Source organism: Helianthus annuus, chromosome 13, assembly GCF_002127325.2.
Source record: "Helianthus annuus cultivar XRQ/B chromosome 13, HanXRQr2.0-SUNRISE, whole genome shotgun sequence".
NCBI classification, from domain to species: domain Eukaryota; kingdom Viridiplantae; phylum Streptophyta; class Magnoliopsida; order Asterales; family Asteraceae; genus Helianthus; species Helianthus annuus.
In genome coordinates, this window is record NC_035445.2 from 134,417,564 (window position 1) to 134,489,652 (window position 72,089).

Genomic DNA, 72,089 nt, shown 5'->3' on the forward strand with positions numbered 1-72,089 from the left:
TTTTATCATTTTTATAGGTTAATCCGTGTAATACATGGGTTACTAACCTAGTGTGTAACAAACAACATCAAAGAATAACAAGTTTAAATATAATTTTCCATTGCCATTCAAATAATAATAATAATAATAATAATAATAATAATAATAATAATAATAATAATAATAATAATAATAATAATAATAATAATAATAATAATAATAATAATAATAATAATAATAATAATAGCCATCCTAAAGAATTCAAGTGCCTCAGTCAAGAGTAAATTACGTTTTTGGCTCCTGTGGTTATATCACTTTTACTATATTAGCCCAAAATAAGAATTTTTAACATATTTGCCCCCGTAGTCTCTATAAGTAACTATTTTAGCCCCCAAGTCTAACCAATTTGGCCCCATATTCTCTATAACTAACCATTTTGGCCCCCATGATCTCTAGACTTAGGGGCCAAAATGGTTAGTTATAGAGACCATGGGGGCAGATATGTTAAAAATTCTTATTTTGGGCTAATATAGTAAAAGTGATATAACCACAGGGGCCAAAAACGTAATTTACTCTTTTAACAATGATTAATGTTATAGCAATAAACATAGCGAAAAGAGTCAATTACGTTTTTGGCCCCTGTGGTTATATCACTTTTACTATTAGCCCAAAATAAGAATTTTTAACATATCTGCCCCCATGGTCTTTATAACTAACCATTTTGGCTCCTAAGTCTAACCATTTTAACCCTATGGTCTCTATAACTAACTATTTTGGCCCCCATGATCTCTAGACTTAGGGGCCATAATGGTTAGTTATAGAAACTATGGGGGCAGATATGTTAAAAATTCTTATTTTGGGCTAATATAGTAAAAGTGATATAACCACAGGGGCCAAAAACGTAATTTACTCTAGCAAAAATATATTGTTGTTAAATTCACTTGTTTCTAATGTGTTAAATAACTTCAACTTCATATAAAGTTCATCGCCATCAATATCGGATCTTTAGTTTTTTTTTTTTTTACTTTTTATTATTAATTACATTAGATAGATGTTTCAATAATGGATATTGATCAAAATATGATTAATAGGATTAATATGTTATAAGATTTTATATATGAATAAAAATAAAATTATTTGGGTTAACGATGCTCTCTTCTTTTATTAACCCTTCGATTTTTTCCTCCATTAAGTCCATTAAAGATCGGACTTCTTCCGGATTTCTTTTGAAATTTTCTATACTAAAAGCGTACTTCCTCACGTACTTCACACCTGCTCGTAGCAGTATTTAAGCATCAACATTAACGATGAATATCCGACCTTATGTCCTTCCCCGTCGACTAAATTGTGTTGCTTTGAGTATCTTCTAGTACCATCCATTATGAATGCAATATGATTTGGTAATGTAGGTACTGAAAGGATGCTGTAAATACATTTCTCGCGAACCTGCACAGATTGTTGTATATTTGTGACACCACGTAAAAACGTGTTCGAATTATACATAAACACGTGTCCTGAACTTTAAACACGTGGAAATTTCGTTAAGGACTTAAAATGTCAACATGCCTAAACTTGAGCCTCTGATTGACACTTTGTCGATGATTTATTCTTAATCGAAAGGTTAATTGAATATAAGAAGTCGTTTGCGTATATATATATACTAAAGATAATAAAGCTATGGGAATTACGTGTCAACATGTTAAGTTTACCTCTGAGTGACCTTTTAAACAATTCCCAAAAGCTTTATAGATTGTATAATACACCTTAATGAATAACTATTAGGGGATCCATGTGAAATATTGCCGAATCTTCATGTTTGGACAAACTCAATAAACTCCAAGGAGACACATTGCATGGCAATGTTGTTTAAGCATTCAGAACTGGCTATTTGGACTATTACACTGAAATATGAGTCAAGATTCGGACATTGGAAATGCATGGCAAAGTGTATAAAAGTTATAAAATTTTTATCCTCTGGTCATCGGTTACGGACCGTATAGCCCTAGGCTTACGGTCCGCAAGGAGGTAACTGGGCGATGCGAACCAGGTTCGGTTACGGACCGCAAACGCTTGGACCTACGGTCCGTAAGCAATGGATACGGACCGCAAGAGAAATCCCTTACGGTCCGTAAGCTCGTCGCTGGGCAGAAAAATTGGACAGATGTAAGTTAAGCTGATAAACTGACTTAAACTTATAAATTTCGAAACCTTGGACTCTTGGACGGTTTTTATAAACCACTAGGACACCTGGGGTGATCCTAGGGCCTCCAACAACAGCTGCAATGATCTTTGTCACACCCCCAAAATCCCACCTGCGGAGTACTACCGCTTGGAGGCGTGACTGACCAGGATCCAGCCACCAATCATACTGAACAAGCATATAAGTAATTATAAAAGTTTAACCAATACGATTGGTGTTCCAAAACAAATAAGTTTAAGTTGTAAGCGGAAGCATAAGTTTAAAGTTGTAACATAAGTTCCAAAAGTTTCAAGTTTAACATAGTCTTGTAGCAATCCCTGTCCCACAACGATCCTCCTCCATGCAAGCTCCCACTGAGTACCTATGGTCCTGCAAAGCATGTAGTAACGAGTCAACAACTAGTTGAGTGAGTTCACGGGCGGGCGTTCGTTTTAGTTGTTTCGAAAACAGTTTGCTTTATCTGGCATCCTGCCGTGGGGGTTACCCCATAGTTTTAAAAACGTGACCAGTTCGTTCCCAGTTACTCCGGCACTCCGGCCGTGGGGGCTACCCCATGTAGTTATCAGGCATTTCGGCCGTGGGGGCTACCCCATGTACATCATCTGGCTCTCCAGCCGTGGGGGCTACCCCATGTGTATACTAGACTCGTTACCGTATCGATTGCTGACTGTAGTCATGTTTATGTGCCCTGAAAACATCAATGTCTATCATCATTGACGTGCCCCAGATCCATTAGTTCACGCCCGTCCTCTGCGGCACGGTGTGAGGCTTGTCAGACCTAAATAGCGCTATCTAACTAATGACCCGCTCGCCATTGGCCCGGCGATTAGTCGATACAAAAAGGAGGGACTTCGTGATAGAGTTTTAGTCTAGTACGTTTATCCGTCCATCCGGACGAGGAATCACATTCCTGAACCACTGACGTCCTGCCCAAGGAGGACGAGGAACCCACGTTCCTTAACCCAGTTCCCAACCCAGGGAATCCCATGCTTTGTAGAGGGTGTGAACTCACCTCGGTTTGCTCGGCAGTTAATCACAGAAAGTCAATCAAGTCGCAAGTAGTCAATAACGTCCTATCACGGTTATCACGTATAATCAGATTCGAACCAAGTAGTGCACAAATGTTCAACACGTATGGCAGACACGTTTAATCAGTAGCAGTTCATAGGTAACAGTTAATCACATGTTCAAAGTCCAAACAGTTGGGCTCGTGATAACAGGCCCAAATAACTCATCAACAGTAGCACAGAAGTTCATAAGTCCGGCCCACTAACTAAGGCCCAAAGTGTGGTCTCGAGTCGCAACCGGACTCGCAAGCATGGTCTCGAGTCATGCTGTGTGTTGATCATGGATGGTTGCGAGTCGCAACCGGTGTCGCAACCGTAGTCTCGGTTCATCATGCTAAGGTCTCGAGTCGCAACGGGACTCGTAACCTGTGGTTTCGGCTTGTCCTGCTATGGTTGCGAGTCGCAACCGCGTGGTCTCGAGTCATCACGCTGTGGTTGCGAGTCGCAACTGCGTGATTGCGAGTCGGTAGCAGTCGTTTTCAAGTTCACGTGTTGATGCAGATGTAGTCAGATTAGTGGTACAATATAATCAGGCCCAAATCCGGAAATAACCAATAGCATTCCACTAACAGTTTTCCTAATCAGGTTATTGGTCAAAGATGGATCAAAATCACAAGGGTTTTCAATCTTCAACTATCATTCAAAGTGTTCTTCACATATTCAAACATGTGTTCATCAAGTTCATAACATATTAATCACTTATTCAACCAACACTATGAACAACAATCAAAATACAATTTACTATCATGCATCCTATATGACAAACATGTTCATTAGCCGATTTGTTTAGTATAAACACCCAACTTTTCGGATCCAAATCCAAGTGCAACCAATATCATCATTCACCTTTTAACATACAATGAACCCATTTTTACATTAAGCATTTATGCATAGTTCCACACATAACAAGAACATTCATGAACCGATTTCTTTTCAAAACATCATGCATAACTAAGTTAACTACCATATTATCACATAATCTCATCATACAAACATAACATGAACATACTAACACTAAGCATTCAACCATAATCTTTAAAAACACTAACCGGTTAATGGGTTTCGAGGGTGTGTGTAAAGCTTCCAACCGGGTGTGTGTGTGTGAGCCGATCCAAGTCCAAAGATCCAAGAATGATGAAGTGTTTGTGTTCTTAGGTTTAGAGAGAGAAGTAGGAGGGTGTGTGTGTGTTCTAATGTTCAACAAATGGTAAAAACTAACTAAGGTGGTGTATATATAGTCAAGTTCCAAGTGTGCACCCTTAGTGGGTTTCGAGTGGGGGTTCACGGCCCAAAGGCCCAACCGGCCACTAGGTTCTCGGCCCAAGTCCACTCGAGACCTCATGGTCTCGAGTCGGGTTCTTTGTTCTCGGGTTGGGTTCTCGGTTCACATAAAACACGTACACATATATATACAAATGCACACATAACAAAGCACTTATCACATAAAAAGGTTCACGTTATCATTTTAACTAGTCACATAACGTACAAGCAAGTTACAACGAAAGGTTCTAGATTTCGAGTTGTCACAATCTTGGAGCTTAGCAATTTACTATATAAAGGGACTTAGTCTTGAAGTTCATTTGCTCATTTACAACTTTTGCTAATCAACATCACCTGGAGCATTGCAAGGACTTGGAGAAGACTCTCAAGTGTAGAAAAGATTGCTTGGACTTGTAGTAAGCCCCTAATTACCTAATTAGTCCTTTTAATTAGCTTAATTACCTTAAAGTCAAACTTAGTGTAAATTTAGTTTGACTTTCGTATTAATCACTCATGATTTAGTTACTGATCAAATTGAAAGTGGTTATAGAACCACATTAGTATAGGTGATTAACCCTTAAAAGGGCATCTCCTAAATATCTCGTTTGACCAGTTAATTGTCGGGTCAAAGTAGTTTGACAAAAAGTCAAACTGGACTGAAATTGCAAATTTGATTAAAATTAATAAACCAAAGGTTATAAATTATATTTTAACATTCTAATGACTTGGTAATTAATATATAATCATGTTTTATCAGTCCTAATCCGACAATTAATAGTCTAAGGTCAGTTTATAACCGAAAGTCGCAAAAACTTGACTTTTGCTTTGACTTTCAGTTCTGGCCCATTCAAGCCTAATTCTTCCATGTTTTAAGCTTCTATTAGGACCACTTTACTTAGTAGTATAACCCTATGGAGTTATATTGCATGGTGCCTAATAGTTTGAATTATATGCACTTGATCGTGATTATGCTTAATCATGCCTAAAACGCCCTTTTGGTATAAAACCGAGATTTTTGGCAATGTGAAAGGATTAACACCTTCGCTACTGATATTTAGGAATGTCCCAAAAATATGACATCAGTTTGAGGTCTAGAATAGGAGTTATGCTCAATAGCGTAACTAAGAAACTTTTTAGTAATTAAAAGGCGTAATTAGCATAAGGCCTATTTAAACCCGATCTTTGAATCCAAACATTTACCTACTGATGTTAAACAATATTTTGGAATTTTTGAATATTTATATTTATTTTTAGGCTGAGCATAACATAGGATTATAGCTTGATTTCAATAATTGTCGGTTTTACCCTTTTCAAGCATAAAATGAGTTTTACATAACTTTTCAATACCAAACCTTTTACTACTGATTCTATATGATAAATAGAATATTTTGAACCTTATAAACTGATCAAAAACTCAGATTTCCTATTTTAAACCGAATACCCCTTTAAATCGATTTTTAAGCGTTTATAGCACCTAGTATGGGTCAAAGCTATATTTGGCATATAAAACTTATTACCTACTGATATAACTTATAAAATACATGTTTTTACTAATTTAATCAGACCTAGAATTCAGTTTTATAAATAGACTCTTTTATGGACATTAAAATTACCAAAATGCCCCTATGGGACTTATTTTGGTTTAAATTACTTTTTGGGCATACATGTTAATATATTACTAATATATTAGCATATTTTGAGCATAATAACGATTAAGACCTGTATATAATTTATTTGGTTACCCGTTACGCGTTTACGTGTTCGGATCGGTCTACGTGACTAGTTTACGTAAAATAGCCGAAACGGGTTTAATCTTGTCATTAGATTCTCATTTTTCCAGAATGTGTTTAGTTTACCCATATTATACAAGTATCCAAACTTTTTGGGTCTAAAACACATTCTATTCCGGTCTCCGCTTAATCTAGCGTTTAGAACCGTAAGGTTTCCTTCTAGCTAGCCGGTCTAAGTCCTTGACTTAATTAAAGACCCGTTAGCATCCTAATAGGTTAATTAAACCTTTTATACAGATTAATAGCTTCCGGTAAAAAGTGCCTTTCAAGAACCTTAGGAATTTACTGCTATCACCAGGTAAATACTTTTAACTTATTTTCCCTATACGGGCTTGGGATACGGTATAATAATACCGCTTGGTCGGGTATGGGGTTACTTTGTCGGATTGTGATTTAATAAATCTGCATAACCCGTTTTAACCCGTATTGTTTGATAACATAAACATTTGGGGGTTAACGACCGTGTCCTGGATATCCTCGGCTCATTTAAGTTATTAATGGCCACGACCTATGCACGGGGTGCAGGCATGCACCCGACAGATGTAAATGCTAAATATTAAATTACCCACAAGTTGGGGATAACTCCTTTGTGGGTTCTATAAGTGGTGAGTCAGTTAATTATGTCCGGCTTACAAACCGGCCCCACATGTATGACAAACATGTAAAAAACTGTATACAAGATTTTAATAAGATTGTCCCAAGTTATAAATAATTTGTGCCATGTGCACCTAAATCAATTTTCTTAAATGTTTTCAAAACGAGTCAGTTAAATTGTATTTACTAGTGTAAACTGGCGTATTTTCCTAAAGATTGATTGACAGGTACTTCCCGAAATAGGCTGGAGCTATAGGGTGTTATAGAGGATCTTGCAAATCCAATAGATACCCGGAGTCTGTAGTTTTGTTTCTTTGTACTTTATGATCCGCCTGTGGATCTTATTACATTCCTGTCTGTACATTCATAAACTCGAACGCTCAGACGTTATGGTTTGCAATAGTTTATTTTACCCAGCCTTCCGCTGTGCTATATTATTGTGTGTATTGACTATGATGATATCAACTACGTCACGATACTCTCCACCGGGCCCACCGGTAAATACGTGGAATATTGGGGTGTGACAATATTTGAGTTCGTTCTTTAATATCCATACCAAGTTTCCGCCCGTTAGCCTATCAGACCTCCCGATTTGCCAGTGCCGCAAACGGATCTGAGGTTGCAGATGAGTTTGAGTGTTTTTAGAGGATTGTGGCTCCATGTGAGATCTAGACAGTTGATTAGGTCTTCTGGTGGTGTGCCAGATCGCTGCTGTATTGCAAGTGGTGACGGTGGAAGTGCAGCGGTGGTGGGTAGTGTGGTGTTGATGGTGGAGGTGAGACAGTGGTGTGGTGTTGATGGTGGAGGTGAGACATTGGTGGAGGGTTTTCAATAGCGGTGGTAAGACGGTGGTGTGTGGTGTTGTGGTGGTGGTGGTGGTGTTGATGGTGGTAGGGGGATGCAGGTGATCTAGAGAGAGAAAGAAAGATGAGAGAGGGTTGAATGGTGCAAAATCTTTAGAAAGAGAAAGAGATAAAGGGGAGAGAGATATATAAAAGAGAGAGAGAGAGAAATCTAATAATAATTTATTTTTTAACTATAAGGGTATTTTGGTCATTTAACAATACTTAACCAAAAAATTCTAACAGTATTAGAAATTTGGACTCAAATGGTTTAGAAAAGTGACTATAGGGACTGAGGGCGTTAAACATTTTGATTTTGGACTCAAGTGGTTAAAACCACTAAAATATAGGGACTCAAAAAGTAGTTTACCTTTAATTTATATTTATAAATATTATATATTTAATTACTTTTTTGTTTTGTTTAATTAGTGGTAGTTTGGTCTTTTTACATGACTTAACTAGAAAATTTAACGACGTTAATTGCTACAGACTAAAAATGTTATGAAAATTCAACCATAGAGAACACGTAAGTAATACGTTTATAACTATTAAAATCAGTTGTGTAATTATTAAATGTTGACGATCAATTGTGTAAAATCCACAAACCGTATAAACAACACATATTTAACTCTAAGGGGCTGTTTGTTTCAGCTCTTAATGGTTTAGATATCTTACTTGTTCAACACATAATGGTTCATACTGTTTGTTTCACAAGCAGATGTCTGAAATGGTTTATACATTTGTCTCTGAATGGTTAAGCATTATACTGAGTCTGAATGTTAAAACCCTTTATCTGAATTGGTGAGACATTTGCCTTTAAACGGTTAAACATTATACTGACTCTTAATGGTTCAGACTTCTTATTAGTTCAGTATTTAATGATTCAGATATCTTAATGGTTCAACGTTTACCCATTCAAAAGTTTGAATACAACTCATAAAACTTAATAACTAAAAAAAAATAATAAGAGTAAACTTCCGTTTTGCTCCCTGTGGTTTGGTCACTTTAACGGTTTTGCCCCAAACCTTTCAAAATAGCCATTTTACTCCCCGATCTTTGAAGGCCTTCATGATTTTGCTCCCCGCCCCTTAACGTCATCCATTTAAGCAGTTAAAGCATGTCACGTGCAAAACACTTGAGGGGCAATTATGTCTTTTCCCAACCCTGATTAATGAGTCAGATTTAAAACCCTAACAACCCATTATCTGCTTCCCCGTTTCATCTTCTTCCCTATCACATTCAAAACCCTAACTTCCATTAGCTACTTTTTTGAGCAAGATCAAGTTTCCAACTGAATCGATTTGTTTCGGATCAAGATTTGATAACTTGGAACAGATTTATATTGAACACATTCTGATCTGGTTGTGAACTTCGAAAAACAAAGAAAAAGAGAACTAAGCTGGATAATATCTGCGATTGTTAATTTCATGTTGCAGTGTTGATTGAATGATTTGCAGGTTGTTGCTGATAGTTTAATGACGTGGTGAAATCGTGTCGGATTTCGATTGATTTCGGCTTGTTCCGGTGTATCGTTTCAGATTTTAAATGAGTTTCGGTGTATATCGGACTGAGTTTTGGTTAAAATTTGAACATTATGGTTTGTTTTTCTTTGATGAAATCAATTTGAATATATCAAACATCATCTTCAAGATTCATATATCAATCAAGATACGGTTTGAATCGAAAGATACGGTTTGAATCGAAAGTTGAAACGATTGATTCCTAAGATCTGAGATGATTTGAAAACATAGAATTTTTAACGATTCTGGATCTGATATTGTTGGATTTCGAAATAGATATTTGAGAAGTTTTAACTTGTTTGAAGAGCATTGCAAAATACATGAAAATTTGATTCGTTTGGATGAATTTTAGATCTGAAATCATATTTTGATCTGAATTGTTATAGTTGTATGTTTTTGATCGAATTGAAGTTAGTATTAATGAAGTTGAGATAGTGTTGTTTGGCTGCTGAAAATCTTAGAGTTCGTAGGAAGTTTCTGAATGGTTGTTGTGATAAAAATTGAAGAAAGAAAAAATAGGGAAGAAGATGAAATGGGGAAGGAGATAATGGGTTGTTAGGGTTTTAAATGTGACTCATTAATTAGGGTTGGGAAAAGACATAATTGCCCCTCGGGTGTTTTGCACGTGATATGTTTTAACTGCTTAAATGGATGACGTTAAGGGGCGGGGAGTAAAATCATGAACACCTTCAAAGATCAGGGAGTAAAATGGCTATTTTGAAAGGTTTGGGGTAAAACCGTTAAAGTGACCAAACCACAGGGAACAAAACGAAAGTTTACTCTAATATCTATACTATATAATAAAAGAAACCTGATTTGGGACACATGTCATTCAATGAGGGCATCAATCATCTATTATTGATAAATTTTAAATTTTAAATTAAAAAACTATTGTATTTTTAAATACATATTGAAAATAATATCATACGTCATATCGAAAATCAATTATTAAGTTAAACAAATATTTCGTAATAGTTGATTAAAGTTAAAAATGAATTTTTAAAAAACTTTATATTAAAAAATATAAGGTGTTTATTTAGTGTTTATAGGATATTACGTAATATAGTTGATTAATATCAAAAGTTTAAAAATTTTTAAAAACTTTATATCTATACTATATAATAAAAGAAACCTGATTTGGGACACATAGGGCATCAATAATTTATTGATAAATTTTAAATTTTAAATTAAAAAGATTTAAATATTATATTAGAATTTTATTTTGATTGTAAATCTAAAATCTAAAATGTGTTTTAAATCTAATCTATAATTTATGGATTTAATTTTGATTTGAAATTATTAAACAAAAACCCATAAAATTAGTAACCATTTAATCAATTTCGTAAGTTTTAATTTCCCTTCTAGAATCAAATTAGATTTTTGTGATAATTAAAGTTTTATCAAGAATATAAAAAATCATTATTCAATATTCAATATATTACATCAAATATTTAGAATTAAACTCCACTTCATTCTAATTACTAGGTATGTTTTTTTACTCTTCAAATGCTATGCATATTATCTATGTCACATTGAAAACATCATGTTTTTTTAGATAAGTTTACCATGTCAAATAAGTAATATGCATATTATCTATGTCACATAGAAAACATCATGTATTTTTAGATAAGTTAGATATATGTGTTTTAAAACAAGGTAAACTCTTAACATACATATTTTTTCCTATTGTAACTAAGATGTAGAGGTCTGTGAAAGGTATCTTTACATTCAGAATGTCATAATTTTTTTTTAATTTAGATTTACTTAGTTGTCGTATGGTGTCTCATGTCTTTATTTTTATTTTTTCACTTATATATATATGTTTCATTGGTTCAATTGTACATGTAAAGTACTACACTATATATAGTATATTCTCAACTATAGTTAATTGGTTTTATTGATTCAATTTTTGTCTATTCATTTACATTACTTTTATCTGTCTAGAAGTCTCTTTTCAGACATTTCAAATGGTATGGGACATATTACATTATCAATAGTTTTTATTGGTTTCCTTACTAATTGTGATAAAAGTAATTATTTCGTACAACTCATATTGGTTTATAGCTTTAAATACGAGCATACCTTATATTAACGTTAATGATAGCGAAAGTGAGGAAACTATATTTGGATGGTAGAAAATATAATATTATGTCAATATTCACCCGTCAGAATAATCTATTATCAAATAAAATCAGACATGTTACCTTTGAACAAGAAAATGTCACAATAAATACTAGTAGTGGTATAAAATTTTAAGTTCCTATGACAAATCCTAAAATAAATAATAGATCATATTATTATGAATGGCTATACAAACTTCAATATTTATTTCGTATTTGGTCTGCATATTACTCTATATTATATATATTTAGATCATATTATGAACATATTTTTTTATTTACATTATAATTATAATTCACCCCGTGTATTACACGGGGCAATAACCTAGTAATAATAATAATAATACAATGATAAACCCAAATGTAAACGCTTAAACAACCAAACAAACGCGGGCGTGATAAACATGACCACCACCACCGGACACACATCCACCACCACTTTCCGATTGGTTGATTATTAACGCATTCACCTCTCACTTTCACCCCACATGAGTCTTTCTTTCCCTTTCTTTCTACGTACATTCCAAGAGCATCAGGGTATATAACTTCTAAATTCCCAATTTCTATCTTTGTGGCTACAAACACATCTTCATATTTCCCATAAAAAGACACCAACTTTCTCAATACCCATATCAAATTGTTCAAAACCCACTTGGGGATTTTGTTAATCTTGTTAAATTTGTTATCTTTATCCTCTATGAGTTAATCAGTTTCAAGAATTGGTTAACAATAGCTATGCAGTCATCATCTTCTTCTTCATCATCATATGTGCCTTTAGAAACCAGTAATGTGTTCAATTTGTTACCCAAATTGAGCACCTTTTCATTCGATTCAACTGTTAGTAGAATAACCTTAGATGGGTGTCCTTCAATCGTGTCAAATTTCGCTCATTCTGATAGAAAAATTGGGGATTTTTTGGGGAGAAAGAAGAGGTTAAACATTGTGGGTTCTTTGAGTTCCGGAACTAGAGGTGGGTCTGGGTTTAATAAGTTTTTTAGTGAGTTTAATAACTTTGTTAGGTTTCATTGTGAGAGGATACCACTTGGGTTCGATTCGGTTAACGTTAATCCGGTGAATGAGTGCGGGTCAGGAGAGCAAAATGGTGGTGGTTTGGAGGATGGAGCATTGCCATTAAGTGAGGCTGTGTCGAATGGTAAGAAAAAGGTGTTGATTTTGATGAGTGATACAGGGGGTGGTCATAGAGCTTCTGCTGAAGCGATTAAGTGGGCGTTTAACGAGAAGTTTGGTGATGAATATGAGGTGGGTTTGTTGAATTTTCTTGTTTAAATTGGTGTAGTCAGATTGGAATTTGGATATTTAATTGAATGTGTGTTTGTTTAGGTGTTTGTGACTGATCTGTGGACGGATCATACTCCGTGGCCGTTTAATCAGTTGCCGAGAAGTTACAACTTTTTGGTTAAACACGGTTCTTTGTGGCGGATGACGTATTACGCGTCTGCTCCTCGCGTCGTTCACCAGTCGAATTTTGCTGCAACCTCTACGTTTATAGCGCGGTAAAGATTATAAATTGATTATCTTTTGTTGTTTTTTTTTTTTGCCTAGATAGTTGGTATGCCAATGGTTTGCTTAGGGCTGCAAACGAACTAAACGTTTAGCGAACAATTCGTGAACGGTTCGGCGGGAAGTTCGTTTGTGTTTGTTCGCTTATTAAACAAATGAACACTAACAAGAAATTTCGTTCGTTTAGTAAAATGAACGAACATGAACAGAGGTCGTGTTTGTTCGTTTATGTTCGTGATCGTTAACGTGTTCGTTTATGTTCGATTGTGTTTGATAGTTCATTAATGTTTTTAATTTTATATTATTTAAATATTTCAAAATTTCGACAAATAAAATATTTAATAAATGTCAGTGTCAGTGTATTATATATTCGGTTCATGAACACTTGTTTGTGTTCGTTTGTTTCCATTTGTTTTCATCAACGTTCGTTTTTGTTCGTTGCCTAAAATTTACAAACGAACACAAACACGTTCATTTCCTTAACAAACGAACGCGAACATAAAATCCCGTTCGGTAAGTGTTCATGAACACATATATTTCTTAACAAACGAACACGAACAAGTCGTTCTGTTCGTTTGCAGCCCTAGGTTTGATTATTATCATCATAACTGGTTAGTAAGTTGATTTTGGTGACTACTGACTAATTCCCATATCATCTACGTATACAATGACAGAGAGGTTGCAAAAGGTCTAATGAAGTACCAGCCCGATATAATCATCAGCGTACATCCTTTAATGCAACACGTACCACTTCGTGTCTTGAGGTCGAAGGGTCTTTTAGACAAGATAGTGTTTACTACAGTCGTTACGGATTTAAGCACTTGTCACCCTACATGGTTTGTTTAGCACCCTGAACTTGTTGGTTAACACGATGTTTTAATTGTCGAGATTGTGCTGATTTTCGTTGTGTATGTGATAGGTTTCATAAGCTTGTAACAAGATGTTATTGTCCTACAGAAGAGGTTGCAAAACGGGCCTCAAAAGCGGGCCTCCAATCTCCTCAGATAAAAGTTTATGGTCTCCCTGTTCGACCCTCTTTTGTTAAGCCCGTTAGGCCCAAGGTTGGTATCTATATCGGAAACAGGAGCAGTAAGGGGTGGTAATATGGAGGGGTCAGAGTGAGTTGGGTAATGACTCTAAGAGGAGGAGGGGGGGGGGGGGTCAAAATGGGAAGTTTTTTGGTACGGGTTGGTCTGATTTAAAATATTTTTTGTCCTAAGTATTATTATTTTTTACATGAAATTTGTGTCAAACATGATTACCCAAATTATATTACTTCAGTAATAATTTATTGAGTAAAATGCCATTTTTGTCCCTGAGGTTTGGCCAGTTTTTCGACTTTTGTCCAAAGGTTTGTTTTTCGGCATTTGAATCCAAAAGGTTTGAAATCTTGCCATTTCAATCCGACTCGTTAACTCCATCCATTTTTCTCCGTTAAGTCAGGGGTATTACCGTCTTTTTAGACATTTTTTTATTAAACAAAAACGCTATAAGAAATAAAAATCCACCTCTGTTGACTTTATTTCTTATAGTGCTTTTAGAATATTAAAAAATGCCTAAAAAGACGGTAATGCCCCTGACTTAACAGAGAAAAATGGATGGAGTTAATGAGTTGGATGAAAACGGCAAGATTTTAAACCTTTTGGATCCGTATGCGAAAAAACAAACCTTTGGACGAAAGTCGCAAAATTGACCAAACCTCAGGGACGAAAATGACATTTTACTCTAATTTATTGTTTGAATTTAATGATTTATGATGTTTTATGCAAAAAATACACTTTGGGTGACTTTTGACAAGTTTGACCCATTTGACTCATTTCCATAACTATATTCATTTACCCGTTAGAGATAAAGCATAACTCTCAAGTTGACCCGTTTGTAAGTGAACGGGTAGAAATTGTTATCTCTATAATAGTGTTTAACTGAACTGCTGAACCGAACCACTGTGCAGTTGGGTTTGTTTTTGGTTCAGGAAATTTGTCGATTGCGTTATGTGCTTCTGTTTCGTTTCAATACCCTTTAAAACAAATAGTTAACTGAACTAACTAAACAAAATGTAAATTGCAATATTGAATCGGTCATCAACAGTTCAATACACATACAAAGTCTCTTTGTCTTACTTACAAAGCTACCAAATGAAACACTAACTGCATTTGAGGTTAACTAAACTACACACACCCCTACAAAACAGGCAGGCTTTGACTTTTTAGGTCAAACTAATGATTGTATGTATTTATTTACATAGGTTGAATTGAGGAAGGAGCTTGGTATGGATGAGGATCTCCCTGCTGTGTTACTGATGGGTGGTGGGGAGGGGATGGGGCCCATTGAGGCTACAGCCAAGGCTCTTGGGAATGCGTTATACGATGAGAATCTTGGCCAGCCAATCGGTCAAGTACTTGTAATTTGTGGACGCAACAAAAAACTTGCCAGTAAATTGCTTTCGGCCGAGTGGAAGATTCCTGTTCAGGTGAATATTCCCATCATCATCATTCTTTATTATCGTCATTATTTAGCATGGGTTACTTGTTTTCTGACTCGTTAAAGCTGATTTTTGTGTCATAAATTAATTCCAGGTGAAGGGGTTTGTCACTAAGATGGAAGAATGCATGGGCGCTTGTGATTGTATTATTACAAAGGTAATCGGGTTCCTTCTATTCTTCCAATTCGTCCCACTTGTTACATGATTTAAACTTAGTAATTCTAGAATTATAATTTGATGTCGACTTTTTAGTATTTTTTTTAATCTCTAAAATGGTCAATTGATACAGTTATCAATTCTTCGTACACAAAAAAATGATTCTTGTCAATTTTGAAGTTGAAATATGACTAATTTGACTCAAAAGTTAAATCTCACATTGTCTAATGAATACTTATTGAATCAATTATTTATGTCTGGTAGGCTGGTCCGGGAACCATTGCAGAAGCTATGATCCGAGGACTCCCCATCATTCTAAACGATTACATTGCTGGACAGGTAGTTATGTTATCCGAAGTTGATTTTCTTTCTGAATTTTGCTAGTGTTTCGATCTTTATTTATTTGGCATTAACAATAATAGAACAAGAAACAACCTTTATCCACATCAACCCATTTACCCACTAATAAATCGATCTGGGTTATGTTTCACCTCTTTATAGGTCAAACGGGTTAGGTTAAAAAAGGGGTAAACGGGTCAAACAGATTAAAACATCCAAAATCATTTTATGAACAACAAAATAGGTTATTATCGTAATGAATATTTTTTAAAATTATTTACACGTCAACTATTTTTTTAACAATTTTTTTAATTGTGCAGGAAGTTGGGAATGTGCCATATGTGGTGGAAAACGGGTGTGGAAAATTTTCAAAGTCACCAAAAGAGATTGCAAATATTGTCGGTCAATGGTTTGGTCCAAAAGCACATGAGCTCAAAGCTATGTCACAAAACGCGTTGAGGCTAGCAAGGCCCGATTCGGTTTTCAAAATCGTTCAAGATCTTCACGAGCTTGTTAAACAAAGAAGTTTGACAATGCAGTATTCAGCTTCAACTTAGGCGAGATCAATTCTAAAGCGACTTGTGTAACCAAAACAATTTTGACTTTTGTTAGTAGCAAGTTATGCTTTGAAGGGACTTTTCCCACAAGCAGTCAACATATACAAACAAATACATGTTTTAAATCATATTATTCACATTATATGATTTAGGATTTGAATGACTGTTGCTGTTGAAAATTTGTAAACAATGTTCATGATTATAGCATCTATTATTTGAAGGATACGTACCTTGTGGTTGTTGAAATAAGTGCCTATTGGAATTTCAGAAAGCAAGTATGAAAGTGGAATTAGTACGAGTGGTACCAAGTACCAACTTAATGCTTGTTTCACATTACATTAGTACCGCTATTTGCTCGCTATTGTGTCTGTCACGAACCAAACTGTTATTGACCGAAGGTCTGCTGCAAAGCGTAGAGAATTCCACTTCATTACATTTGGAAAAAAAAAATTGGTGCATTTGTTCATAACAATATATAGAAAAAGTCATTATATGTGTAACGAAAATATATAATGAGTTTTTATAAAAAGAAAAAAAAAGAAAAATTAGAGTTAGTTACACAGATAGTGCTTGTGGTTTATTGAAAGTAACACCTTCGAGCACTAACTTTTTTTTTGTAATAGATTCAGGTTCCCTCTAATTATATAAAGGTATTTTAGTCATTTTACACTGATTTAACAGAAAAATTAACGGCAGTTAGCCTTAAAACTCAAATGTGTTATATAATCGAATCCATAGAACCAGAACCTAGTACTCAAAGGTCTTATCAAAACTAAACCACAAGGACTGTCTGTGTAATTAACTCTAATTATTATTTAATCTTAATAAACTTAGGGTTCATCAAAAGAACAACTTCATTAAAAGAAACAAAAGTAAAAAACAAGATTTTTAAGGAAAAGAATCTAAAATAAAATTCACTTGTCGAAGCAGATTATCTCTCTCACTCTCTTATATACTCTCTTATATGATTCACACGGTTATTTCCCCTTTTTCATAATATATCATATAAACCACAAAAATGTGAAAATATATAGAATATCATAACTACTTCAATCACAAAGCTAAAGGAAAAATGTCAATCAAATTAACCATAGAAAACCGGATTAGTGTTATTTCATGTCAAGAAAACCAAACAAATCATATTAACCTCCATTGTAAACCACCATGGAGCTACTCCTTATCCTCCATATTGAATGTCGGCGTCATCATTTTGTTCTTATAATTCTTGACTTGAACAACAATGTTAGGCAACTTTGTTTCGTTCTATAAATCCATAAGATTGTTGCCCCCCCCCCCCCTCATCCTTTCGTGGGAGTTCTAGTAACTAGCATCCTGCCATCCTCAACCTCAAATTTTACATCTGCTTTTTTCTCCACCTCTCTTGGTTATTTTAAAAAAAACAATCACTCATTTTCTTGCTAGGATATGACACTGAGCTGAGATCTTGACTGCGTAAATTTTTTGCGAGGTTTTCCGAATCCAATTGATAATATGGGGCATATTTTATCACCATCGCAGATCAACTTTGTTGTTAACTGATAACAAAGGAGTAAATCAAATGTTGAAAAACAAAAAAATACAAGAGAGTAATAAGCATACATTTTCAACACAACTTTCCACTTTTTGCAATAATCATAGCTCTTTGCTTGATTACAAATTAAAAAAGAGTTAAGTGCCATTTACGGACGTGTTTGTCCACTTTTGCCCTTTCAGACCAAATTTCAAAATTGTAAATTTCCTCCCTAACATCCCCGAAACATATCATTTCAGTCCTAAAAACTAATTCAAATTAAAAAAAAAGACTTAGTTATTTTACATAGATTTTTTTTACCACTGAGTTTTTTTAAAATGACCATTTTAACCCTGAGCTGACTAAGTTTAAAAAGAAATGAAAAAAATATAAATTTAAGTAAAATGACCATTTTACCCCTAAGCTAACTGAATTTTTTTAAACTAGGGTTAGTTTTTGGGACTGAAATGACACATTTCGAGAATGTGAGGGAGGAAAATGGTACACTTTTGAAATTTGTTCTGAAATGACAAAAGTGGACAAACCACGTGGACGTAAATGGCACTTTAACTCTTAAAAAGCAGAAATAGTTGTTAGAATCAACACCTAATGCCAAAAAGTCATCTCGGCGGCACTTCCATGCCGGCGAGAAGATCATGTATTTCGTTTTCTTCTTAAAATCCGTTTTCTTCCTCATTAGTTTTGTTGCAGGTTAGACGCTGCTTCATGACGTTAGATTTCATCGGAGTAAGCCTTAGTACGGTTAAGCAGCAGGCATGAATCAGCTTTCGACAAACGCTGAACGTTTTTAGTGAGAGAATAGTAACGATCGGGTTTCTGTGTAGGAAAGGAAAGAAACAACAACAGTCTCTTTGTAGAGAAAAATGTTGTACGAACGATATACCCATAGTTTGTCCATATTTAAGGGTATATTTGTAAATTAAATGTGAATCCAGTAACTAGCATCCTACCACCCTTAAAACTCAAACTTTAGTTTTATTTGTTCCTCCAACCAGGAAGTGGTACAATGTACCACATTCCTTTGTTTTTTGCAAGGAAACGACACTGAGCTGAGATGTTGTGCATCCTTTATTTTGCAATGTTTCCTGAATCTAACTGATAACATGGAGCGAATCTCGGATCAAATTTGTTGTCTATGGAAAACAAACAAAGGTGTAAATAAATGTTGGAAAAACAAAAAGAACACAAGAGAGTTAATAAAGAATAAGCATAAATTTTCCCCACAACTCTCCACGTTTTGCTGTAATCACAGCTATTTGCTTGATTACAAACACCCATAAACCTTTGGGGCCCTCATCAGCTTTCATGGAAGCTAATATTTTTTTTTTAAAGTTACATTTAAGTAAACATTAGGAAAAAATAGTTGTTAGAATCTATACCTGATGTCAAAACGTCATCTCGACGAAGCACGTCGTTCTTTTGGAGACCCTGAGCGAACTATAAAGTGGGGGCCCTAATTTCCTCAATCCCGATGCGGTTAATTTTTTCGTCTAGTGATAGCCGATAGCCTAGAATTGAAAGCAGGTTGCGATGGGAAGTGGGAACGATAATTGCGGTTGTATTTTAGGGGCTTTAGGTTGCTGAATAATGATGATTAGGTTGATGGTTATTGTGTTGTAACAGCCAAAAATTAATGTGAAATGAGCTTTGAAACTAGGTCTTTTTTTTTGGCTAAACAATATTTACCTTGGGCTCCTTTAATGTAAAACTAGTTTAGTTTTGAAATAAAGATATTTATTTGGGCCTAATACATATGCTATATATAAAACCTTCTAAAAATTTGGAAACCCTTATTTTTTTGGTGGCCCTAGGCCCGTGACTAGGTTGACAAGCCTATGGAGCCGGCCTTGCGATGAGGCTTCCACGCTGCCGAGAAGGTTCTGTATTTCGTTTTCTTAAAAAAAAAATCCATTTTCTTCATCATTGGTTTTGTTGCAGGTTTAACACTGCTTCATGGAGTTGGATTTCGCCGGAGGGAGCCTTCGTACGGCTGAGCTGCCGACAAGAGTAAACTTTCAGCAAACACATAATATTTGTGTGAGAGAATAGTAATGATAGGGTTTTTGTGTAGAAAAGAAAAGAAACATAGTCTGTTTATATAGGAAAATGTTGTACGGACTGTACCCATATTTTGTCTATATTTAAAGGCGTTTTTGTAAATTAAATGTGAAGGCATTAGCTAGCATCCTACCACCATTATCCTCAAACTTTACATCCGCTTTTTTCTCCACACCACATTCCTTTGTTGTTTTAAAAAAAACAACCACCCTTTTTTTGCCACGAAATGACACTGAGCTGAGATCTCGGCTGCATCGTTTATTTTGCGAGGTTTCCCGAATCCAACTGATAACATGGGGCAGATTTTATCTTTATCTTGGATCAACTTCGTTGTCAATGAAAATCAAACAAAGGAATAAATCAAATGTTGGGTAAACAAGAAGAATACAAGAGTGTTAATAAAAATTATGAAATATAACCATTGCAAAAGCTGTGATCCAAGGACTTCCCATAATTTTTAGCGATTACGGTAGCTTTGTTATCAAATTTGTTTTTCTTTCTGAATTCTTCAGTGTTTCTATCTTTAGTTATCGGGTATTAACATAACTAATAAGTCGGCTTAAGTTCTTTTTGTCTTTTTTGGTAAGCATGAGAACGTGTTACCGGAAACTTACGTGCTATCGGCAGATGGCCTTCAAGGGTTTAAAGGCAGACACCAGTTGTAAGTCCCTCTCTGCTAGAAGGAATCAAGCGCTTACCATTGCGCCACCCCCTTGAAGGTTAGGAATGGGTTAAGTTAAAAAAAGGGTAAACGGGTCAAACAAACTAAGCATTCTAATGTGTAAACTTCCTAAATCGTTTCATGAAAAACAAAGTAGATTATTAATGTAAAATACATAATATTTCGATTATCTACACATTAACTATTTTTAGTATTGAAAATGAACAAAAGAACTTCATTTATCATCTTGCAGGAAGTTGGGAATGTGCCATATGTGGTGTGAAATGGGTGTAGAAATTTTTCAAAGTCACCAAAAGAGATTGCGAATATTGTTGGTCCAAAAGCACATAATCTCAAAGCTATGTCACAAAACGCATTGAGGCTAGCAAGGCCCGATATGGTTTTCAAAATCGTTCAAGATCTTCACGAGCTTATTAAACAATGAAGTTCAACTTAGACCATGTGTAGTGGTAGAACACTATAATGCCCCCACCATGGGGCGTTTTGCGCCATGTGGCGTCCTAGTCAGCAAGGGGGCATTATAGCAAAAGTGGTGTAGTGGTGAAGAATTATAATGCCCATATTATTTTTAATGAAAAAAAAAAAGTGAAAAGCATATGTCAGACAAAAGCTTGAAAAGTGATTGGAGGAACAAGTTGAAAAGTAAAGGTGAGCCACAAAAGTCAAAAGCATGGCAGAGATTTGGGCGTTTAAATAAAAACGCCGGCCCCTTTTTTTTTCGAAAATAACGCCTGAAAACGCCCCCTGTAATGGGGGGTTGGGCGTTATAGGGCGTTTTCGGGCAAAAATTTTTAAAAAAAACGCCCCATTACGCATGGTCTTAGGCGAGATCGGTTTTAAAGCTACTTGTGTAACCAAAACAATTTTGACTTTTGTTAGTAGCAACTAAGTAATGGTTTGAAGGGATTTTTCCCACAAGCAGTCAACATATACAAATACATGTTTTAGATCATATTGTTCACATTATATGATTTAGGATTTGAATGACTGTTATTACTGTTGAAAATTTGTAAACACTGTTCATGATTTGTTACCTTGTGGTTGTTGAAATGAGTGCCTACTGGCTTTCAGAAAGCAAGTATGAAAGTGGAATTGGTATACAATTTGACTTTGACTTTGGTGGTCAAACTAGGAACCCTTTTCGGGCCTAAAACTAGGAACCTTCCAACTAGAAAATAAGCATTTGAATTCCTATTTTCGAAAGAAAAATGATCATGCTGACAGAAAGTCTTCCGTATACATTTGAACACAGCATTGTGACATGGGCGTGGAGACGAATGTATAACTACAAGTTTAGCAATGAAAATATAAGCGCGCCTATATGAATGATCAAATGATATGTAGAGGTGATCACAATTGTTCAGTTACTACATGATAGTTTTTTACGTGTAACCAGGGGCGAGCCTATGGATACCGGGTCAAGTGACCTATGATGTATGCAATATATGGTGCTGAAAGTTAGTTGACCGATTTGAACCTGTAAATAATTTTGGCCTGTAACAGTCTAACAACTTGTACTTCTCATTTGAAATCTTTTTTGGCAGCTTATGGAGATTTATTAAAAAAGTAAATTTTTACTTGTAAATTGTTATGCAACAAACTTTTGCATAGATTGAAGAGGTTATCATTAGTTTTCAAAAGTTTAACTAACGTGTTAATATAATCTGGTTAGGATGCCACTCAACGCTTACCTGATGTGAAATTTGTTAGTTTGAAGGCCCCATCATATTTTGTGTGTGCCTTGATTAGTAGTCAACTCTCTTTAAAATGTGTTACGGTAAATGTGAAATGTGAAAAATAAAGTGCGTTACATAGGCACTGAAGGTTTCACATTTCACCTTTCATTATAGTGTGTTATGGGAATGGGACTATGAAATGCAGTTGGGTGAGTAAAAAAAGTATTAAGAAAGAAATGGTGAAGTGGAGCTAAATGATTGGTTTGTATATTAAATGAAAAATAAAAAATAAAAATAAAATCCACCACCTCTCCCATGCCATGTGAAGAACTTCACATGCCCATGGGTTGCGCTCCTTTAGCGTTGTTGTAGGGTGGTATTTCATGCCCATCCGGTCAACGTGGCTTTCTTCATGCCCCTCCCAACGCCCCCCCGCAACACATGCTCTTAGCATAGACAAAAACTTTGTGTGCACCTTGATTAGTAGTTAATGCTCAGTCGCTAAAAGGGATAACTTTGTAAAATACTAACCAAGTTTCGTAATTTTTTAAAAACTTTTTGCATTTTTCTAACTTATGTTAGCATTTTCAAGCCATGTCATTGTATAACATAAAAAGGAAAATAAAAGAAATGTCATGTATAATTAGTGACCTATTATTCAAGTAAAATATGTAGGACTAAAACATCCAAACACTCTTAAAACTGATTACTATTATATGAAATATTACGAGCTATAAATTACATCATAAGCCCGACTTAAATCAAACCTAGCTGAAATGAATAAAAACTACAAATCAACTAGATAAATATCCGATACAAACAACATATGAATTTTGGTAACCGACCTAAAAGTATTTTGCTAACGTTCACACTAAACATTGTAACAAAATAGACTAAAAAACGTGTGAGAATAAAATTAGCCATTTAATATTTATATATGAATATGAATAAAAAATAAATAAGAAACTTGTAGTATACGAACAACCTTGAAACAATTCTCTCTGTTCTTCCTACTTTCAATTCAATATACTATCTTCATCTAATTTGAAGCCTAAATCGATGAATTCGACCACCTGCACGGGTTGTTCTTGCAACCCCTTATTAATTTCAGGACGCAGTTATCACCGTGGTCATGACGGCGTTAGTCTAATAAAGAAACAGATTAAGGGCGGCCGGATGTTTACTGTTAGAGCTTCAATGGTGGAGTCGTCACCTGAGAATTCTAATTTCCTGAAGCGTATGGAACAAGCTTGGTTAATCTCTCAGGTAATTTATAATTAGAAAATTTGGGTTTTTGTTTCTTGTTTGTGATTTACCGAATTGTTAATTCATGATTGGTGAAATAATAATAATAATATGTTTGAGTTAATTATGTATGTATGTATGTTGTTGATTTAGAATAAATATTACTCGTTTACCCAGTCCAGTTGTTAGATTTAAATTAGGGTTGGTTAAAACACCGTTGAAACTGACTGAACCGCCTAAAATCGGCTGGATTAGAAGTTGCACGGCTCAGTCCACGGTTTATGGTTTGGATAACCGGTCTTGACGGTTTGGTTCGCAGTTTTTTTGACTTGGAATATACTGTATAGGCTGAATTGGGTGGTTTTGATGGTTCGGTCTGCGGTTTTTCTAAATTACACATTGATTGGATGATAGATAATGTAACTGGAACATTGTTAAGGAGATCAAAACCCTATAATTAGTTTATTAAGGTACAAGGATCAATTGTTTGATCATTATACAACATCAATCACAATGTGAAAAAAAAATGTATCTGGTCACAGGCTCACAGTATTCTGGTATTTGGATGGATATGATACGAGAAGGGAAATTTACGAGGTCAGATTGAGTCGGGTCAATGAAATATTTTGGGAGGGTTTTCGATTTGATTTGTGTTTTGAATGTGATTTTAGTTTTTGTAAACAAAAGTTGCTACCATGACTATAAAAGTTTTTTTTTGGAACAAGTATTGCCCATACTAGTTATCATCTACTAGCTTAACACAACTCGTTGCTTGTTAGCCCAACTGGTTGTATCTCTCGCCTCTATGCTAGAGTCTATCGTTTTTATTGTCATTAGAGTCCAACCGTAAAAGAAATTAAAAAAAGACAAGTATAGGATTCAAATCAATCGAATCAAATGCCTTATGTAATTTCCATCACGCAAATTATGCATAGGGCTTATCATCCGAAAAACTTTAGGTTCAATAGATTTTCGGTAGTACAAGTAACATGTAAATTTAAAAAAAAAAAAAAAACAGTTCGGGTACATAGTTGTCAATAGGGGCTATAGCGACCGCTATAGCACGCTATGTAGTGAGGCGACCAAGTGTCGCTATCTGGATCATAGCGACCAATAGCGTGAATAGCGACAGTTAGGTTTTTTTTTATGCAAATAGCAATTTGATATAGCTATAAAATAGCTAGATTTATAGGTTTTTGTTAAATATACATGTAAAATAGCATATATACCAAGGTATTTTGATATAATATACATATAAAAATTTTCAAAATTCATTTTCTAGTGTATATCTATTTATAAAATAGCGGTCGCTATTTGTCGCTATTCGCTATGTAGCATATAGGTCCCTTGTCGCCATTTGCTATTATGTTCGGGTATCACTTGACCGCAGTCTGCGGGTCCCCAAATGGTGGGTTTGCTCCAGTGTTTTTCCATGGCTGTGTGGTTTCAGTTATATCTCAAACTTTTCTTGAATCATATATAATTGCATTCAAGAATATGATCGGTAAATATCTGTTGTAATCTTGCTGGACACATTTTGTTTGCTTAATCAGATTTGATCAAGGACGTTAGTGTAGCTGATTTTATATATTTGTTGGGATCACAACCTTCTAAATATCTGTTACTAATGATTATTGCAGCAACCGAGGCCCGTTGCATGTTCTTCTTGTGATTCGAATGGGCATGTGGAGTGTAAATGGTGTGGCGGCACTGGATTTTTCATTCTCGGTGATAACATGCTATGTGAAGTACCATCTAGAAACTCAACTTGTGTCATTTGTGCCGGAAAGGTGAATTTTTCTAACACCTATTTCTTTTAAGGCTATGGTCACCCTGCAACACAACTGGGTCGGATTGACCCGAAACACTTTTTTGCAATCTTTTTGTTTATAAATGATTAATGTTTTTAATATGATTATAGAAGTTATATTATGACAATGATGATTTGAACAAATGATTTAGGGGTTTTATGTAGTAAAAATACACTGGATGAATTTGACCCAGATGACCTGTTTTCTTTCGAACTAAATTTTTTGACTTTATCCGTGTGAACGGTTAGAGATAAATATAGCAAGAATTGACCCATTCATAGTTGTTTTTTGACTAAAAGAAACTGGTTGTGTATATGGGTGTACACAGCAGAATTTATCATGTATACAGGTCAATAACATGTTAACTCATGGTATTAAGTATCAAAACACATGCATATGATACAAGTTTTGTGTTTTAATGTTATTATATGAAAGTTTGGGTTTAATTCCCTTGTGATGGATGTAACTATGATCTTTCGAAGTTTTGTGCTTTAACGTGGCAACACTTTTTTGTATGTTTCCTTTGAATACTATAAATAAATGTATTAATGGAACAACAGTTGTGTGTGTGTGTGTGTGTGTGTATAAAAATTTTTGTTTTCTTTTAGGGAGCAACTAGTTGCGGGGATTGTAAGGGAACTGGATTTCGTGCAAAATGGTTGGAACAGCCCCCGATCCAGAAGTGATGCATGTTGTCGAATGTAGCGACACAACTGACAGACCACAAGTGTTTGTTTTCTTCTGTAAATGTATTCTTTTAGGCGTCATGTTTATTTTATTATAGGTTGTGTATATTTATCCCTTAACATTTGGGGTGAATATTCTTGTTTACATATTTGGTTATTACTCTTTCTGTAACTGTAAAAGGTATATCCTTTTTAGAGGTGGTCACTTATTAGCATACTCATCGCTGGAGATTCCTCGGTTTTGGGCTCGGCTTAGGGCAAGTTGAGCCGTTTATTTTTTTTAACGGCGCCTAATTTATACCTATTAATACATTATTATGGGTATCGAACCCTCATCCTTTTGAACCTTTCAACTTCATTCATCACTTAAAAGAACCATGTAAATGGCTCGAAACACCAATTATTATTATACTCCCAACGCTTCTAGCATACATCTTGATCCTTGGCATCCCAATCCACAACACGTCACAGATTCCTTCATCCGCAAGCCCAATGCGCCACTAAGTAAATTCTCGGATCTAATAGCCCATCGAACGCTAATTCCACATGTTGCCCCAGATGCTCTAGCATAAAAAAAAATGCAGTTGGCCTTGTAACATTTTCTCCCATGGTTGCCAGAGAGAGTATTTATGTTGATTGTCCGTGCCATCCAAACGGGTCTCAGTATTGTCAGTATCCAATAGTGGGTTAGCGGCCACCCCACGGGTTAAGTCGACCGTAATACACGTTACAATAAACAGCAGAGACGCCTAACCACGGGTTAAGTCAACCAACTAAAAAGAGTCTTGTCATAATCAAAAACCATGATATGAGATTAACATCCATCCATCCGAATTAACATTAACATCAACCAAGTATAATCAAAAATTCAAAATTAAACACTGCAATATCCCTTGTAGCAAACAAAACAGTCATTAACTAACCACATAACAATAACTTAAAGGTCTTCCAATCTTGAAAGATACAGCTTAAAGGTCTTGCACGCTCAAACCTGCATTAAACACAATATGAAAAAAAACGTCAAATAGAGGTAAAATACCGGGTTTTTGCGTAGCAATCCCGATTTTGTTACAGATGCGGGTATTTTTTTATAGTCTAGTGAAGAACACAAAAAAACAAAGCATACAACAGACCTGGAGGAAGAGATTGCTTCAACTTATCAGCCTTGTCTTTGTCATGAACGCATAGGGTGTACAGGTACTTTGAGCAGCGAACCTTGAACTTGACAATATCCTTGGTCCTTTTGATCTTCACGGATCGTGCATCCTTCCTTCTTGCAGTAAGAAGGAAGTCCTTGATCTCGTGAATTTGCTTCGGCTGTCATATACAAACTTAATAATAAGCATAAAAATGATTATCACAAGGTCATCTAAATGAAAACTAAAAATAAACTTAAGCCTGACACTTATTGACACACGTATGTACTCATAAGTGTAGATAAAAACATGTATACATCAACTTCCTTGATCTTTTTGAATTTGTTTTTACACCTATTTCTTAACGCATAGTTTAATATTATTAACTCTTATTGTAACCTCCAATGTTTCTTTATCGTGCCAAATTGCATACATTTAAATATTTAATAAATAGTCTAAACATATTATTAAAAAAATATGCCAAAGTGAAACTTTGCATCTGTTTGACATGAAAGTTGGCAGTACCTTATGAAAACTCTGTTAAAAACAACGAAACAGCTATAAAAAGTCAACTGAACAAAGCATGTACATTATTATAAAAAATGATTAAAAAAACATAACATATGCTCCATGGTGCTTGTAATGTCATAACGAACGGTCCACTGTATGACTGCATAGATTCTATCCAAACACTAAATCGCACCCCCAAACGTAGCTCACACTAGTCGGTCAAAAGTCGGTCAAGTCGGACTAATCGGACCAGGGTTTTTTCCTCAAAATCGGTCCTAGTCGGTCAAAATCGGTCCTAGTCAGTCAAAAGTCGGTCCTAGTCAGTCAAAAGTCGGTTAAGTTTTGAATTTCTAAGTACTTGATTTGTTATGTTTAAGTTTAATTGCTTATGTTTGAACCATACTATTTGAAACTTGAAGTATTTATGTGAATTTTGAAGTATTATTTTATATTAATGTGTGTATACATATAAATTTGAAAAATTACATATAAAAATTCTCATTCCGATTAATCCATTAATTAATCCCTATTAATCCCGATTAATCCCTAGGCGGTACCTCATCGCCCAACTAGCGCCTAACGCCTTCTACAACATTGCACTTAAAACACCAAGCGCAAGATTTTCTTTTGAACGGCCAACAGAATTAATCTCGAGCACTCTCAGCGCACCCCCCCCACTGGACCAAACAGAGTACTCGAGAGTAACCCGTGCACAATTTACAGCTCATTCATATAAATTAGCAGTGTCTTCAATACATCCAAAAATCATAGTGTGAACCCTAAATCTAAACTGGCAACAAAACCGAGACCGAAAGAAAAAGGCCCTTCACTTATTGCATTTTGTATAAAATTAACAGCTCAAAATCCATATTTCAAGCAACACAGCCCTAATTAAAAAAAAAAAAAAACAACAGCGTCCTCATAACTAATCAAACAAAAATCGCACAAACTTATTAATCATAAAATTAAAATAAAAACGGCATATACAGATTCAAACCTAAAATCATTTATTGAAGATAATCATCTCCAACACAACGCAAATTAAACGAGAAACATACGTCTGGCATTTATAGCATGAAAGTGAACATTGTTCATTTTAGCAGCTATGAATTAAAAATTAAACTGTACAAATTGCAAGTTCTTATAGCAAAATAATCATAAAAATAATAGAAGAAATTCTCGGTTAAATTACGAAAACTGCAATAAATTACGAGAGGGGTTTAGAGCGAGTACCATTTTGAAGAATCGAAGGTGTAGCACTCACGGCAGCCGAAGTTACAGTAAACCCTAATTTGGTGGAAATATATAGAGGATATATCATTATGTCGTTGGAGAACATGGGCCTTTGATAAATAGTTTGGGCCTTCCAAAACTAGTCTTAACTAGAAATGGGCATAATCAGGAGGGGCGAATCCAGTGGTGTTGGGTTCCCAGGGGTGTTTTGAGGGTTCCCAGGAACCCCCTCGGTTTGGCAAAAATGAAACAAATTAGTGGAAACCTTGTATGATTTGGAAAAAATTAGTGAGAATCTACCAAAAAGGAACCCGGTGAAAAAAATTCCTAGATCCGCCGCTGATAATCAGGTACTTTTAATACCCGAAACCAGGTATACTGAAGAACCGGGTCCGAGTTGAACCCGGGTAGAAGTAAAAAAAAGTATAACCGATGTAACCGGTTACGGGTACTGTGGAACCGGGTCCGGGTATGTCGGGTTTTACAAATCAAAAAGCTGTAATTTACTATTTGGAATCAGTTCCAACTGATATAAGACCGTTGGAAACCGATTAAATACTAAAAAAATTGGTTTTTTTTTTTTTGTATAAAAACCCCAACTTCTCCATTCACTTCCATTACTACCCAACTTCTCCATTCCCTTCCATTACTACCACAAACATTCACCAAACGAAGAGATAATGCCATGCAATGACGAGGTTGTTATGGTTTTGGAAACCAAACGAAACCCGTCAATTTGGAAGCATTTCGATTTGTGTTTGATGACCGATAACCATGAGATGGCTAGGTGCAAAGGTTGCGGAAAGTTCATGAAAGCGGCCACCAACTCGACGCTAAAGAAACACATCGACCGCAATTGCGACGTGACCAAGGCGAAAAATGAAAAGGGTGAAGGATCCGGGACCGGTTCTTCAAATGTTTAGTGTGTTTGATGTAACCAGTTTGTTTAGTTAAGTTTGGTGTGTTATGTTTAGTTAAGTTAGGTGTGTTAAGTTTAATTAAGTTATGATGTAACCGGTTCGTTTAGTTATGATGTAATCGGTTCCTATGAAATAAATATATGGTGTGTTTTAGTAACGGGTTCTAAAAAAATAACTCACATTAATAAATCACATCAAGTTCTTAAACAAACATATAACAATAACCGGTTCTTAAACATATAACAGTAACCGGTTCCCAGAATAAAAAAACGGTTCAAAATTTGAAACAGTAACGGGTTCTACAGTAACCAATTTATTTCCTTTGCCGTTTGCTTGTGTCGGGTGCGGCACTTTCACATGCGTTACGCTTTGGTGCGGGCACTTCGGTACAATCATCTTCGGAATCATTAGTCTCTACTTCGTCTTCCTCATCTTCATCAATAATCTTGTGCTCTTACTCTACTTCGTCTTCTAGACTCGATTTATGTTGAACACGGTCAACGGCATCCAAATGATCCTTTAGGCAAATTGCCATCTCTAGCGATTCTGGTGTTAGTCTTGTTCTTCGAATGGACAATACCCTACCACTAAGAGAAAAGACACTTTCCGAAGCTACCGTGGAAGCTTGGACCGTTAGTATATCACGAGCCATGGTGGCTAGAATCGGGAATTCCGATTCTTTTGATTTCCACCATGCCAAAATATCAAAGTTGGTATATTCCTCGGCGGTCATAGTACGCGAATAATTCGTTATTTTATATCGACCGAGTTCACTTGATGGTTCGTTACCCCTTTGTTGTTTGGCCGTTTCGTCTCTAACGACATTCAACATGGTTATGATCGGGTCTCCAATCGTTTCATCGTCAGAGGCCGATGACCGAGACTCAAACAAATTGGTATGATGTTTTTCCCCATATATTTTTAAGTAATGATCATAAAGCTTGGACAAATACTTGTTGAATATTTTTTTTTCGTTTTATCTTTTAATGTTGGATCCTCCTCGTGCATATCCAACTTGTCATAAATTTCTTCAATTAAAGCTTCAACACCTGGTACGTTTAAAATTGGATTTAAAGCGGCGGCACATAGAAAAATGGGTGGTAAATCCAAAAAATATTTTTAAAATATTTCAATCATAGGTTTCATCATTATCCTCAACATGTCACTTGAATTTTCAAACTTATTAAAATTTGTTGTTATCAAATACAATTCAGATAGAACTTTAGAACTTGTGGGATAATAAACACCAGAAATCAAAGTTGTTGAGGTTTTGAAAACTTTTAAAAAATTACTTAGTGTTTGAAGATTAGCCCAAGCCGTGTCGGGAAAAGGGTCGACTTGATAGTCATCACTTAAATTTGTTTGAAATGATTTTAAAGTGCCCATTTATTTTAACGCCATTTCAAACATATGACAAGTTGAATTCCATCGAGTTTGTATATCCCAATTAGGTCCAATTATTTTTTGGTTAACATCTTTACAAAGTTTTTTTGTAATCTTGGTATCTTTCTTTGCCACTTTTGAAAACATCTTGAATCATAGCTCTAAAAGCTATAATAAAATCCGATACAAATTTATCTTTTAAACCGGTTTGCACAACTAAATTAATAATATGTGCAACACACCGTGTGTGGAAAAAAACACCATCAGCAATTGGTTTGTATTTCAACTTTAATTTATCGATCGCATTTGAGTTGTTTGAAGCATTATCAAATGATATTGAAAAAAATTTATCCTCTAAACAATATTTAATTATTGTGGCATTTATAATGTTATAAATATTTTCTCCCATATGAGGAGAAGGAAACTCGTCAAATGCAATCGTACGCTTCATCATTTGCTATGTATCGGGATCAACCCAATGAGCGGTGACACAAATGTACGATTCGGGTAAACCGTGTGGAGCCGACCACACATCACTAGTTAAGTTTACACTAGTTTTTAAATTAAAAAAAAAACAATTAAATCTTTTCTTGCCTTTTCCCATAAATTTAAACAATGACGTTTTAAAGTACAACGACTTACATGTTTGTTGCGAGGTTGAAGCGTTTCCCTAATAAGCTTAGTAAGATCGGGGTCGTCGAAGTGTCCAAACGACAACGCTTTTTGAATTACCAACTTCGCCATCCTATCACGAGCTATCTTTTGTTCATAACGGAATATCGTATCATCTTTTGAGAGTTGAACTTGACCGGGTGTCAAATCTTTTAAAGCTTTACAATATTTTTTAGCATGCTTCGTTAACGTGGAATTAGACTCCTTGCTTAACAAGGCGCCACAATGTTTGCATTGTGCCTTTTGCGAACCGTCACTCATTTCGACCAAGTCCCAATTGCACCGTACTTCAATATTGCGACTATGTGATATTGTTCCAACAACATATGGAGCGGTTTGAGCTTGAGGAACATTATTGACGGATGGGGAATTTGTGGGTTTAGAGTTCTTTGAAGCCATTGTAGAAAAGTATGTCAAGAAATAGAAGAAAATGATACAAGAAGAAGATGAGGATTGGTTGAGTTAAACAAATGAAAATTGAAAACAATTTATAATAACCGGTTCCAACGGTAATATTTGGCATTATATTATATAACCCTACAAAAAGCAACTTGGGTTGCCTCTCTAAAATAAAAAGTTGCGACTTTTAAAAAACAACACATACATACCCCTTTGCTTAATTATTATTTATATATACTACAAAAATTATATTATACTACATAATTAGCAACTTGGGTTATGTCCCATTTGTTTAAAAGTCACACCCTTTAGTTAATTTTACTCACACTCTTTCATATACATACAAAAAGTAACTTAAGAAAAACAATGGTTTGGATCACACCCCTTCAAAAAGTCACAACCTTTCAATTTACTTTTAAATATATTATACCCTTTACATAATAAAAGACACAACTTTTTTAACAATATCACACCCCTTACTCAAAAAGTCATAACTCTTCAATTTACTTTTAAATATATTATATATCACTTACATAATAAAAGTCACAACTTTTAACTATATCACACCTCTAACAAAATAGTCACCTTGCATTAGGCTTTGAATCACACCTATTAAAAAAGTCACACCCCTTCAAAGTACTTGCATCACATCCCTTAGAAAAAAAAGTCACAGCCTACTAAAATAACCGTCAACCAACACAATTACCAAACCTATAAATACACATTCAACTCATCGAAGGGTATCAGAGCATCAGGAAAAGATTGAAAAAAAATTACGTATGAATCTTGGATTTAAGATGGCAACAAACAATAATTCCTTCCCCAATCACAGCCTCAAATTTCAAATATGAATGGGCAAAATTATCACCAACGGAGCATACAAATGAAGGTTTATACCACTTACAAGAATTTTGGATCATAGTGGAAGATGGATTTTGTGAACCTATGGAAGCAACACCAACACAACGCTCATGACATGACATAATTTAGGGAAAACAAAAAAAAAAGGACAAAAAGGCGTTGTGTTTATTATACCAGCCGGTTTCGGATTGATTATTGATCAGGCAAAAATCTATTTTTTTTGGTATTGCAAATTGATTTCAATCCCAACATTGAAAAATTACAAACAACAATCCGAGAAAACTGTTTGGTTGACTAGATATTGTTCAGATGCGTTCTAGGAAATCCCGTTTAATATAGATTCACCCTTCTTTGAAACTGATGGGTTTCTTTAAATCATATGATCTAGCGGTTCCCGATTCCTTCTCCGGTATGCAACCGATCCCAATTCACAGATTGATCACACAAAAACTCACAAAGACAACACGTGATCGAGAATCACCCAGAGTTCGAAACGCTCACACATTAAATTACAATATGCCAAACCTTCATGAATCGAATCATTCTGTTGGGGATCGTAGGTTGAAAGCCATCCATTGGTTTATATACATGTATAAAGATGTGTGGGTTCAAACCTGAAAGTGTGAATTCGATACCCTTCAAATGTGAGAGACGTAAACAATCGAAGAATTCTACAATAGGGTAACTGCATTCACAAATCAGTTACGTGTATCAATAGAAAACTTGATATTGAGGAGTTAAACCCGAAACTTTGAATACACGGTGATACGGTATTAATAAGTAAAGGGTCTGTATTGTAAGTAATGAATAGTTGAGGGACGAGTTATGTCTAAAGTGATGTTAGGTAGTTAGGAATTAGTTGATGATTGTGTACTTAAACAGAAGTTGTTAATGAAAGTAGTTAGTGTTGAGTGAGCTAATTTTCTTGTCTTCACTCTCTAATCTCTCTCTAAAACAGTTCGTATCATTGGTATCAGAGCTCTCCGATCCTCGAAAGCTCCATTACTGATTGCCTGAGTGTTCAATTCATTGAAATCAATCAATTGTTCGATTGATTTGTCCGTTCAATTCAGTAGAATCAATCAATTGTTCGATTGATTCAGTTCAATTCATCTCAGGATTGTTCATTGCTCGAGCAATTCTAACCCAAATTTCATTCAGAATTCATCAATTCAATTGACAATTTCAAGATGACAACTCGGAGTCAAGCTGAAATTGAAAAGACCTTGAAAGATCATACAACTTCATTATTGAAAATTGATGCTTTCATGGAGAAAACAGAGAATACTTTTTCGGATATCAAGAAATTGCTGGAAAAGTTGGCTAACCACAGCAATACAGATGATACGGGAACTTCAACCAATCAAGAAATGATCAACAGGTCCACGGATAGGCTATTCAGATTGGGGAAGATTGAATATCCCAAGTATAATGGGTCAGCAGATGTGGAAGAACGGGTGTGTAAATGTGAACATTTCTTCGATGTGGATGACACCCCAGAAGCTTACAAGGTTCGTTATGCAGTCATCAATTTGGAAGGTAAGGCTATGAAATGGCATAACAACTTTGTTAAGACTAGACCCATTGCTAGTATTCCTTGGGCAGAATATTCTAGAACTATAATAGACAGATTTTCTACTCAGTTGTTTAAAGATGCTATGGGTTTGTTGTCATCCACCATTCAAACTGGGGATTTAGAAACATATTGTGATGAGTTTGATGAAAATCTGTCAAGGGTCACAATTGCAGAAGAGTATGCAATTAGTCTCTTCATTAGGGGTCTTAAACCGGAGTTAGGAGGTCCAGTTAGTATGTTTGACCCTAAAACTATGAAAGAAGCTTATATGTTGGCCAGGAAACAAAAGTTGGCTAATGATAGAGTCAAAAATCAGTACAAAACCCCATTCAATTCTAAGCCTACTTCATCAACCTTTGTGGCCAACCCTAAACCCCTGTCAACTTTTAAACCACCTGTTAATACTTCTCATTTGCCCTTATTACCCAACCCACCAGCAAACCAAAAGTTTACTATCAAAAGGTTTACTAGTAAAGAAATAGAAACCAAAAGAGCTAAGGGGAAATGTTTTTGGTGCAATGATAAGTTCACTCCTGCTCACAAATGTCCCAATAAACAGTTGTATGTATTGGAAGTTTGGAGTGGGGAAGACGATAGTCAACAGGAAAATGAAAAAGGGGAACAATTCGTTGACATTATGGGGGCAAGAACAAGTCATAGATACCACACTAAATGACCCACTTATTTCTACACATGCTCTGACTGGGATTCCCTCATTCTCTACTATGCAAGTGGTAGGAAATTTGGGCACCAAACCATTACAAATTTTGATTGATTCTGGCTCCACCCACAACTTTATAGATGAAAAATTGGCTAAGAAGCTAAAATGTCCTTTGCAAAGTATTGAGGGCATGAAAGTTGGGGTAGCCAATGGGTCACAGTTAATGTGTGGACAGATGTGCTCAGGTTTCCAATGGCAGATGCAAGGGTTGTGGATGAAAGCAGACGTGTTAGTATTACCCTTGGCAAATTATGACATGGTTTTGGGGGTTCAATGGTTGTCACCATTAGGAGATATAGTATGGAATTTTCAAGATATGACCATGCAGTTTAAAGTGAATGAGAAGGTGTATCAATTAAAGGGCAGCAACACTAATAGAGTTTCATTATGTTCTACTAAATTAATGGATCATCTGTTGGGTTTTCAGGGAAGTCAAATTGTGCAGTCCCAATTGTTTAGCTTACAACAGGAAGGAAAGTTTGATCAGTTCCAACATAGATCAGTGGTTACCAAAAGTGAGGAGTATCCATCCATTAAAGCCTTGATTGAAGAATTCCAGGATGTCTTTGCAGTTCCTACTACCTTGCCACCTGCTAGGCCTTTTGATCATAAGATAAGGTTGAAGGATGAGACAATGGTTATTGATCAGAAACCTTATAGATATCAAGCTGCACAGAAAGACATAATTGAGAAGATGACTAAAGAACTGTTGGATACTGGGGTAATTCAGGGAAGTTCTAGTCCATTTGCAGCCCCAGTTGTGTTGGTAAAGAAAAAAGATGCATCCTGGAGGATGTGTATAGATTACAGGAAATTGAATGATGCTACAGTGAAGAATAAGTATCCAATTCCCTTAATAGAAGAACTGTTGGATGGATTGGGTAAGGCTGTGATCTTTTCTAAGTTGGACTTGAGATCTGGATACCATTAGATTAGGATGTTTCCAGATGATGTCCACAAAACAGCATTTAGAACTCATGAAGGACATTTTGAGTTCTTAGTTATGCCTTTTGGCCTAACTAATGCACCTGCCACATTTCAGTCTCTGATGAATCATACATTCAAGTCGTTCTTGAGGAAAACAGTGCTGGTGTTTTGTGATGATATACTCATCTATAGTCGGTCAGTGGATCAGCATGTGTCACATTTGAGAGCAGTATTAGAGGTTCTGAGAAGCAATCAACTGTTTGCTAAACTGTCAAAGTATGAATTTGGAGGTACCCATGTTGAGTACTTGGGTCACATTATCTCTAAAGATGGTGTTGCTACTGATCCAAAGAAAATAGAAGCAGTTGCACAATGGCCAGTTCCTACAAATGTTAAGCAACTCAGGGGATTTTTGGGTTTATCCGGCTATTACAGAAGGTTCATTAAATCCTATGGTATTTTGGCTAAACCCCTTACTTCTTTACTTAAAAAAGATAATTTTGTTTGGAATGAAGAAGCTACAATAGCTTTTGAGAAGTTAAAAGAGGCTGTTTGTTCACCACCTGTCTTGGCATTACCAGATTTTGATAAGACTTTTGTCTTAGAAACTGATGCTTCAACTTTAGGCATTGGTGCTGTCTTAATGCAGGACAACCATCCTTTAGCCTTTATCAGTAAAGCTCTATCATTAAGGCAGCAGGCATGTTCAGTTTATGAAAAGGAGCTATTGGCCATTATCTATGCTGTCAAACATTGGCACTATTATCTCTCTAGTGGTCACTTCATCATAAAAACAGATCAGAGGAGTTTGAAATATCTCATGGAACATAAGTTGACTACCCCTCTTCAACATTCTTGGTTATCAAAAATGTTGGGGTATGATTATGAAATAGTCTATAAAGAAGGAAAGAGAACCAAGTGGCAGATGCTTTGTCTAGAGTATCTGGGCCTGCATTATTGACTATTTCATTATCTACTTTGGATACTTCATTATTGCAAAGAATTAAGGATTCTTGGTCACAAGATCCTGTCCTGTTGGAAAAGATTGGGAAATTATCAAAAGGGGAAACTGTTCCAGGGTATAAATGGGATGGGCAAAAGTTGATGAAAGGGAATAGAGTGATCATAGGTAGTGATGTGAAGTTACAGCAGGATATCATTCAATTGTCTCACAATTCTGGAATGGGGGGGGGGGCATTTAGGGGTTCATGCAACTACTCAAAGGATAAAAGGAATGTTTAAATGGAAAGGGCTGCACAAGCATGTCAGACAGTACATCAGAACATGTGATATCTGTCAAAGGGTCAAAACTGAAAATGTAGCATACCCTGGCCTTTTACAGCCCTTGCCTGTTCCAAAGTCAGTATTTTCTGATATATCAATGGATTTCATTGGTGGTTTCCCTAAAGTGAATGGAAAGGACTCTGTGATGGTAATAGTGGATAGATTGACTAAGTATGGTCATTTTATTCCTATTAGTCATCCTTATTCTGCAATGACAGTGGCTCAGTTGTTTATGGATCATGTTTTTAAGCTTCATGGGTGGCCCAGACGATTGTGAGTGATAGGGACCCTATATTCTTGAGCAATTTCTGAAAAGAATTCACTAAGATGCATGGTGTGCAATTGGCTATGTCAACTGCTTATCATCCTCAGTCTGATGGTCAAACTGAGGTTGTAAACAAGTGCATTGAGGCTTATCTAAGGGCTATGACTTTGAGCACTAGTACATCTTGGCTCAAGTGGCTATCTTTGGCAGAATGGTGGTATAACACCAACTTCCATTCAGCCATTAAAACCACTCCTTTTCAAGCCTTATATGGTTACCCACCACCACTATTTGTTCCTTATATTCCTAAAGACTGCACTGTGGAGGCTGTTGATCAGTTGTGTTTGGAAAGGGAACAACTGCTTCAAGAATTGAGGAAACATCTGCTTATTGCTTCTAATCGGATGAAACAAAAGGCGGATAAGAAGAGGTCTGAAAGGGAATTTGAGGTAGGGCAGTGGGTGTATTTGAAATTACAGGATTATAGACAAAACTCCCTAAGGAATCACAAACATCACAAGCTAAGCCCTAAATACTTTGGACCATTTTTTATTATTGAAAAAGTGGGAGCAGTGGCGTATAAGCTGGATTTACCTGAAGAAGCTCAATTACATCCAGTCTTTCATGTGTCGCTGTTAAAGCCAGCTCATGGTGATCATTCAGTCATCCTACCTTTACCTGTTCAACCAAGGTTTTGTTACAGTCCGACTACCGTGATTGATAAAAGGATGGTGAAAAAGAATAATCGGATGAGAATGGAAATGCTGATTAAGTGGAATGACTTACCAATTACTGATGCATCATGGGAAAATTTGGAGGAGATGATGATTCGATTTCCAGAGTTTCATTTTGACTATTAATTTTGAGGTCAAAATTAGTTGAAGGGAAGGGTATTGATACGGTATTAATAAGTAAAGGGTCTGTATTGTAAATAATGAATAGTTGAGGGACGAGTTATGTCTAAAGTGATGTTAGGCAGTTAGGAGTTAGTTGATGATTGTGTACTTAAACAGAAGTTGTTAATGAAAGTAGTTAGTGTTGAGTGAGCTAATTTTCTTGTCTTCTCTCTCTAATCTCTCTCTAAAACAGTTCGTATCACACGGTGGCAGCAATCGAAGAATCTAGGGACTTGGTTACACTATCGATAGAAAACTTGATTGGAACTCTACAGTCTCACAAACTCCGCATAAAGCAGTTACACACTTTGGAGACACGCCATCATTAAAAGAATAAACAGATAGAACATGTGGAACAGGACAAGACCTATTTGAGATTTTGGATAGGACAATACTAATGGCAATATGTCCACCGATTCTTCTTACCCAGAACTTTACAATTATATTGACTGCACACACCTACCATGGTTAACATAAGCGATAGTGACGGTGCAAGCAGAACCAACCTGATTCCCCCACCACCGCCATCTGGAACAAAACATTGACTAACTCTGAAGTAAGAAAGAGAAATGGCCTTGAATGGCCAGATTCGTTGGCAGAAGGCGAGATCACCCGCTGCCACCGACGCTGTGGACGAGCAAGAACCAAAACGTGTTTTGGTTCCATGTTTTCATGGCTATGCTTACATCATCTCTGCCGTGATATTACTATGGATAACTATCTTTTTTGCCGCAGTTGTAATTTTGACAGTGAAGCCTTTTTTTTCTACCAAAACTTTAACCTTATCTTTTTGGATACATTATTTTCTAAATTATTAGCAGAATTTGTGATTTTGTCAAAATATGAAGTTGTGATTAAAATTTAGATGACAATTTTTTTTACTATCTTTTGGTGTGAAGTAGTGGTGTACATGCATAATTCGTTTGATTTAAAGTGTAGAATATGAGACCATTAGATTCTTTTAATTAAATAATGATTTGCTTAATGTCAATGCTTCTATTATATATATATATATATATACACACTCTAATTATCCCGCCTCCTAGCCCAGTTGGGTATCCCCACTTGGGTTAAGTTGGGCCGACTTCCTCCTTGGAGGTCGCCGGTTCGACTCCCGGCTGCGGCATACGGGGGGTGGGAGTCCCAATGATGGATCGTTCCTACCGAGGCATGGTGCGGTCCTGAGGGCAACCCGGTTTTACCCAGCTGTTACCCCAGCGAGTCTCTCGTGTGGAGGCAGTATGGTTTCCGGGCGGAAGTCAGCTTGTGCAACGGCCGGGGCCCGATCGAACATCGCGTCCGTAAGAGCGGGGCTGACGGGGGAATGTCTTTGACATGACCCCGGAGACCATTTCGGTCTTGTACACAGAAAGTCTCCTTCCAAAAAAAATACACACTCTAATTTAAACTTTATAAATATGTTATCCAATTTCCTCTTTGTAATTCTCAATGGAAAATGCGATTTAACTGTTAAAAATACGGTAAATGACTTAAATTAATTTAAATTTTTTGTGTTCTACTTATCGGAATAAATTTTGCGATTTAACACACTGCAACTCACATATGTTAATTTTTTTTACGTTTAACTGCCCCATCGCAACGTGCGGGTATTAGGTCGACTTCGTTATTATTTTATATGTTTTACGTTTCTGTCTAATTTTTACACATTAACATACCGAAACGGACGTGCGTGGTTTAACGTTTTTACATCTATTTTTTGTTTGGTAATATGGTACATCAACACTGGCGTTGGTGAGTGCACGTGCTGCACATTGTTTGTCCTCAACGTGAGATGTAAATGAAAAACTATAATCAACATCCCGCCGCAACGCGCGGGTTAGCGTCAACTCGTTTAATGCATTTTACAACCCCCAAAATCGATTCTAACGGCTAGTACCCGGTTCTAACGGTAACTTATTACTGGGTATAATGGGACCAGGTACTGGGAAGAACCGGGTACGGGTACTAATCGGGTACGGGTTAGGAACCGAGTACGACCCGTTTATTATAAAAAAAATGGAACCGGGTAAGAACCGCCGGGTATTTTGAACCCGGACCCGGTTCTACTATACATCAGGTTGGAACTGGAACCGGTTACGGGTCGGTTCTACGGGTTCGGGTTTGGAACCGGGTATTATGCCCATATCTAGTCTTAACGGGCCCTTACTAGAGTTCGTAAAACATTAACAAAATGTATTTTTAGATTACATTGCTAGATTGTTTTTCTTTTTTTTTTCAAATTGAAAATAAATAATCCTAACTTTCTTAATTTGCCCGATAATAATCTCAAGTCAGTTATTAGCCAATAATAATCTGAACTGGTCAATTTTTTTTTGTAAAATAGTCCGCCGTTAAAATAGCTTAACGGAGTTAACTTTTTTTTTTTTCCAAATTACAAACCGATGTTTTAGGACTTTTGATCAGAACGAGGATACGAGTCGATTGATGTAAAACTTATCTCAAAATACTGCCCCCAACCCACAAAAACGGTGCTTCAATTCGGGTGTTTAACTTCCAATTAACAAAAATCAAGCCATTTCGACAATATCGAGGTAAGTTTTACATCAATTGACTCGTATCCTCGTTCTAATCAAAAGCCCTAAAACATCGGTTTGTAATTCGGAAAAAAACTTAACTCCGTTAAGCTATTTTAGCAGCGAACTATTTTACAAAAAAATGGACGAGTTTGGATTATTATCGGCTAATAACTGACTTGGGATTATTATCAGCCAAAGTTAAAAAGGTGGGATTATTTATTTCCAATTTGCCTTTTTTTTAAGATAGCACTTCATTAAAACAAACTATGAGTCTGTTTGGTATGCGGCAATGGAATGGACGAGACAATACAATGGATCATTACTATTCCATGTCTTCTTTGAATAGCATGTATGAATGGAATGAAATATTATTGTGTATTGTTTGGTAGGCAAGAAAAATGAATGAATAAAATTAGCGGTGAGTGGTGGTGGTGGTCAGTGGTAGTGATTGTGGGTGGTTATAGGTGGTGGTGGTGGTTATCAACAACGGCGGCGAGTGGCGGTGCGGTGACGACGACGGGTGGCGGTGTAGGGGGTGGCGGCGGTGGTCATCGGTGATGGTTGGTGGCAGCAGATGTGGTAGTGGGTGGCGGCGGTGGTGGTGGTGAGTGGTGGGTGGCGGTGGTGGTGGTGAGTGGTGGGTGGCGGTGGTGGTGGTGGTGGGTGGCAATGGTGGCGGGTGGGTGGCGGCGACGGTGGTGACTGTTGGGGTAGCGATGGAGGCGGTCGTGGGTTACAGGTGGCGGAGGCGATGGCGTCAGTGCTGGTGGGTGGTGGCGCAGGTGGTGGGTTATGGTGTTGTTGATAAATGGTGCAAGAGGGGATGAAGTGAAAAAAACATGGGGGTGGATGGAATGATTTTGAGGGAATGGAATGGGTGATTCCATTCCATTGACCAACCAACCACCATTTCTTCATTCCCTCATAATGATCCATTTCATTCCGCCTCTCATTCCAGCATACCAAACATTACCTATGAACTAGCTAGCAAGACACCATAGAAACAACAAGCAACAACAACAAAACAAAGGGAAACAAAGGACCAGTCACAAGTTACAAGAAATAAGAAAAGACTCCAACTAGACTCATTGAGAGCTCGAAATCGGCAATCTTAGCCCAATTCTTGAGCCACATTATTCTAAGAGAGATAACTTCCTCCACAATGCCATGAATGGCCCGCTTTTTAAAAATTTTTAAGAGCACACCAAATTTCCCAACAAGGCTCGTTGGCTTTTTTTAATCTACAATATTGTAACGTCTCAAGACCTGAATTATGTACACATATGTTTTTTGTTTTATTGCATAATTTATTTTAACTAGGTTTAATTAACTTAGTTAAAATATATGTTAAATAGAAAGAAAAGAAGGTTTTAGTTAATAGGAAATAGAAACCAAACTTGGATGGCTAAACTTGTTAAATTAAGAGTCAAGATTGGTGTGATAAGAAGTGGGTCGACATTTCCCCTAGTCTTTTTGTGAATGGCGACATGCAAGGAGAACCAAGTCTCCCCAAGTTTAAATTCTGCAATTCCAGCCCAAATCAAGATTGAAATTGGATGATTTTCATTGCATGTTTGAAGATTTCTATCATATAGTCATATCTAAACCTAAAGTATGTCGAGTGGGTTCATTTTGATGATAGAAACAAGCTAGTATGATGAACATGCTAGGATTCTTTTGAGTGTTATAAGAAGCCATATATAAATTGCATTGTAATTGTTCGTTGAGCCTAAATGCATGTTAATCTCACGGAAATTTAGTAGCTTGAAAGAGATTAATGGGGGTTGAAGGTGGGTACCGAAATTGAGGTTTCAACCCATGACCATTCTTGGTCAAAATAGTAAAAGTAGCATAAATAATATGAAATTATCCTATGTTAGTAATAACAAATGAATGATATAACTTTAATTATGTAAGAAAACATGGTGACTAATGCAATGAACTAGGAAAGTTAGGCATGAGTTACTTCTACATTGTGGCGTGAATGTTGTACGCACACCAAATGTTTTATTAAATGCCTAGATGATGTAAGAACTTGATAAATATGAATGGATGTGATATCGGATGTAACTGATAGTAAACTAACATGAGGAATATGTATTAGTTGGAACTCATGTTTAAATGGAGTATTGTTCATATGATTCAGTGGAAAATATGCATTAGGAGCTTGTACCATATGCTTAAATGGTGTGATGCACACTATGTGTTTGATTAATTGCTTAATTGAGATCAAGAAGTGAATTTGTGCTAATTATGGATCATATGAACTTACTAGCAAGTGATAAGTTATAATTATGTTGTATTGGCTAACTATTGAATTGTGTTGCCAATTGTATGTAGAACCATGGAAGCTCTAGTGTGTTTGGAATAGATTATATGTGTATAGGTATATGGTGTAATTGATATGGTCCAGTATATCAATATGTACATATGTTTCTAAATTGAAAGTTTATATACTTGACACTTGACTTTTTGGAAAGTCAACGTATGTAGGAATAACATTGTTAGATTTACTAACACGATTGTGAGATTACGGAGACCATGTGATAGATGTTAGATTGTTTATATGACAAAAATGATGATAAGATGAATTTCTTCAACTAACAATGTGGTTGTGAATCTGTCATATGCATGTTAGTAATTGACCAATGAAAGTCAATGAGACATAGGAGTTGCAAATGATTGATAATTTGAATGATCATGTATACTAAGAATGATGTGAACATGATGACATGAAAGGATAAGAATCATGTCAAGATGGATCAAGCATGGAAAGCTAATGGGTCAAGAAGAGGTAAAGAAGCAAGAAAAAACATAGAGGACTCGAGGTAAGTGACTTGTGAATTAAACTCTAGATTTGGTACATTTATGTATATGTGTAAATGTAGAAAGGAAAATAAGAATGGATGGATAACTTATAGTATGATAAGGTTATGTGATGTTGTTCAGTGGACATGCATGGTTCATTAAGCAACAATGAAATGTGTATATGTTATATATGTCACACCCCAACCGATGGCGGAAATATCAGAGTGAGACGAAAACATGATTGTTCATAGCATCAGAACACTAATGGTGACAATAATTTAAATAGATTCAATTGCATAAATGCTAACATGAAATACATTGTTTTCAAACCAAAATAAATCAAATTGTAGCAATATAACATGGAACATAAATAATTGTTTATTCATTTATGCGTGTATCTAAGTCCACCCTAAAATTGTTTCTTCGTTCATCACCTATCAACCTGCAACATTTATTAAAATAGTGATCAACAAATATGTTGGCGGGTATACAAGTTTGAATACATAACATAATATGAAAAATGTTTTAGTTGTGCTCATATCCAACATGGTAAAATGTATATAATGTTACTAACATGTTGTATTAGTGTAAACTATATGTCAAACTAGAGTTTAATGCAATGGTGATTACCCAACATCGTCGAAACGAAGAGGGTGTAATGGTGTTTACTTAACAATACCACAAGAATACGGGCGGGGCGTTAATCCTATAGCGTTATAATTGTTAAGGTAGGCTTGCAAAGTTAATGAGCATATAGACACATGTAAACGTAGCATATGAGATTAACAAAAATAACTAGTTTCATGTTTAAGTGTGGATAGAGTATGATTTGATAGACATGTTTAATAGTGTTGCGTGTTATTGTATATGTGTACATGTTGCACCCAAAGTGATTAAAATGAAAAAAAAAGGGATCGAGTATACTCAGAGTTTTGCGTAGATAAACACTAAACCACAAGCTGATTAGATGGAGGTGGGTACACCGAGGTCATCCTGAAATGGGTAACAGAGGTGTAAGTCTTCTGATGTGAAAAGGGCCGGATCAGATTGTAAAATACGTAAAAAGTATGGCTTAAACCCGTAACAGACCCTTCACGCGAGAGGGAGTCCTTTTGTGGGACAGGACTTGGCCTTTTGTGCGACAGGCAGTCCTTTCGTATGAATGGTCTTGTTTGAACATGAAATCACGCGTAAAACTTAATCGTAAACTGACTTAAACCTAAAAGAGTAACAATGGTTGTTAAACAAATTGAAAAAAATAGGTAAAATGGCCAAACCCTCAAGTAAGGACAACCCAGGTGTGCCAACACAACATAGAAGGCGTGAGCCAAGTGTTGGAGGTTGGACGAGGTTAACTTACTTTGTAACTAGCAAAACGTTTGGTGTTCATCACTGATGAACTGACATCGAACAGATACGAAATCGGAAACGAAAAACATAAAAACAATCCCTTTCGCACGAAAGGGATGCCCTTTCGTGCGATAGGGACCTCTTGTCGTGCGAAAGCTGCTACTTTTGTCGAAATCGCTTGTTAGATCTGTCCGAAACAGATCAATACTTGGTGGAAATTAACCCTAATGCAAACGCTTAACTATGAACTGAGTTGAGGGTCTGATGGGTACCAGATTCCATCAAGTTTGTACAGAAATCAAGGTGAAATGCATGAACAAGTTGTAAAAACATCAAAGTTTGTAAACTTTATTTGAATCTCATATGTGATGAGGTTTCAACATCTGTTTGCCCAAGCAAACTGGTGAAATCCGTCCATGAGATGTATTCAAACCAAAAGTTTTGTAAAAGTTAAAGAAATGAAGTATAAGATGCAAGAAAATGTAAAGAAAATGAATGGAAAACGAAAGGAAATTGATACCAAAAGCTTCTAATCATAGGGAAAACTTCAGAGGGTTTGAGATAAGTTGTGAGACTGAGCAAGCAAAATGAGTGAAGTAGTGCGCCTATTTATAGGTGTAGGGTGAGTTTGGGGCGACAAAGAGTTCGGGCGATAGGCCCTTTCGCACGAAAGGAACCCTTTCGTGCGAAGGGGCTTCCCTTCCTCTCGAAGTTCCGAGTTCAATTATGTTATGCGTTTCAGTTGGTTTTTACGTGTAGCGAGCATAAATGTGTATTGTGTAAATATGAAATATGTATAATGGTGTTTAAAACATTGATTTTGAGTATAAACATGCCAACAAGTCTAACATGAATGTGAATAAAATACTTGAATTTTCATTATGATCAATAGTCTCGGATTACAAAGTTGAAATGAAAATAGGATACAACATGTTACAAGTTTCTAAATAGAATTACAACAATACTTTCTAAATTGGGAAGGTAAATATGCGGAGCGTTACAATATATGTACAAACATTGTGATTGGTTAATCGTGTGTGTTCAAGGATGGTAACATGTTATAGGAATGAGACGGATAAAGGTACAAGTATGGATGGATGGAACTCGGAAGTGGGATTTAGATTTGATGGAAGGAACGGAAGTAAGTTGTGAAGACATGCTGAATGATCAATGTGTTTTTGTTATATGTTGATTAAAGTAGCTTAACTACTAATCAAGTCATTTACTTACCTAATGTTCAGGTTGTATGCGTGTGGATGCAGGTTATTCAGGCATTACCGAATAGGTAGAAAAGTTGAAGATCACGTTAGGACACGAATAGTATGGGAGTGTGGTTACATAGTCATTTTATGTTGAGTTTTCAATGCATGTAATAAGAAGGAAGGGAAGGTGTAACACCCGAAATAAATGTGTAAAAATGGTTTCTAAGTATTATAAGTGGTTTTTAACTGAATGAAAATTTTTGGTTTACATTATCACAACTTGTTTTTGTTAAATTTGTTTAGGGTGTGTTGGGTTATATAAGATCTGCTGATGGTGAAAGCCAAAACCCAAAGAAACCATCTTCTTTAGCCATTGGAATAAGAATTCTGCAAACATCAAGTACTAGAAATTCCACTTTTGAAAGCTTCAAAAAATAACCACCAAACAGTTGGAAAAGAACTCCTAGGATCAAAAGAGCTGGATGACCAAGTCAAATTGCTGAAACGTAAAAGAACTTGTCAACAACCGAAAACTAAAGTGCTGGAAACCAAAAGTACTGGATTCTTCCAGTAGTTTGGTATCCCAACAGTTTCTCTTGTATATTAAATAGTTTAGTCTTTTCAATTGTAATAGGCTTTTTTGTCCCTAGTTTTTTAAACTGCTAGAAGTTACACCTTTATTGGGTTGTTTTGGGTCGCTTTCATGGTGACTTCCCCAGCAGTTTGATACGTGGTGGAAAACCGGTGTTCGTTAATGTTTAAGTTCATGTATTTGCTTAACTTTGAATCTCTAATAGCCTACTTTTAATGAAATTTTTTTGCAGGTCTTACGAAGTTTAAGGAACTATTTGGGAGCTTTACGGAGCACCGGGAGCGAACGGGATCAACCGGGGATGTGAAATGAACAAAATCGGGCTAATCATGAAGATTGGATGTGTTTTGGGGGATGTTAATGGATCTAAAATGAATATATTGGAAGATGGCATGATAGAGGTCTGAATTACGAGTACGTTGGCGAAAACGGTGAGTAAAACAGAGCTATAACGAAGAAGTTATGAAGAAAACAGTTTTCGGAAGAAACCAGCAAAACTAGGAAGCGTCGGCGACGCATGGGGGGGCGTCGGCGACGCCCTCCAGAACCCTCCGTCGGCAAAAAATGTTCGTAGGCAGTGGATTAGCGCGTCGGACGAACTTGGAACATCCAAGGGCCGTCGGGGATGCCCTAAATAGCGTCGGCGACGCCCCCTAGTTTCTGCTATAGCGAAATTTGAGTTTCTTGGTTGTTGGGACGAATTAAAACCATCTTTAACCAAGTTTTCGGGGGTTACGAGTTGTGAATCATAAAAACACCTCTTGGGAACCATTATTGGGGATCGAACTCATTCCAAAAACAACTAACACATTCCCCATCACCTAATTCATCCCTAACATTCACCTCTAACCAAAACATAAACCAATTTCTCCATCACCCCTAACCCTAATCGATTCCACCATCACCATCACCATCACCATCATCTTCATCCTTCCACCTTTACCTTCAAAACCTAACCTCCACCACTCCTCAAAGACTCAAAGGTCATGGCTCAGTGTTCGCGCTCGTCGCTCGGTGATCGCGTCCATTCAACCATGAGCGGCTAGTCTCTTCGGTTTCACCCCGGTGTAGATTGTTGTAAGATTTTCTAGGGTTTATGCATTTGTATTTTGAATTGATTTTGTGACAAATTTTTTAGTATTTGAAACCTTTGATAATTGTCTTGCATTTGTTTCGAATTCGTAAATTGTTGAGTGATGATAAAATTTGACTTTGCGAAATGGTTATGTGCAATATGCCTTATCTTAGGTTAGGATTTACATGTCCGAGAAAATGAAGTGCATTGTGCTCCGTTGTCTATGACGTAGATAGCAATTGGAACCTAAGTTTCGTGATAGAAATCCGTTAATCACTATATGCAATTCCGTTAATCACTATATGCAATTGAATCAAGTTAAAACATGTAGGAAACCTAGGTCTTACAATTATCAAACTGGGTGTGACCTGTATTCTAATTTATTATTTCAACCATTTAGTTTAGTTTACAATCTTAGTTAATCACACGTTGTTTTAAGAATAACATCAATTTGTCGGTTCACTCCGATTTTATTTTTGTAACACCCCAAAACCCAAATGTTTATATTGACGAATGTTCCTATCGGACATATCATGAACTAAGTAACTAGGTTATTTAACCTAGTTAAGTGTATGGTAAGAACTATTATAGGAGGAAAATTGTGCCAATTATGTTTTAGAGGCAAACATGAGGGACTAGAGTGGTATAGAATGAAAGTTGAGTTATTAAAAGAAAACAACAACACATACAAACACACATTCGTGTGTGTTCTAGAATGAGCAGGGGCTCTCAAGAGCCCAAAACCCTAACTCAAATAAATCACCAAAATTGAAGGGTGAATCGAAGCTCAAATTCAGGAAGGAATACGAATTAATGATCGCCTACTCAAGGGGATCATAAGGTATGTCTAAAAACCTAGATTGGTGATCTTGCATGAAGTGGGTTATGTTGTAATTCGCGAATTTGTATGAAATTGGGTATGGGTATGTGTTAGAATCATCATATAGAACATGGGTTATGCATGATTTAGGTTAATTTGATGTTTAAGGGTGAAACCCGTTGGTTATGGTGAAGATGATGACATGGGTAAATCATCCATGTCTAAATTCTTGCTTATTATTGATGTATTTTGATATATATGATGGATTCTTGTTAGAGGAATTGAAAGAAATGTGATACTAGTATGTTTGATGTTATGCATGAATGATCCATGTTGATTAGAAGGATAATTTGATGATTTATGTATGAGTTTAGAAGAATATGCATGAATTGGTTGTACATTATGCATAAATTGTGGTATGCACACCAAGTGTTTGATGAAATGCTTAAGTGACAATTATATGTGGAATTATATGCAAGTTGTGGGTAAATATGTATAGAAAGTGATAATGATGTAATTGTTAGCTAACTAATATGTGAAGTGTGATTTAGATGGAGTTCATGTGGAAATTTGAATGGTTAGTATGATGTGGTAGAAGCGTGCATTAGGAGTTTGTACTCTATGCTTGAAGATATGGTACACCTTCTGCCTTTAGTTGATTTTGTGGTAGGGATCAAGGGGTGAAAGTGGTGTCCTTGAATGGTATGTGGATTTCTAGTAAGGATAATGTCGGGTTCAAGGATAGTGTTAAATTAGTTAATCTTGAATGATGTTGTTAGTTGTGGAATTATGAGAAGACTAGTATGGAAGGAATTGTTTATGTTGTGTGCATATATGATCTTGTGGTTGTATGTGTGTTTTACTATGTGAGTAGGGAATGTATATGATGTCCGTAGTATAATCGACTACAATGATGTGGTTGTATGAGATTAGATTGATAATTCATAAGATAGACAGTTGACTTTCTGAAAGTCAGCTGTGCATAAATAATGTAATAAGGCTTTTGTCACAAGTGTTATGTTAGAGAAATCATTAAGTAGATGCGTATGTATGCAAGTAAAGGTATGTATGTATGTACATAGTTATGTATGTATTGTATATGTGGTTTCAATACATTTAAGTATTGACGTTATTGACAGTGTGCCTCGAGAATGAAATGTAATGCAGGTACATTATTGAAGTTTCGCCAAGGATTAGAAACCCGGATGGAATGATTAAATCTAGAAAGATAACGGGATGGAAAGTATATCTGGATATAACGTAACGAGACTACATGATTGAGAATCTTGTTTGTATATAATGTATGCTAATGTTGCGAATGTATGTGGTGGGTGCAGGTTGTAAGAATCACAGATTATCATCATGAGGAGTAGCGATCAAAGACCGAGTCATAAGATAGATTGTACGGGAATGCTTGAGTATGTAATTTGATAAACGTAAGTTATGCTTTTATTTTATTAAATGAGTACGAAGGATGCATATATTGTAAAAGAGTTATTTTAGAATGAACTTTCAAGTAAGTCAAAACGTTTATAATGAAAGAAATTTTATGGTACGTATTTCCGCTGTGTCTTTTCAGTTAAAGCGTGTTAGGGTCTTACAAGTTGGTATCAGAGCCATGGTTTGAGTGAAATCAAGTATGAGGAGATAAATACTTGAACTCAAACCCGTGTGCTCTGTGACCAAGAACCCGTACAATCCAAGACTCGATCAAGATCTAAAGGTAGAAGCCAATGTAAGTATGTACTCGAATATGTATTTGTATAAGACTAACAGTATGTTTTGTGTAAAGTAAGCATAGTTGCTTGGAAAGGATGATTCGTGAATGCGGTCTAGGACCGGCATCAATGCAAGTAATATGACAAATTCACCCAGGTACGTAAATCTAACGTGTGGGTGTATAAAATGGTATAATTAAGCAAGTGAAAGGAAATTTTAAATGAAAAATAATAATGACATGGTAAAGAAGTTTTGAAAATGTTTCACGTGCCGAAACTTAAATCTTCAGACATAAGGTGGCAATTACACGAAGACACGAAACTAGTATGTGGATTGTGTACCTGGCCAGTACACAAGAAACATATGACGTTCGTGAGCCCGTGATAATTGTTACAGGAATGTCCGTTAGAATTAGGAAGTAGGTGGACGTGAGGGTGAAGAGAAATGTAAGACTTTCAGGAATGAAAGTATGAATGATATGTTAGAATCCGCGAGACGGATTTGAAACATGAAAGGAATGAAAGTATAAAAGATATGTTAGAGTCCGCGAGACGGATTCAAAACTTGAAAGGAATGAAAGTACGAATGATATGTTAGAATCCGCGAGACGGATTCGAAGCATGAAAGGAATGAAGTATGAATGACCTGTTTGAATCGGCGAGACGGATTCAAGGAATGAAAGGCATGAATGGAATGTTTGAATCCGTAAAACGGATTCAAGGAAATGAAATGTAGAAATGATATGTCTGAATCCGCGAGACGGATTCAACACATGTAAAGAATGAAGGATGTGAATGATATCTTTGAATCTGTGAGGTGGATTCAAAGCATAGAAGGAAGAAAATGTGTGAACGGTAGGTTTGGAACCACTAGACGGATTCAAAACATAGAAGTAATGAAAGGTATGGATGTTACGTTTGTATCCGCAGGACGGATTTAAACTATAAAAAGGATGAAATTAGTCCACATCAGAATGTGACGATAGTTTGATCATGGTTGCGTCAAACGAGTCTTATGAGTTAATGTAAAGTAACCGAATGAAAGAATGATGTAATGAAAGTCCTTGCAAGTAAGCACGAATGGAAAGAAGCACAAACGTGTGCCTCAATACATGTAGGATAATTAAGAAATGTCAGTTTGGCCTTGACAAGTCAAACTACGAAGGTTGATGAAATAAGTAATTGGAATGAAAGAATTGCGTGTGAGGAATGAAATGCGTGACACGTTGTAGCGTGTATGTAAGAAATTGTATAAGAATTATAGGTGAGTAATCACCTAATAAAATGAATGTTTGAATGAAATGTGCTAATTGCTAAATTTGTTGATGATAATGTTAGAACCCTTGATGTGATGAAACCAATCGAATTGGTGGAAAGATGCGTACGAGCGAAGGCACATTACACGGGTAAATGGAATCTAGCCTAGTACGGTTGGTACTTGTGAAGAGTGCGGATCGATCTGGTGTAACACCTTGTAAAATCACGTCCAATGAAGTATTGACACGTGTAATAAACCCTAATAAAGTCCAATATTGAATTTAAGGGACTAATTTTTCGAAAAATCAAAAACTTTGATTATGAAAGGACTGGAAGTGTTAGCATACCTAAAATAAGTTTCTAGATAACCTCTCATGATGATTATATTCACAAATGAGCCACTTGTCGATCAAGTGTAGCCGTTTGCGTAATTAATTGAAAGTTTGCGCAATAAAGGGTTAAAAGCGTCAACATGTTAATTCTTACCTCTGAGTGACCTTTTAACAAACCGGGAGCTTCATAATAATTAATTATACTCTCGGGAATGCCAAATAATGGCCGTCTAAGGTTTTTATGCCTATAAGTAAAGTTACGCGCAACTTTGCAAGTTAGAGGGACTAAAAGTGTCAATATGTTTAATTATACCTCTGAATGACCTTTTAGCGAACCCGAAGCATCATGATGTTTAATAATACTTTCAAGGATGCCTAATATGGATTTGATGAGGCTTCAATGCTATTAGATAATGAGATGCGCAAGTTTGCGCAATAGAGGGACCTAAAGCGTCAACTTTTGAATCTACGCTATTCGGTGACCATTTAAGCAAACGGGAGCGTAGTAATATTTAAATATATGCTTGGGAATGATTATTATGGGCCATGGAAGGCTTAGATATCATTAAACGGCATTTCGCGCTACTTTGCGCAATTAAAGGACTAATTGCGTCAAATTGCAAAAGTATGTCGATTCGAATAGAATCGGACCTTCCGGAATATGATCATAAGTTAAACATACCCTAATTATCCTTTATATAGCTTAGAAATAGGCTTAGAGGTGTTTAGTGCGCAAGAATAAACTTTTATGCCATGCAGGGACTAAAAGTGTCAAAAAGTGCACAAGTTTGCATTATCGCGCATATCTTGCATTCTGAATATCCCCGGACGCCCAAAAATTTATGTAAGCACTAAAATATTCTATTTTAGTGTTTGGCTTGATAAAATTCCATTCGGCGCGCAATTTGGATCGTTTTTAGCGTCCGTCTGTGTTTCGTCGTAATTAGCCGAACAACGGGACCGTACGACCAAATGAACCGACATCCGACATATTTTTGAGCATGTTTCATGTTCCCTATGCTTAGACATCATTGTAGAGCCTTAAAAATGGTTTAACAGGCCTTGGATGTGTCAGAAATGGCATTTGGAGGTGCAGGGGCCAAAACTGTCAACTAATGAAAGTTCCCATGTGCAGACCTGGTCCTTACGGACCGTATGCTGTGGACCTTACGGTCCGTAAAGCCTCTCCAGATCAGTAGAAGCTGTTTCCAGCTGTTCCAGCTGTTTGTGGGTATTGTAAATGCTATTCTAAGAAATCTATGGGCTACCATGGTTTTGTAAATCAGTGGGTAAGAGGTGTACGATCCAGATCAAAGCTCGTTTATCGATGAACGATCTTAACGGTTCCAAAAAACCTATAAATACCCACCTTAACTTTCCCCAAACTCACACCATGATCTTGAATTCTCTAAGTTGGAGACCTTGCTCTTCATACCTGAGAATTTAGGATCAACCCTCCTTGCTTGGACCCTTTGTAAGTGTCCTTTCATGCTTAGTTTAATTTTTAGCGGTTATAACCGAAGGTCAAGCGTTTTCGATAAACGCATTGACTTTAAAACGGTTGAGCCATTGTTCGCGTCGAACATGGCTACGTGACCGTAATTAGGTAGGTGTTTAACCCTCAAAAGGGCACCTCCTAATTACCACGTTTACTTAGTTTAATTGTCGGGTCAAATAAAAGTCAAACGGGTTAGTTTAAATAAAATTCATAACTAATAATATAGAAGCTATAAAATCAGTTTTGTCACTTTAATAACTTGGTAAATATTAGTTGAACATGCCTAAGCATGATTCAACCCGACAATTCTAAGTATAGGCTCGGTCCGGAACCGAAAGTCGCAAAAGTTGACTTTTGCTCTAACTTCCAGTTCTGACCCGATTTAGATTAATTTAGACATGCCTTAGGATTCCATTAGGACCTTATTATAAGTTAGTATAACCCTCCATGGTTATACAACTTGGTTCCATAGAAATCCTAGTTCATGCATGTTTCCGTTAAATGTCTAAATGTTGACCGTTATGCCTTTTGACCCTAAAACGAGAAATTTGAAAATGTGAGAGGAAAATAATCTTTATTACTGATTTATAAACTTGTACCTAAAATTTGACATCAGTTTGAAGTCTAGATTAAGAGTTATGCTCATTAGCGTAAATAGAAAGCTTTTTATTAATTAAATGGCATAATTAGCGTATAGCTTATCTAAACCCAATTTTTGATATCAAACTTTTCACCCACTGATATAATATATTATTTTTGGATTTTTGGAGATTTTTAATTATTTTTAGGCTGAGCATAACATAGGGTTCTGAGCTTGATTAGGTAGTTGTCGGTTTTGCCCTTTTGGGCTATAAAATGAGTTTTACAAATCCTTTTGATGTCAAACCTTTTTCTACGGATCTAATATGATAAATAAATTATTTTGAGCCTTTTGGAATAATAAAAATATCAGCTTTCCTTTGAAAACCCAGAATTGGCTCCGAATCGCCTTTTTAAGCGTTTTTAACGCATAGTATGTATCAAAACTATTTTAAACATATAAGGGTTGATGCCTACTGATATATTCAGTAAATTTTTATATTTTAACAGTAAGGAAAAGTTTTAAACTCAGGTTTTCAGTTTTGACCTTTTAAGCCTATGTAAAATTACCAAAATGCCCCTACGGTGCATAGTATGGTTATAATTAATAAATTTCACATATATATGATACCCTACTGTTATAACTTACTTAATTAAGTGTATCCACTGATTTAATCAGACATGTAACTCAGATTCATATTAAACCTCTTGTATTACATTTAAAATGACCGAAATACCCCTACGGGGCATAAATTGGTCTTAATCTCGTTTTGGGCATAATGGAAGGTATCGTACTGATATCACAACATATTTAAGGCATATTGACTTACGAAACCTGTTCATGACTCTTTTGGTTACCCGTTACGCACTTTTCGCGTTCGGATCGGCTTATGTAACTAGTTTGCATAAATTAGCCGAAACGAGTCAAACCTTATCTTTTTATCTCAAAATCCAGAATGTGTTTAGTTTACCCTTATTACACAAGTATACAAGCTTGTCGGGTCTAAACCACATTCTAATCCGGTCTTCGCATAATCATGCGTATTGAACCGTGTCTTCCTTTTGAAAACTAACCGGTCTAAGCATAGGCTTAATTAAAGACCCGTTAGGATTCTAATAGGTTATTAAAAACCTTCATTCCAGATTTAGGAGCCCAGTAAAAGCTATCTGTACTTGCTTGGTGGTATACGGCTGGGATAAATTGTATAAATTTGCTTAGGTAAATACTTTTAACTTATTTTCCCTTATATGGGCTTGGGGTACGGTATATAAATACCGCTTGGTCGGGCATTTGACCTTAATCGATTAGTGGTTAAGTATTATCAAGATGACCCGTCTGAAAATTGGTTTTATTTGTTTTACGCCTTTGGGAGTTTAATGACCATGTCCCGGATATCCTTGGCATCATTCATGAAATGGCCACGACCTTCACACGCGGGTGTAGGCGTACACCCGACAATGTGTCCATATTTATTAAAGGTATAACCGCTGGTTTCCCGCCGCGGATTTATACTATGTGGTGTGTCTATTAATCTTAAACCCGTCACGAACCGGGCGACTAAACGCATAACAAACATGTAATTCTTTTACAAGTTTAAAATTGATTAATTATCCCAAGTTATAAAAAGTTTTGTGCCATGTCTATTCAAATCAATTTTTAAAACATTCTCAAAATGAGTCAGTTAAATTGTATTTACCAGTGAAAACTGACGTATTTTCCAAAAAGGCTAAGTGCAGGTGCTAATCGGAATATGATGGCTACTCCTAGCACCAATAAAGAGTCTCGCAAGCTTAGATGCCTAAAGTCTGTTGAACAATGTTTCATTTATCTTTGATCCGCCTGTGGATCCTTTACTTTCCGTTTGTACTACTTTGATATTACTTGATATCGGGTTGTAATATATTCATCTTTTGCTTCCGCTGTGCATTTTAAATTGTGTTGTTTGACTATGATGGTATTAACTACGTCACGATACTCCCCACCGGGCCCACCGGTGACACGTGGAAAATAGGGGTGTGACATTTGGGTTACGGATCGTCGATTGCTGATATGAGATGAGGTTAGTAAAAGGTCTAACTTATGTCGGATAAGTATGAATTAATAAATTGAAAACGCCCTACAAAATGAATAGTGGAATGAGTATGGTATAGTATGGAACGTTTGATTCCTAATAGTTGGCATAAGAAGAAAATTATGTCATTAAGAAGTGAATCTCAAAGGTTTTGAGTGAAAATTTCGAGAATTTGTTAAACTCTCGTATAAAGAATTTGCGTGACGCGTGGGCTTATGCAAATTAAATAATGCATAAAACAAGAGAAATAGTAATGTAGCATGAATAAGGTGAGTTGAAGGTAACTTAAGAGTATGTATGGTACAAGTAACTATAGAAAATGAAGAATGATGTTAACTTTGGAATTAAGCACGAATGCATGATTATGAAATAGTAACTTCGTTGAGAAAACGAAACAAAATTTACTGTTATGAAATATATGTATAGAATATGATCTTAAAGGATGAGATGAAGGTATTAGAACTGTTATAAACGGATCATATAAATGTAAGTATTATTATTACAAGTTTGAATAAATATGAATATTGACATGTTACAAACGGGTCAAGGAAATGAGGGTATTATATAAAAGTAAAGTATGAAAAGTATGGACTTGTTTGAAAGAAGTCAATCATATGGGTAGTTATTGAAATCGAGAATGGATAGTTACTTGGTATTATGATGTACCTATCGAAGTTAAACATAGATGTGTAGGTATAGATTACGAATTGAGATCGTATAGTCGACGAAGATAATATGAGTGTTGAAATAAACAAAAAGGAATGTTATTAATAGGACGCTGGAATTGTTTCAAGAAAACAAAACGATATATTGCACATGATATACGAGTAATAGAATGATGAATGAACCATTTGCTATGAAGTACGTTAGGAGCTAGCGCTATTAGTGAAAGTAACACTAATAAGAACTCTGGGACGGGTTCTGAAAATAGAAGACTGTCACTTAGGTGGGCTAGTGGTCGTGTTGATGAAGCAGGGGGAAAGGATAATAAGTGTATAATGGAAATGAGACAGGTTTCGGGGACGAAACCTCATTTAAGGGGGGTAGACTTGTAACACCCCAAAACCCGAATGTTTATATTGACGAATGTTCCTATCGGACATATCATGAACTAAGTAACTAGGTTATTTAACCTAGTTAAGTGTATGGTAAGAACTATTATAGGAGGAAAATTGTGCCAATTATGTTTTAGAGGCAAACATGAGGGACTAGAGTGGCATAGAATGAAAGTTGAGTTATTAAAAGAAAACAACAACACATACAAACACACATTCGTGTGTGTTCTAGAACGAGCAGGGGCTCTCAAGAGCCCAAAACCACTCAAACAAATCACCAAAATTGAAGGGTGAATCGAAGCTCAAATTCAGGAAGGAATACGAATTAATGATCACCTACTCAAGGGGATCATAAGGTATGTCTAAAAACCTAGATTGGTGATCTTGCATGAAGTGGGTTATGTTGTAATTCACGAATTTGTATGAAATTGGGTATGGGTATGTGTTAGAATCATCATATAGAACATGGGTTATACATGATTTAGGTTAATTTGATGTTAAGGGTGAAACCCGTTGGTTATGGTGAAGATGATGACATGGGTAAATCATCCAAGTCTAAATTCTTGCTTATTATTGATGTATTTTGATATATATGATGGATTCTTGTTAGAGGAATTGAAAGAAATGTGATACTGGTATGTTTGATGTTATGCATGAATGATCCATGTTGATTAGAAGGATAATTTGATGATTTATGTATGAGTTTAGAAGAATATGCATGAATTGGTTGTACATTATGCATAAATTGTGGTATGCACACCAAGTGTTTGATGAAATGCTTAAGTGACAATTATATGTGGAATTATATGCAAGTTGTGGGTAAATATGTATAGAAAGTGATAATGATGTAATTGTTAGCTAACTAATATGTGAAGTGTGATTTAGATGGAGTTCATGTGGAAATTTGAATGGTTAGTATGATGTGGTAGAAGCGTGCATTAGGAGTTTGTACTCTATGCTTGAAGATATGGTACACCTTCTGCCTTTAGTTGATTTTGTGGTAGGGATCAAGGGGTGAAAGTGGTGTCCTTGAATGGTATGTGGATTTCTAGTAAGGATAATGTTGGGTTCAAGGATAGTGTTAAATTAGTTAATCTTGAATGATGTTGTGTAACACCCATTCTTATAAATCATGGTTTAACGTATATTTTGCGAAAACAGTCATGTAATTAAGATTACATATACATCGAAAATACGGGCTTATTAGAAACCTTTACAATTTAACAGTTTAGAACCTAATGTAATTAAGTTCGTCATTTAAAAGTTACAACGAAATGGCGTGCGGAAGCTTATTTCTTGATCGTGTTCGGTTCTTCATTGTGCTTGATCGTCCTCTGGTGCTAAAATTTTACCTGAAACTCATAAAACATGAGTTGAATTAGTCATACGTAACTTAGAACGTATTTAAACGGGTTCACAATGCGTATATGGTTAAAATAAACGATTTTCGCGAAACTGACACATGCTCGCGTAGCGCTAGCACATGCTCGCGCTACGCTAGCACCTGTTTTCGACAGAATGTTGTTTGCTGGTGCTGCAGATTCCCAGCTCAACCCGATTTCACGAAAACGGTCATAACTTCTTCGTTATTGATCCGTTTTACCCGATTCTTTTTCCTACGCGTCCGTAATTTAATCCTTATTGGAGTTAAAATCCAACATCCAACATAATAAAATTTCAGACTTTTAATCCTCGGCTTACTACCCTTTTTACCGTTTAACCCGTTTGTACATTTATCAAACCAACGTGTTTATTGATCCCAAATTCTCATAATCTTTATGTTTTCGTTATATCCTATTATATAAGGTTCAAGTCACGGGTTCCCTATGCAATCCTAACCTATTTTGCATATATACTTATTTTGACCCGTTAAGGCTATTCAACATTTGCAAGCTTAAATCACGCTTCTATTAGTTTATGTCCTATCCCCATTTTTATACGTATCCCAAGGACACCATTTAACAAAACGCTTAACTCTAAACAACTCTTGAAGGTTGTTTGCCCAATTTACCCCTCAAGGGTTTTTTGGTCAATTTTAGTCCTTCTTTTACGACCAAGGACTTTCACTATGAATTTGACCAAAATCGCACGTTTAACTATAATCTAATTAATGCGTACCTGGATCGAGTCAACATATAGACCCGTTTTGTACCTTTCTTTTATTAGCCGCTACTTTATAGCGACGTAATAATCCACTTCCCGTTCACTCTTGTGAACATCTAACTTAACAACCAAACATTAGTCGATATTGTCAAATGGTGTCATCACCACCATTTGACCCATTTGGTATTTATGACCAAACATTTATACTTATGTCAAAACATGGTTTTTTTTAATAACCCATTCACACATCCCACCCATTTCAAATTTTTACCACAAGATCATTCTTCTTACGTATTTAACTCGTTATGGCTTACACCATGGGTATCCTTTTAATCTCAACTTACATATAGTCAACATGTGACTAATTTACCCTTTTTCCCATTACTAGTTACGCTATAAGGTAACCTTAAAGAAATCTTATAAATTCTTAGTCAATTCACGACTAAATTACCCTTTTGTCCATTTTACCATTAACCATGGTTTTGATCGTTTTTATTCGTTCCGACTCATATCGCTTCATGTCGGAACTCCAATTTCGAATATAATCGGTTGTCACATTTATCACCTATAAAATACATACGTTTACTACAAATGGGTGTAAGCTTTACTTACCTCGCGTCCGAATTATGCTTTTTCCTTTCCTTCTTGATTCGTTTGACCCGCTCCCTCATCAAGCTTCCACCTAGCTTGTTACGCGTCAAACTATCATCATTGTTTTCAAGGTGGTTAGTTTAATCATAATTTAATACGATTATTCCACCTTACGCATTTCATACCAAAGATTACCATTTATCGTATTATGGGTCAGTTTGACTTTTTGAAAGTCAAACATCCCTTAATATGCACATTCATGTTCATTAGCTAGTTTAGGCATTTTCAATTTACCCGGTAGGCGTTCCTTTAAGTCATCACTCTAACGAATCTTTTAACTTTGAGTTCATGCTATTATTAACACTAAGTTAGCCTAGCTCTTGATTATCGAAGACACTATATTTCTTTATCTCACAAAATCTACGGGTTTTCCCTCTATAAGTGAAACACGTTTTGTCATGTTATTTGGCATTTATCCAAATACTTACCCAAACCAAGTTCTATCTACGAACTAGTAGGCACCTAATTTCACTTAGGCATTTTAACGAACATCTTGCGGGCAAGATTCGTATACTTCTTTTGTTAAGTTCTTGGTTAATTCCCATCCAAGTTTCAAGCATCAATTTCAAGCCCTTATGTCTAGCGTTCATGAACTATATCTAGAACTTGCATTATAACATTAATATTCATGAATTTAACATCCTAATTCAAGTGTTCATCACAATGGCATAAAAACCCACTTAGCACATAAATGGGTAATAATCTATTTCACAAATTTTCATCATTAACTCATCAAATCCTTACTAGGGTTTGTTCCTAGACATCGATTTATCCTTATTTCACTCTCACATCAATCATGCAAGCAATAATTTCGGTTATCATAAATTCATCAAGAATTTCAACTTCACTAAACATAGAAATTTAACATACCTTGTGATCCCCTAGCTTGGGTGATCATGAATTTGTGTTCATGCATTTGATTTGGGCTAGATTTGACCTTCAATTTTGTTGATTTTGGTTGAACTAGGGTTTCACCCATTTTGGTCGCCTGATGATCGATCTCCACACACACCATGTGTGTGTTGTGTATTTTTTTTGTTTATAAAGTATAAAGTTTACTTTAGTACAATTTTGGTCCCTCAAGTTTGTAACCTTTTAATAAGGGTTATTACCCAAGTTTCCTTCTTTATTTTAAGGCACATATTTAACTAGGTTGATATTCCTAGTTACTTAGTGGGTCCCGGGAGTTATAACCCGGTTTATTTTAAGTCCCGTTAACTCGGGCTCTTATAAACTCAATTCCTTAAAACTTTGATTCGCTTGTATTTAATATTTAGGATTTCTTATTTAAATCTAAATATTTACTGGGTTATTTTTACTACTAACGGTATTTTACCCGTCTTTTAGTATTAACGGAGTTTATTACCAAACCCGTTTTCGGGGTGTTACAAGTCTACCCCCTTAAAGAGGTTTCGTCCTCGAAACCTTTTCTTACGTAATTCATTGAGTTTAAACTCAATGTATTCTATCCGAGAAATATTCTAAACATTACCTATACTTTTTAACCAATCGTTAGTATTACCCGAAAAGTATGGTAACATCTTTTTGGTTACTAATTGTCTACATATCTCATACGACATAGTGTAACTTCGAAATAACGTAATCTCGTTATTTCCACTAGTTTAGTTAACTTAGCGATATCTATCGCTTTCATATACTATCGAATTCCTTATGAATCCGTTACTTTGACCCGTTTAAAGGTCTTTAGTGAAATCTTTCACTTTTAGCAACAATTTCTTTTGTTTTCAAAATTCATTTATTCGGTCCAGTTATACCGAATCTACCGCTTACAAGCAACCAAATTACTTAAATGACCTTAACCGGTCTCACTAACTAGACTTATTAGTCCAATTACTTTTTACCGCTCGCTTGGTTATAATGTGATTCCACTTCACATTGCATTTCTTGACCGTGATCGTGTCACGCATGTTTAATTTATATCAACCTTTAATTTTCAAAAAGATCACTTTTCGAATATATCGTCTTGCGCCTATCAGCGTCAAGACTGGAATCCTTTATGCTTACTATTCAATTTCCTATCAGAATTTATATTTATAAAAATGTTATTTCTTACTAAAACTGAATTTTAGTCTAACGTTTTTCTCTTTAACTATGTCAATTACTCATATCAAGGAAATTGACAACCCCTAATTTATTGTTTTCCGTTCTCGTTTTACGCAAGGAATCGTAACAAGTTCCCTCACCTTACACTATTGACCCGTAGGTTCCTTCACCTAACCTCGTAGGCTATTTCCTTAAGCTTTCATCTCTTTAAGACGAGGCCCTTATGATCCCTTTGCTTCAGTTCATGACCCGTGGGTCATTTTGGTCCCGTAGACCTTTACACTAATTAATATCCCGTAGGTTATGATGATCCCGTAGATCATCTTTTATTCTAATCTTTGTTCCATTGTCTATTTATACATATATAGCTTTAAAGCATCCTTTGTTATGTTTGGAATCATTAAATTTTGCTTTTGAGCTTTAGTTGACCTTGACCGTAGTCTAAGGTTTCATTTGTTTACTTTCAGACTATCCTTTCCGACTTTACGACTTCTAGCGTCATTTACACGTCGGTTTGTCTTAAGCTTACCATTACCCGGGTCCTTCTATCTTGTTGTTTTTAGCTTTCCGGTTTCACTGGTTTGCGTTTTTCCTATTTTATTAAGCGTTATTCCTTAATTGACTCGTTTGACTCATTTTGGGTGAATTTTCATCACCTAAGAATGTCAAACTTCATTCTTTATTTGACCCGTCCAACTTTGAAATGGTTGAATGATGCGTGTATAGTGTAATATGTTTTAGATGTATATTTTAAGCCCTTTTACGCTTTTAGCCAAGTTTTAAATTTATAAAACACGATATTTACTAACACTAAACACACATATGGGCAAGTGCACCCATCGTTGACGTAGTATAGTGTTGGTAAGATACCGAGGTCGTCCAAGGACACAAGAGCTTTTGGTACCGGTTTATCCTCAACGTCTAACCAAATCAAAATGTTAGAAAAGATTTTTAAACTAAGAAAATAAAAACTAACTAAATGCTGAAAATAAAATAAAAATAAAAACAGATAGACAAGATGAATCACTTGGATCCGACTCGTGTATTAGTATAACCTTTGATTATTTTCGCACTTTTGCACTTGTTTAAGAGATTATCTTAGTTATTGTAGTAGGCCCCTCTTTTGAAAGCGACGTTACCCTCAACCCAGTAGTTTGAGTCAGCAAGGATACAATCCTAAAGGGTTGGATTATTGGAAGATAATGAATTAAGTTATTAATGCAAATTATGGTAGGCCCCGCTTTTGGCGGTGACGTTACCCTCGGCTAAGTAGTCTGAGTCAGCAGGGATACAGTCCTAAATAGCCGGGTTATAGTATTAATAGTAGTTAACTTACGAGGGGGTCAAAGAGTTTGGATTTCCGCCATCCAATACCTATGGGCATTGAAGGAGATCCTACTAAATTTGACCCAGGTCCCTTGCAGGACCTCTAAACGCTGAACAAGGGCAAGACCCTTACCAAACCGTTCCCTTAACCCCCGACCAAGTAGCCAACATACCTCCATATAGACCGTGGAGATATGAATGGTGAAAATCTTTTATTTTATATAGACAGTAAAATAATGCCAAGACACCACGGACAAACGATAAGGAAAGATCACCTTCAACATAAGCAACTAGTTATTAAAGTCATTAATACAAAACCAAATAAAAAGTGCAAAAGATTAAAAATAAAAAGTATTATACTAAACACTTGTCTTCACTAAGTGATGTAAGAGACTTAGGCAAACATGGCCTTGATTGTCAAGAACTCTTACGATCAATCTTGGATCCCGAGACGACTCACACACTCTATGATGGACAATGGATGATGGTGGTGGATGATAGTGTTGTGATGGTGGTGGGTGGTGGATGAAGTGTGAGAGAGGTGGTGTGCCAAGGGATGAGTTGCAATGAAACCAAGCACTCCTATTTATAGGCTAAACAGAAGGCTGGGCACGGCCCCGTGTCCGCTGGACACGCCCCCGTGCCTGTCCGACACTCTCTCTTCATTAATTGTAATTCGCAATTACAATTAATGCGCCTGCTGTACTTTCGCCACGCCCCCGTGTTCACTGGACACGGCCCCGTGGTGGGCAATAGAAGCTTCTATAGGTTTGTCTTTTCTGCTGCTTCTTAGGCACGGCCCCGTGTTGGCTGAGCACGGGGCGTGTTCAGTCTTCTGCCTTCTCTATTTTGCTTGGGAGGATGCTGTTGAGGGGTCGGGCAGTACACTTATGTTCCTTTTCTTGTATTTATGTTAGATTTAGCTATCTTTTTGCTTCTTTTGTGAATTTGAGCTCATTTAATCCTGAAAATACAAAAGGAAGACAAAAACACTCTTTTTCCAACATTAGTACTTAAAAAGGGTTAGTTTTATGTCTCATTTGATGTAATTTATATGTTGCATTTTACACACATCAAATACCCCCACACTAGAACTTTTGCTTGTCCTCAAGCAAAACTCTTTAATATGTGGCTTACACTCCCAAATGGAATGGGTAGAAGAGAAGGTTTTGGCTTGTCATAGAGTGTCGGGAATCCAAAATCTTTTTGGGTTTTATTTTTATTTATTTACGATCCTATTCGTTATGATTTGTTTAGAACGTTTCATAGGAGAAATTACTTATTTGGGCATAACATGCCTTTTTAAAATTCCACTTATATGCAAGTTCACATACCTCACGGGAGAAATCACTCACACTCGACCGAAGGTGTATTTTAGTGAATCACTCGAGAGCGGCATGGAACTTATTCCTACCATAAGCTTGCCAAGCAATCAATCCTCCTCCTTTTTAACTTGTTACCTTTGTAAATATCAAGATGACTTTTTTGGGTAAAGGCTTGGGCTAAAGGTGGGTGAATGGGTTAGTAGAAAAGGGCGAAAAGCGTAAAAAGCGTCGGTTTTCGTAAAACACTTTGTTTTAGTGACTTTTTATTTCGAGGTATTTCTTCAAACAAGCTTTTGTTTCAAGAACCAAGCGGCTATTCACACAAGAAACGAAAAATGAGCATTTAGTCTAAAGATGTAAATTTGTATGCTCAATAAAGGCTCAAAAACTCACTTTTTGTGGGAATGGGTTTTTCTATGTGATCAAGTATATATAATCAAATTTTAACTAAGTTTGTCATGCCGTTTCATAAATTTCTTATGTTGGTTCTTTCTATCACGACGCTCTCGGTTGTAAATTTGTAAAAATATAACCTTATTAATCCTAGGATTCCTAACTTAAACTTTAGACAAGTAAAAAAAAATGAAAATTTTTGAAAAAATTTGGGGTGTTTAGCGGTTCCAATAGAGTTTTGTGTAAGGCTTGTTATTAGGACTTGCAAAATTTCAAGGTTTTAGCATCCCCCCACACTTAAATTACACATTGTCCTCAATGCGTCCCAAAAATAAATTTTTAGGTTGATTAGGTGTGTAATATGGTGTTAAAAGCAAAGATTTATGTTACTGGCAGTCTGGACACGGCCCCGTGGGGACCGGACACGGCCCCGTGTTCAGGTGCCAGTAACAAAAATTAAAGAAAAGAAACAGAAGTCTGGACACGGGGGCGTGTCTGGTGAGCACGACCCGTGTCCAGTTACCTGAACTGGGCATTTTTTCTGCAGGGGGTTCAGCACGGGGCCGTGTTGGTTGGACACGGCCCGTGTTGAACCTTCTGTATTGGAGAAATTGATGTCGGGTTGCCTTGTTCTTGTGCATGGGGCCATGTTTCTCGTTTCCCTTTTCATCCTTTACCACCATGAGTGTTTTTTATTTATTATGAACCATTCAATCCTTAAAACCATCGTTCCATTCAAACAATAGAGAAATACATATAATTCCTGAATAAAATAAAATAAAAACTTAACTAACTAGGTCAGGAGGTACACGAGGTTATCATAAAGGGTTCTACTTTTTTTTAAGAAAATTTCGAGAATAGTTTCTCGATATAGTAGGACCCTTGGCCGATGGTTCCCTAGATGTCGTTTAAAACCATTCTTCTATCTCCCTTGGAAGGAAGAAGGCGACTTCATTTTCCTCAGCAACTTGTGGCTGAGGGGGAACATTCACCGGGACTCCTTGCACCACCCTTTGCGGAGGCTCAGGGTGCATGGCGTACCATTCAGCCGGAATGATGACTTCGGGCACCACGTTCCACGCCCTTTGGGTTATCACAGGTACCAAGGGCGGGGAGGCGAGAAGGTTTAACCTCTGGTGCAAGAGGTTCACCTCTCGGAGACATCCCTCCAGTCCCACCGTCAGATGGTTGATACGGTCGACCAACGCTTCCTCCACTCCCGTCATTTCGCCAATAGCCTCCCTTAGGGCGTAAACATAGTTTACAAGAGAGTCTTCTGCCGTTGATGATCTCCTCCCTTGTCGGTTACTTCTTGAAGATGATCCGCTTGTTCTGCTTGCCATTTTCTGTGAAAGAAACCGAAGAAAGCTAAATTTTTACAAAACAGTGCCTCGGACACGGCCCCGTGCTCGTTGAGCACGGCCCCGTGTCCATTTGTCTGCAGGATTTTAGGCTAAGGAGTCTTGGAGTTTTAAATTATTTTCATGATTTTTAACTGGGTTTTAAGCTTAGATAATTTAAAACAAAGTTATACAACTAACTTTAAACAAGAATCCTTAGCAAATAATCTTACAAACTTCACATAGAGGGTTGGAATCATGGAGTTTCCAAGCTTCCATGGAGGAAATGTTGAAAAATTTTGAAAGAAGAGGAAATGAATAAAAGTGGAAGGGACAAGATGGTCCTTGGGAACCTTCTTTTAGCACTTACCTAGGATGGTATGAGTGAAGATCCCAGGAATCTCTGTCTATTGAAGTGGTCAAAAATGGGCAGGAATCAGGCTGCATTTAAAGAAAACGACAGCGCACTGGACACGGTCCCGTGTTCACTGGACACGGTCCCGTGTGCAGAGGAAATCCTGACACATTTTGTCCGTATTCTGACAAAATCAGCAGAGAATCTTTTAGGTGAGCACGGGGGCGTGTTGACCTGGACACTGCCCCGTGTCCGGAGGCTGTCTTATGGAGTTTTCTTACTTCTAAGGATTTTATTGATATCGGGTGGTTCCTTACTGGTTGGAACAACCCCAAAGTGCCTAAGATACCTTAATTGTCCTAGACTAAGGCGAGAACGCAAGAGGTTGTCGGTTAGGGTAATTCCTATTTTCATTCTAGGTGGACAAGTCCAACCCTTTCCCGGTCTCTCGTTAAAGAAGGTGTATGCCGAATCGTTCAGGTCTATGTATGCACCGAACGAAGTCGATGGAGAGTCCTTCACGGCACAATCGGCACAGGGACGACTATCGTCCAAGTCTTTGCTAGGTATGAAGGTATTTTTGGGAGCAACGAGGTTGTCAGAATGCGATCCCAACATTTCTTCATGGTCATCGCCTTGGGGCGGATCAATAAAATCCTTCCTAAGCTCTTTTGACCAATTTAGAATTAGCTCTTCTAGTTGAAATAACTCGTCAAGGAGCATTTCCCCTAGAATATCTGGTTGGGCGCATTCGAGGGAGAGATAATGCTTATTTTTACTTTCGCCCGTTTTAAGGTTATAAGGAATCGGTGGGTCTATGTAGTGTGGCCTATAATTTAGAAAGTAACATTCTAACTCTTTATGTTCGCCTCCACATAATTGACACCACGTACCATAAGAGTGCCGAAAGTAAAAACAATTACTATCACTCATGTTTATGTCAGAAATTACCAACCGCCGGGATCTAATGGTTCTGTTTTCAGTAAGTGAATCTTGGGCACAGGGGTGTGTTGAGTGAGCACGGCCCCGTGTTCAGCTTACTGTCTGACTTAAAACAGGATTGCCAGTTCCAATGATTGAGCACGGGGGCGTGTTCAGCGGGCACGACCCGTGCTGAGCTCTGCAGAAGCTGAAAAACTAAGAAAATCCTAAAAAATTAAAAAGAAAAATAAAAATATGATTAGGCCGTTGATTCCTAACTTTCTTAAAATCCTTGTGTCCCCGGCAACGGCACCAAAAACTTGATGCGTGTATAGTGTAATATGTTTTAGATGTATATTTTAAGCCCTTTTACACTTTTAGCCAAGTTTTAAATTTATAAAACACGATATTTTCTAACACTAAACACACATATGGGCAAGTGCACCCATCGTTGACGTAGTATAGTGTTGGTAAGATACCGAGGTCGTCCAAGGACACAAGAGCTTTTAGTACCGGTTTATCCTCAACGTCTAACCAAATCAAAATGTTAGAAAAGATTTTTAAACTAAGAAAATAAAAACTAACTAAATGCTGAAAATAAAATAAAAATAAAAACAGATAGACAAGATGAATCACTTGGATCCGACTCGTGTATTAGTATCCTTTGATTATTTTCGCACTTTTGCACTTGTTTAAGAGATTATCTTAGTTATTGTAGTAGGCCCCTCTTTTGAAAGCGACGTTACCCTCAACCCAGTAGTTTGAGTCAGCAAGGATACAATCCTATTGGAAGATAATGAATTAAGTTATTAATGCAAATTATGGTAGGCCCCGCTTTTGGCGGTGACGTTACCCTCGGCTAAGTAGTCTGAGTCAGCAGGGATACAGTCCTAAATAGCCGGGTTATAGTATTAATAGTAGTTAACTTATGAGGGCGTCAAAGAGTTTGGATCCCCGCCATCCAATACCTATGGGCATTGAAGGAGATCCTACTAAATTTGACCCAGGTCCCTTGCAGGACCTCTAAACGCTGAACAAGGGCAAGACCCTTACCAAACCGTTCCCTTAACCCCCGACCAGGTAGCCAACATACCTCCATATAGACCATGGAGATATGAATGGTGAAAATCTTTTATTTTATATAGACAGTAAAATAATGCCAACGGACAAACGATAAGGAAAGATCACCTTCAACATAAGCAACTAGTTATTAAAGTCATTAATACAAAACCAAATAAAAAGTGCAAAAGATTAAAAATAAAAAGTATTATACTAAACACTTGTCTTCACCAAGTGATGTAAGAGACTTAGGCAAACATGGCCTTGATTGTCAAGAACTCTTACGATCAATCTTGGATCCCGAGACGACTCACACACTCTATGATGGACAATGGATGATGGTGGTGGATGATGGTGTTGTGATGGTGGTGGGTGGTGGATGAAGTGTGAGAGAGGTGGTGTGCCAATGGATGAGTTGCAATGAAACCAAGCACTCCTATTTATAGGCTGAACAGAAGGCTGGGCATGGCCCCGTGTCCGCTGGACACGCCCCCGTGCTTGTCTGACACTCTCTCTCTTCATTAATTGTAATTCGCAATTACAATTAATGCGCCTGCTGTACTTTCGCCACGCCCCCGTGTTCACTAGACACGGCCCCGTGGTGGGCAATAGAAGCTTCTATAGGTTTGTCTTTTCTGCTGCTTCTTGGGCACGGCCCCGTGCTGGCTGAGCACGGGGCGTGTTCAGTCTTCTGCCTTCTCTATTTTGCTTGGGAGGATGCTGTTGAGGGGTCGGGCAGTCCACTTATGTTCCTTTTCTTGTATTTATGTTAGATTTAGCTGTCTTTTTGCTTCTTTTGTGAATTTGAGCTCATTTAATCCTGAAAATACAAAAGGAAGACAGAAACACTCTTTTTCCAACATTAGTACTTAAAAAGGGTTAGTTTTATGCCTCATTTGATGTAATTTATATGTTGCATTTTACACACATCATTGAACGTAATTACCAAAATTTATGTTTGCGAAAATTCTTGTCATCTTTTAGTCATGACTCATATTTCGAGTCTTTTGACTTTCTATTTCGCGTTCCTGTTTCTCAGTCTACGCATGTGTTTAAATCCTTATCCACCAACCGGGTGTTTTACCGAAGTCGTTCTTATTGCAACCCTTACGGTATGCATTATGACTTCGTTTCGCTTTTATATTCCTACTTTGTTCTCAAATTTGGTGTTTTATAAAATCGGCCCGTTAAGAGTCTTATTTGCATTCTTCGTGTTCGAGTGTAAGCACACCCCTCCCAATTGCATACCTTAATCGTTTTACATTAATCTTTGTCCCTTCACTCGGGCTCATCATCCTAATGTAATACGCTTCCGTCACCCGGCTATGCGTTTACATTATTATCAATTATTTTTGCTCATTTGATTCATTTGGGTACTTTTTAAGTTAGTCCCATTCACCCCACCCTTACTACATCGGACATAAATGTGTCCATCATAAGAAGTTCATGGTACCACGTGTTCACTACTTACTTGGCCAGAGTAAGCGATCAACACCTGGTATACATGACGTTTTTATAATTTTCACATTACACCCCATGTAAGTAATGCCTCTATCTGTTTTTCTTGGAAACAATATCCCGGATAGGTTTTCTATTCAGGTCTTTCCAAGTTTTCAATCTACGTATGCAATTTTCAATCTCTACATATTTGTTGCATATTACTATTTATGCAATAATTTAAAACGTGCACCTGATAATGCTTGCTCTAATAGGCTCCCCTTGCCATTAACTTATTCGCAATCGTTGCGCGATTTAGGTCCTTGGTGATCGTGCTCTATTTGTCATACTTTGGACCGTTCCTCTGTCAAATCCATGATTTGTTAAACTCTCGCTATCTTCATATGCGAGTGTCCTTCAATCAAAAACATATACAACAGTTAGTAATTTCAACATTAAAGGATGCCCGTATTATAATACAAGGCTTTTTCTACTATACGCGTCAATGCGGGTATTTTCGTCAACCATATCAACCATTTTAATTGGGGTAACGTGAATCACACGATAGCCCTATGTGCTGTTTACAACACTTTAGCATGCTAACTATTAACATACATGTACTTACCGGATTTGCGATCAAGCCTCGAAGCGAACACTTTATTCTTCTAACCTTGAGCTCCGATTACCAACTTGTAACACCCATTCTTATAAATCATGGTTTAACGTATATTTTGCGAAAACAGTCATGTAATTAAGATTACATATACATCAAAAATACGGGCTTATTAAAAACCTTTACAATTTAACAGTTTAGTACCTAATGTAATTAAGTTCGTCATTTAAAAGTAACAACGAAATGTCGTGCGGAAGCTTATTTCTTGATCGTGTTCGGTTCTTCATTGTGCTTGATCGTCCTCTGGTGCTAAAATTTTACCTGAAACTCATAAAACATGAGTTGAATTAGTCATACGTAACTTAGAACGTATTTAAACGGGTTCGCAATGCGTATACGGTTAAAATAAACGATTTTCGCGAAACTGACACATGCTTGCGTAGCGCTAGCACATGCTCGCGCTACGCTAGCACCTGTTTTCGACAGAATGTTGTTTGCTGGTGCTGCAGATTCCCAGCTCAACCCGATTTCACGGAAACGGCCATAACTTCTTCGTTATTGATCCGTTTTACCCGATTCTTTTTCCTACGCGTCCATAATTTAATCCTCCATCTATTGGAGTTAAAATCCAACATCCAACATAATAAAATTTCAGACTTTTAATCCTCGGCTTACTACCCTTTTTACCGAATTTTAACCCGTTTGTAC

General features: G+C 36.5%; 3 protein-coding genes across 3 annotated transcripts; 2 read left to right on the top strand and 1 right to left on the bottom strand.

The window, feature by feature from the left end:
* Nucleotides 1-11,850: 11,850 nt before the first annotated feature.
* Nucleotides 11,851-16,650, top strand: LOC110899401 (monogalactosyldiacylglycerol synthase, chloroplastic). Its single transcript, XM_022146283.2, has 8 exons — nucleotides 11,851-12,632; nucleotides 12,714-12,886; nucleotides 13,568-13,729; nucleotides 13,813-13,954; nucleotides 15,139-15,363; nucleotides 15,470-15,532; nucleotides 15,796-15,870; nucleotides 16,191-16,650. The coding sequence occupies exons 1-8, from the start codon at nucleotides 12,108-12,110 to the stop codon at nucleotides 16,425-16,427; spliced, it is 1,602 nt and encodes a 533-aa protein (XP_022001975.1). The 5' UTR covers nucleotides 11,851-12,107; the 3' UTR covers nucleotides 16,428-16,650.
* Nucleotides 16,651-23,331: 6,681 nt separating this feature from the next.
* On the top strand, nucleotides 23,332-26,337 carry LOC110899402. The gene is made up of 3 exons (XM_022146284.2): nucleotides 23,332-23,640; nucleotides 25,260-25,409; nucleotides 26,039-26,337. The coding sequence occupies exons 1-3, from the start codon at nucleotides 23,434-23,436 to the stop codon at nucleotides 26,114-26,116; spliced, it is 435 nt and encodes a 144-aa protein (XP_022001976.1). The 5' UTR covers nucleotides 23,332-23,433; the 3' UTR covers nucleotides 26,117-26,337.
* A 570-nt stretch (nucleotides 26,338-26,907) lies between these two features.
* On the bottom strand, nucleotides 26,908-29,145 carry LOC110899403 (60S ribosomal protein L38). Its single transcript, XM_022146285.2, has 3 exons — nucleotides 28,996-29,145; nucleotides 27,250-27,433; nucleotides 26,908-27,107 (listed from the first exon to the last, which is right to left on the bottom strand). Exons 1-3 carry the CDS (start codon nucleotides 28,996-28,998, stop codon nucleotides 27,085-27,087), a joined length of 210 nt encoding a protein of 69 aa, XP_022001977.1. The 5' UTR covers nucleotides 28,999-29,145; the 3' UTR covers nucleotides 26,908-27,084.
* Between the last annotated feature and the right edge of the window lie 42,944 nt (nucleotides 29,146-72,089).

Coding starts and splice junctions, on each gene's coding strand:
- LOC110899401 (XM_022146283.2), top strand. CDS start 12,108: ATGCAGTCATCATCTTCTTCTTCATCATCATATGTGCCTTTAGAAACC. Junction 12,633..12,713: donor AGTTTGGTGATGAATATGAG/GTGGGTTTGTTG, acceptor GTGTTTGTTTAG/GTGTTTGTGACTGATCTGTG. Junction 12,887..13,567: donor ACCTCTACGTTTATAGCGCG/GTAAAGATTATA, acceptor ATACAATGACAG/AGAGGTTGCAAAAGGTCTAA.
- LOC110899402 (XM_022146284.2), top strand. CDS start 23,434: ATGAATTCGACCACCTGCACGGGTTGTTCTTGCAACCCCTTATTAATT. Junction 23,641..25,259: donor AAGCTTGGTTAATCTCTCAG/GTAATTTATAAT, acceptor TGATTATTGCAG/CAACCGAGGCCCGTTGCATG. Junction 25,410..26,038: donor GTGTCATTTGTGCCGGAAAG/GTGAATTTTTCT, acceptor GTTTTCTTTTAG/GGAGCAACTAGTTGCGGGGA.
- LOC110899403 (XM_022146285.2), bottom strand. Junction 27,108..27,249: donor GAAGCAATCTCTTCCTCCAG/GTCTGTTGTATG, acceptor TGTTTAATGCAG/GTTTGAGCGTGCAAGACCTT.